Source organism: Zea mays, chromosome 6 (genome assembly GCF_902167145.1).
Source record: "Zea mays cultivar B73 chromosome 6, Zm-B73-REFERENCE-NAM-5.0, whole genome shotgun sequence".
Lineage (NCBI taxonomy): Eukaryota > Viridiplantae > Streptophyta > Magnoliopsida > Poales > Poaceae > Zea > Zea mays.
Genome location: NC_050101.1, coordinates 122,368,346 through 122,437,753, shown reverse-complemented (window position 1 = coordinate 122,437,753; position 69,408 = coordinate 122,368,346). Strand labels below are relative to the sequence as shown.

Sequence of the window (69,408 nt, the reverse complement as noted above, 5' to 3'; positions counted from 1 at the left end):
AATAATATCTGTTTCTATCCTATATTTCTATTGGACTTTGTGTACGGTGGGGCCCTTGGGAGATGGGGGACCAGGTCGGCCGCCCCTCCCGCCCTGCCTCAGACACGGCCCTGCTTTCAACGTATATGATATGCTGCGTTGGGTAGACAAACATTCTGTAACTGGATGCTCATGTACCAGTAACTTCTTTGCCTTTTGAGCATAAGATAATTGTCGGCGTTTCGACCCCGGGGGGTCCCTAGACCAACGAGTAAATTGTCGCTGCGTGTCCCAGCCCAGATGGGTCGACGCGAGATGGAACACAAGGGGGAACAAAAAGGGAAACCACGACTTGTGTTATCCTGCGCCCAGGGCGGATGCGCTTGCAGTAGGGGGTTACAAGCGTTCGCGAGGGAGAGAGAGAGAGCCTGTCCGTCAGCCTGTCCTCCCGCGCGGCCACCTTCTCGTATGAGTGCCCTGGACCTTCCTTTTATAGACGTAAGGAGAGGGCCCAGATGTACAATGGGGGGTGTAGCAGTATGCTAACGTGTCCGGCGGAGAGGAGCCAGAGTCCTATGTACATGCCGACGTGGCTGTCGGAGAGGTGTTAGTGCCCTGTGCATGTGGCGTCGTGGCCATCGGAGGAGCGCTTGAGCCCTGTAGAAGCATAGCTGTCAGGGCTATCGGGACCTTGCTGACGTCTCCTTGCTTCCGTAGGGGGATGAGAACCGCCGTCGTCACATGCGGGGTGCCATCATTACTTGTTTTACCGGGGCGAGCCAGATGGGACGCCGGTCTTGTTCCCCGTAGCCTGAGCTAGCTAGGGGTAGGGTAATGATGTACCCCCCTGCGACGTGGTCGGTCCGAGCCCAAGGTCGGGCGAGGCGGAAACTCCTCCGAGGTCGAGGCTGAGTCCGAGCCCTGTGGTCGGGCGAGGCGGAAACCGTCTACCGAGGTCAAGGTTGAGTCCGAGCCCTGGGGTCGGGCGAGGCGGAGACCGTCTTCCAAGGTCGAGGTAGAGTCTGAGCCCTGGGGTCGGACGAGGCGGAGCTTCCTATGGCGCCTGAGGCTGGACTTGGCGGCTGTCAGCCTCACCCTGGCGGGTGGCACAACAGTCGGAGCAGGGCAGGCGGCGCTGTTTTCCTGTCAGGTCAGTCAATGGAGGGGCAAGTGACTGCGGTCACTTCGGCCTTGTCGACTGAGGAGCGCGCGTCAGGATAAGGTGTCAGGCGATCCTTGCATTGAATGCTCCTGCGATACGGTCGGTTGGCGAGGCGATCTGACCAAGGTTGCTTCACTGCGAAGCCTGCCCGAGCTGGGCCTCGGGCGAGTTGAAGGTGCGCCCGTTGCTTGAGGAGGCCCTCGGGCGAGGCGTGAATCGGCCTGGGTCTACTGTTCCTGCCCGAGGCTGGGCTCGGGCGAGGCGAGATCGTGTCCCTTGAGTGGACGGAGCTTTGACCTGTATTGCGCCCATCAGGCCTTTGCAGCTTGTGCTGATGGTGGTTACCAGTCGAGTTTAGGAGTCTTGGGGTACCCCTAATTATGGTCCCCGACAGTAGCCCCCGAGCCTCAAAGGGAGTGTTGGTACTCGCTTGGAGGCTTTTTCGCACTTTTTTTGCAAGGGGATTGGCCTCTCTCGGTTGCATTTCGTTCCGGTAGGTGCGCGCGAGCGCACCCGCCGGGTGTAGCCCCCGAGGCCTCGGAGGAGTGGTTTGACTCCTCTGAGGTCTTAGTGTCTTTCGTGACGCCTAGGCCGGTCTGGTTGTTCCCTCATGCGATCTGATCGTAGCCCGGGTGCATGGTCAGGTTCCGAGTTCTCGGGCTGGTATGTTGACGCTGTCAACGGTTTGGCCGGGGTCGGGTTTGCGAGAGTAGCCCCCGAGCCTCCGCACAGAGTGAGAGGACGGCCAAGGACTGACTCGGCTTTTATCATACGCCCCTTCGTCGCCTTTCCGCAAGGAGGAGGGGGGAAAGCGCCATGTTGCCCTCGGAGGGCGCCGAACATGGTGTCGGCGTTTCGAGACCGGGGGGTCCCTGGGCCGACGAGTGAAGTGTCGCCGAGTGTCCCAGCCCAGATGGGTCGGCGCGAGGCCGAGCGCGAAGGGGGGAAGAGAGGTGGCCGAAGATGGGCGTGAGAGAGGTGGAAATCCTGCGGCCTTCGTGTTCGTCCCGCGCCCAGGTCGGGTGCGCTTGCAGTAGGGGGTTACAAGCGTCCACACGGGAGAGGGAGCGAGCGGCCTCACGCGAGCGCCTGTCTCGTCCTCGTCACCGCGCGGCCAACCCTCTGTAAGAGGGCCCTGGTCCTTCCTTTTATAGGTGTAAGGAGAGGATCCAGGTGTACAATGGGGGGTGTAGCAGAGTGCTACGTGTCTTCCGAGGCTTAGCCCGAGTCCGAGCCCTGGGTCGGGCGGAGCGGAGTTCGCCATCTTCTGGGGCTTAGCCCAAGTCCGAGCCCCGGGTCGGGCGGAGCGGAGTTCGCCGTCTTTAGGGGCTTAGCCCGAGTCCGAGCCCTGGGTCGGGCGGAGCGGAGCTTCCTATGGTGCCTGAGGCCGGGCCTGACTGCCTGTCAGCCTCACTTTGTCAAGTGGCACTGCAGTCGGTGCGGCGCAGGCGGCGCTGTCCTTCTGTCTGGTTGGTCAGTGGAGCGGCGAAGTGACTGCGGTCACTTCGGCTCTGTCGATTGAAGGGCGCGTGTCAGGATAAAGGTGTCAGGCCACCTTTGCATTAAATGCTCCTGCGACTTGGTCGGTCAGCGCGGCGATTCGGTCAGGGTTGCTTCTTGGCGAAGACAGGGCCTTGGGCGAGCCGGAAGTATGTTTGTCGCTGGAGGGGGGCCTCGGGCGAGACGGAGATCCTCTGGGGTCGGCTGCCCTTGCCCGAGGCTAGGCTCGGGCGAGGCGTGATCGAGTCCCTCGAATGGACCGATCCCTGACTTAATCGCACCCATCAGGCCTTTGCAGCTTTGTGCTGATGGGGGTTACCAGCTGAGAATTAGGAGCCTTGAGGGTACCTCTAATTATGGTCCCCGACAGTAGCCCCCGAGCCTCGAAGGGAGTGTTAACACTCGCTTGGAGGCTTTTGTCGCACTTTTTTTGCAAGGGGACCAACCTTTCTCTGTTGCGTTTTGTTCCGGTGGGTGCGCGCGAGCGCACCCGCCGGGTGTAGCCCCCGAGGCCTCGGAGGAGTGGTTTGACTCCTCCGAGGTCTTAATGCCTCGCACAATGCTTTGGCTGGTCTGGTCGTTCCCTCATGCGAGCTGGCCGTAGCCCGGGTGCACGGTCGGGTCCCAAATTCTCGGGCTGGTATGTTGACGCTGTCAACGGTTTGGCCGGAGCCGGGTTTGCGAGAGCAGCCCCCGAGCCTCTGCACAGGGCGAGAGGACGATCAGGGACAGACTCGACTTTTTTACATACGCCCCTGCGTCGCCTTTCCGCAAGGAGGAGGGGGGGAAGCGCCATGTTGCCCTAGGTGGGCGCCGAACATGGTGTCTCCGGTGAGTTGCTGGCGGGTAATCCGAGCGGACGTCCGTGCCCCATTTGCTAGGGGTCGGCTAGAGGCCTAGAGGCGCGCCCAAAAGTACCTGCGGGTGATCTGCCGGACCCGGTCCCCTGTCGACGGGGTCCGAGGGCTCGATGCCTCCCTCTGATGGGATTCCGTTACAAGATCGTTCCCGCTGGTCTCAGAAATGTCCTAGGGTACCTCGGGAGCGCAGCCCGAGCCTTGGTTATGTATCGAACGTACCCATGGTTATCCCTCGCTCTGCGTCTGAGGCGACTGTGAACCCTTCGAGGGCCAGCCTTCGAACCCCTGATCAGTAGTGGGCGCGGAGCCCGAGTAGCCTGAGGCGGTCGTTGAACCCTTCCGAGGGGCCGGCCTTCGAACTTCTGACCAGTAGTGGGTGTGGAGCCCACGCGCTCTGTGGCGGCTGTTGAACCCCTCCGAGGGGCCAGCCTTCGAACCTCTGATCAGTAGGGAGGCTCGGAGCCTGGTTCCTTCACGGAGAAGGATCCTTCTCGGGGTATCCCCCTTTCCCGGTCCCTATCGTAAGAGAGAGAAAGAGGAAAAGGAAAAGGATACAAAATTGAACGACGTGGCGTACCTTTTTTGATGCGGTCATTATGGCGAAGGCGAAGCGTCGCTCGCTTCCCCTGCCAGAGGCGCCACCTTTCCCGCCGCGGAGTTAATGCGACGGGGCGTGCGGTTCGCGGGGCGGCCGTTGCGCGTGCGCGAGCCATTCGAGGAACGGAACACGGGCGCGTCGTCTTCACGCCGTGAGAGAGGGCTCTCTCACTGCCCGAGGATGGGACGTAAGCTTGGCTAACGATGTGACCGCTGCTCCCGCCCGCCTGCCACCGCCATCACTGCCGGCCCATTTTTGGCCGCATGACGTGTGGGACCTAGCCCCCGCGCCGTAGGGGGAGGACCTTGGAGCGTGTTGGAGAAGACTCAGCCCACGACGGCTGGGGACGCAAGTAGGGAGAGTCGCCTTTAAAAGGAGGGTGACCCCCTTGAAAGGCGACCATGTCTTCGTGCTCCCTTATGCATCGTATCTTTCCACCTTTCGAGCCCCCGGATGGGGGATGCCCGCGGTCCTTCCGCCTTGTCGTTGGGGGAACGCAACTCCGTGGGAGTTGGTACCTTTCAGCCATCGTTCGGCTTCAAGGATTTTCATCACGCAGCCCGGTTGCACCTCTCCGCCGGCGGTCACCCAAGATGGTGACCTCCAGTTCGATGGCGGGGGAAAGCAAGCCGGGCTGCGGCCTCTGCCCCTCCCTCAGCCTCAAGGATTTTCATCACCAGGGCTGGGGAGGGGAGTGTGCCGAGTTGGGGTCGGCCCTTGCGTGGGCGGTGGCCCGCTCCTTCCCTCAGTGATCGGGGGAAGGGCGGGTGCCGTCCGTGGCGCTGGCAGCTGCCGCGTGCCTGGCTCTCGGACCCAAGTGGCTTCGGAGCCGCTCTCGGCGCCGGCTCCCGCCACGGCAGCTGGAAGAGGTTCTTTCGCCGACGAGATAGCCGGGGTCGCCTACGGACTGACCTCCAACTCTACGGCCTTCTGCCCGTCCCTGCCTCACGAGTTTGGGCATGGGCGGGGGCCTCCCGGCAGCAGCATCCGCCCTGAGGTCATCGCTGCCGCTGTTCGGCCCCCCGGAGCAGAAGTCGTCGTCGTCACCGCTGCTGGAGCGGGTGACGGCGCGCCGTTCGTCGGTCTTCTGTTGCTCCGCAGGCCCCCCCCATCGAGTGGGGTTGTTCGTACCTGCGGAGGTGGAACCGGAGTTCCGTTTGTAATGGCACTTTGAATGCCAGTGTTCATGTTCATTGTGGCTGTCGAGGCCTGAACATGTATGTATTTTTGGCACGGGGCCGTGTTTTTTCCTCATTTTCGAGCACTAAGACTCGCCTGTTGGTTGTCTGAACCACTTCACCAAGCGTGAGTCGCCCCGTGTAAAGGTGACGAGTGAGGTATCCGTATCCCGGAGGCGTAGGAGTCCCTCGCCTCGGTCAGCCTTGTTGTCCAAGGCTTCTCTTGCTTAGTTAAAGGAACCCCTCGGTCACTCTTCGATGAGCCGAGGCCAGGGGTAGCGGTGTCAGCATGGACAGAGGCAGAGTTGGCTCGAAAAGAAGACTTGGTCGGCCGGAGCCTGGTCGGGTCGTCCGTTAGCGGGACCGACACCAGAGTTGATCTTCCGAGGCCTCGAGCCGGGCTGATGTCTTCGGGGGACAGCTGGCCGAGGCCTCGGGGTGACCAGCCGAGCCGCCTGCTCGGGCCGGATTCTCGGAGAAGACCCTGGCGGCGATGGCCCGGGCGTGGTGATGACGTCGTCCTTCAGAGTGGAGATCCTCGGACCGCGTCGCCGTCCGAGGCTAGGTCGGACCTCGCCGAAGGTGTTGTCGACGCCGAGGGTGCTGCGGCTCCCTTCAACTGTCCAGATCCGAGCCTGCAGGATTGGATTATCTTGTAGTGTGTGTTTTCTGCGGCCGCCGAGGCCCAAACACACCCTCGCCGTGTTGTAAAGCTGTGTTTCTTTTCCTCTTGTTTCGAGTATCTGGACTTTTTCGTCGGTAACAGAGTTGTCTGTGTGGGCGAGAGTTGCTTCTCGCGGAAGGTGATGAGTGAGGTATCCGTATCCCGGAGGCGTAGGAGTCCCTCGGCTCGGTCGGCCTTGCCGCTTACGCGCACTCTTACCCGTCCATAGGGTTCTGTCACCGACGCAGTCGAGAAGGCTCGAAGAATTGCTTCGGCATAGGAGCTTTCGAACGTGAAGACTTGTTCGGTCCGCGGAATCACTTATCCGAACGTGAGTTACTTATCGCAGAAGGTGATGAGTGAGGTATCAGTATCCCGGAGGCGTAGGAGTCCCTCAACTCGGTCAGCCTTGGCTGCTTACGTGTACTCCGTCGTTTTCAGGATCCACTTTCGAAGTAGTCGAAAAGCACGAAAGACATTCTGGCAGAAAGGATCTTTTTTCGAGGAAAAATTCGACGCAAAGGGGGTTCCCCCCTTTTAGCCCCCGAGGGAGGGTCGGGCTTTGCCGAGGCAAGCCGACCCTTCCTTGATGACTAAACTTTGCGTGGGAGCGAGGTATATGAACAACTTGAAAACATCTTAAGGGTTGAAGCGACGTAGCTGTTGGATGTTCCAAGCGTTGCTGTAGACCTCGCCTTGACTGTTGGCCAGCTTGTACGTTCCGGGCTTCAGAACTTTGGCGATGACGAACGACCCTTCCTAGGGAGGCGTGAGCTTGTGCCGCCCTCGGGCGTCTTGTCGCAGCCGGAGCACCAGGTCGCCCGTCTGGAGGTCTCAGGACCGGACCCCTCGGGCGTGGTAGCGTCGCAGGGACTGCTGGTACCGCGCCGAGTGTAGTAAGGCCTTGTCCTGAGCCTCTTCCAGCTGGTCCAGCGAGTCTTCTCGATCAGCTTGGTTGCTTTGGTCAGCATAGGCCCTCGTCCTCGGGGAACCGTATTCTAAGTCTGTGGGCAAGATGGCCTCGGCCCCATAGACTAGAAAGAACGGCGTGAAGCCCGTGGCTCGGCTCGGCGTTGTCCTCAGGCTCCAGACCACCGAGGGGAGTTCCTTCATCCATCGCTTGCCGAACTTGTTGAGGTCGTTGTAGATCCGAGGCTTGAGTCCTTGTAGAATCATGCCGTTGGCACGCTCTACTTGCCCATTCGTCATGGGGTGAGCCACGACGGCCCAGTCCACCCGGATGTGGTGATCCTCGCAGAAGTCCAGGAACTTTCTGCCGGTGAACTGGGTGCCGTTGTCGGTGATGATGGAGTTCGGGACCCCGAAACGGTGGATGATGTTGGTGAAGAATGCCACCGCCTGCTCGGACCTCGATCCACTTGGAGAATTTGTCGATGGCGACCAACAGGTGCGTGTAGCCCCCGGGTGCCTTCTGCAAGGGGTCGACAAGGTCCAGACCCCACACGGCAAAAGGCCAAGTGATGGGTATCGTCTGCAGAGCCTGGGCAGGCAGGTGGGTCTGCCTTGCGTAGAACTGACACCCTTCGCAGGTGCGGACAATTCTAGTGATGTCGGCCACCGCCGTCGGCCAGTAGAAACCTTGCCGGAAAGCGTTTCCGACAAGGGCTCGAGGCGCTGCGTGATGGCCGCAAGCCCCTGAGTGTATCTCTTGTAGGAGTTCCTGACCTTCGGCGATGGAAATGCATCGCTGGAGGATGCCCGAGGGGCTGCGATGGTAGAGCTCCTTCCCATCTCCCAGCAAGACGAACGACTTGGCGCGTCGTGCCAACCGCCGAGCCTCGGCTCGGTCGAGGGGTAGCTCTCCTCGGTGGAGATATTGCAGGTACGGGGTCTGCCAGTTTCGATTAGGCGTGACCCCGCTTCGCTCCTCCTCGACGCGCAGTGCCTCACCCTCGGGGGCCGTGGGTGCCTTGGGCTGAACCGAGGGTGCCTCGGGCCGAGCTGAGGGTGCCTCGGGCCGTGCCGAGGATGCCTCAGATTGAGCCGAGGGTACCTCGGGCTGGGCCGAGGGCGCCTCGGGCTCGGGCGTGTCGTCGATCTTGATGGAGGGTTGATGCAGGTCTTGGGAGAAGACGTCCGGGGGAACCGTTGTTCGCCCCGAGGCTATTTTGGCCAACTCATCCGCAGTCTCGTTGTAGCGTCGGGCGATGTGGTTGAGCTCGAGCCCGTAGAACTTGTCTTCCAGGCGCCGAACCTCATCGCAGTAAGCCTCCATCTTCAGGTCGCGGTAGTGGGAGTTCTTCATGAATTGGTCGATGACGAGCTGCGAGTCACCGCGAGCGTCGAGGCATCGAACCCCTAGCTCGATGGCGATCCACAACCCGTTGACCAGAGCCTCGTACTCAGCCACATTGTTGGACGCCGGGAAATGGAGGCGTAGCACGTAGCGTAGGTGCTTCCCGAGGGGCGAGATGAAGAGTAGGCCTGCGCCGGATCCTGTCTTCATCAACGACCCGTCGAAGAACATGGTCCAGAGCTCCGGTTGGATCGGAGCTATTGGGAGCTGGGTGTCGACCCATTCAGCCACGAAGTCCGCCAGGACCTAGGACTTGATGGCCTTCCGAGGGGCGAACGAGATTGCTTCGCCCATGATTTCCACCGCCCACTTTGCGATTCTACCCGAGGCCTCTCGACACTGGATGATCTCCCCCAGGGGGAAGGATGACACCACAGTTACCGGATGAGACTCGAAGTAGTGTCGCAGCTTCCGCCGCGTCAGGATCACCGCGTACAACAGCTTCTGAACTTGTGGGTAGCGGATCTTGGTCTCGGACAGTACCTCGCTGACGAAGTAGACTGGTCTCTGAACGGGCAATGCATGCCCCTCTTCTTGCCTCTCGACCACAATCGCGGCGCTAACCACCTGAGTGGTCGCGGCGATGTAGATCAGGAGGGCTTCTCCGGAAGCTGGGGGCACCAAGATAGGCGCATTCGTGAGGAGCGCCTTCAGGTTCCCGAGGGCTTCCTCGGCCTCAGGGGTCCAAGTGAAGCACTCGGCCTTCCTTAAGAGGCGGTACAGAGGCAGACCTCTTTCGCCGAGGCGTGAGATGAAGCGGCTCAGAGCCGCGAGACATCCCATGACTCTCTGTACGCCTTTTAAGTCTTTGATGGGCCCCATGCTGGTGATGGCTGCGATCTTCTCCGGGTTGGCTTCGATGCCCCGCTCGGAGACGATGAACCCCAAGAGCATGCCTCGGGGCACCCCGAAGACACACTTTTCGGGATTGAGCTTCACGCCTTTCGCCTTGAGACATCGGAATGTCACTTCAAGGTCGGAAAGGAGGTCGGAGGCTTTCCTCGTCTTGACTATGATGTCATCGATGTAGGCCTCGACCGTCCGGCCAATGTGTTGGCCGAACACATGGTTCATGCACCGCTGGTACGTCGTGCCCGCATTCCTCAAGCCGAACGGCATGGTGACATAGCAGTACATGTCGAAGGGCGTGATGAAAGAAGTCGCGAGCTGGTCAGACTCCTTCATCCTGATTTGGTGATACCCGGAGTAGGCATCGAGGAAAGACAGGGTTTCGCACCCAGCAGTGGAATCCACGATTTGATCGATGCGAGGCAGAGGGTAGGGAACCTTCGGACATGCTTTGTTTAGACCAGTGTAGTCTACACACATCCGCCATTTCCCTTCTTTCTTTCTCACAAGCACAGGGTTGGCAAGCCATTCGGGATGGAATACCTCTTTGATGAACCCTGCCGCCATTAGCTTGTGGATCTCCTTGCCTATGGCTCTGCGCTTCTCTTCGTCGAATCGGCGTAGAGGCTGCTTGACGGGTCGGGCTCCGGCTCGGATGTCCAGCGAGTGCTCGGCGACATCCCTCGGTATGCCGGGCATGTCCGAGGGACTCCACGCGAAGACGTCGGCATTCGCGCGGAGAAAGTCGACAAGCACTGCTTCCTATTTGGGATCGAGCTCAGAGCCGATCCGGATCTGCTTGGAGGCGTCGCTGCTGGGGTCGAGGGGGACGGACTTAACCGTCTCCGCTGGCTCGAAGTTGCCGGTGTGACGCTTCACGTCTGGCACCTCCTTAGAGAGGCTCTCAAGGTCGGCGATGAGGGCCTCGGCGTACTCCACGCACTCCACGTCGCATTTGAACACGTGTTTGTACGTGGGGCCGACGGTGATGACCCCGTTGGGGCCCGGCATCTTGAGCTTGAGGTAGGTGTAGTTGGGGACAGCCATGAACTTCACGTAGCATGGCCTCCCCAGTACCGCGTGGTAGGTTCCTCGGAACCCGACCACCTCGAACGTAAGGGTCTCCCTTTGGAAGTTGGAGGGCGTTCCGAAGCAGACGGGAAGGTCGAGTTGTCCAAGGGGCTGGACGCGCTTCCCGGGGATGATCCCGTGGAAAGGTGCAGCGCCTGCCCGGACCGAGGACAGATCGACACGCAGGAGCCAGAGGGTCTCGACGTAGATGATGTTGAGGTTGCTGCCTCCGTCCATGAGGACCTTGGTGAGCCTGACGTCGCCGATGACGGGGTCGACAACGAGCGGGTATTTCCTCGGGCTCGGCACGTGGTCGGGGTGGTCGGCTTGGTCGAAGGTGATGGGCTTGTCGGACCAGTCAAGGTAGACTAGCGCCGCCACCTTCACCGAACAGACCTCCCGACGCTCTTGCTTGCGGTGCCGAGCCGAGGCGTTCGCCGCTTGCCCACCGTATATCATGAAGCAGTCGCGGACCTCGGGGAACTCTCCTGCCTAGTGATCTTCCTTCTTGTCGTCGTCGCGAGCCCTGCCACCCTCCGCGGGTGGCCCGGCCCTGTGGAAGTGGCGCCAAAGCATAGCGCACTCCTCAAGGGTGTGCTTGACGGGCCCCTGATGATAGGGGCACGACTCCTTGAGCATCTTGTCGAAGAGGTTGGCACCTCCGGGGGGTTTCCGAGGGTTCTTGTACTCGGCGGCGGCGACAAGGTCCGCGTCGGCGGCGTCGCGTTTCGCTTGCGACTTCTTCTTGCCCTTCTTCTTGGTGCCGCGCTGAGTTGACGCCTCGGGGGCATCTTCCAGTGGGCGGCCCTGGGGCTGCTTGTCCTTCCGGAAGATAGCCTCGACCGCCTCCTGGCCAGAGGCGAACTTGGTGGCGATGTCCATCAGCTCGCTCGCCCTGGTGGGGGTCTTGCGACCCAGCTTGCTCACCAGGTCGCGGCAGGTGGTGCCGGCGAGGAACGCGCCGATGACATCCGAGTCGGTGATGTTGGGCAGCTCGGTGCACTGCTTCGAGAATCGCCGGATGTAGTCCTGGAGAGACTCTCCCGGCTGCTGTCGGCAGCTTCGGAGGTCCCAGGAATTCCCAGGGCGCACGTACGTGCCCTGGAAATTGCCGGCGAAGGCTTGGACCAGGTCGTCCCAGTTGGAAATCTGCCCCGGGGGCAGGTGCTCCAACCAGGCGCGAGCGGTGTCAGAGAGAAACAGGGGGAGGTTGCGGATGATGAGGTTGTCATCGTCTGTTCCACCCAGTTGGTAGGCCAGCCGGTAGTCCGCGAGCCACAGCTCTGGTCTCGTCTCCCCCGAGTACTTTGTGATAGTAGTCGGGGGTCAGAACCGGGTCGGGAACGGCGCCCATCGTATGGCCCGGCTGAAAGCCTGCGGACCGGGTGATTCGGGCGAGGGACTCCGATCCTCCCCGCTGTCGTAGCGTCCTCCGCACATGGGGTGGTAGTCTCGGCGCACCCTCTCGTCGAGGTGGGCCCGACGGTCGCGGTGATGGTGCTCGTTGCCGAGGCGTCCCGGGGCCGCAGGCACTGTGTTGCACGTGCGCCCGGTGTAGACCGAGGCTTCCCGCATGAATCGGGATGTCGCGGCATGATGTTCCGAGGGGTACCCCTGCCTTCGGGAGGCGGAGCTTTCGGCCCGCCGGACCGCGGCGCCCTCCAGGAGATTCTTGAGTTCTCCCTGGATTCGCCGCCCCTCGGTGGTCGATGGCTCCGGCATCGCGCGGAGAAGCATTGCCGCCGCAGCCAGGTTCTGGCCGACCCCACTAGAAGCGGGTGGCGGCCTTACCCTGGCATCGTCGGCGATGCGGTGCTGGATACCCTAGGGTAGATGACGCATTTCTCCGGCCGGAGGCTGGCCCACCCATTCCTGCCTGACGTCCCGGCGGATCGGCTCAAGTGTTGCTGCTCCCTCGTCAAGCCTGGCCTACACCCCGCGGATTTGCTCGAGCTGTGGGTCATGACCCCCCCGCCTGAACGGGGACCACAGCTAGCTCCTGTAGGATGTCAACGCGAGGCGCAGGCCTAGGGAGATCACCGTTCTCCGGCATACCGAGATGGTTGCCTTCGGAGGGACCCCCTAGATCGACGTGGAAACATTCGCGGCTTGGGCCGTAGTCCTCGTCGCCGAGGCTGCGGCTACCGTCGGAACAGTCGGAAAGGCAGTAGTCGCATGCGGTCATGAAGTCCCGCATGGCACTGGGGTTACCAAGTCCAGAGAAATCCCAATAGAAATCGGGCTCGTCATCTTCCTCGGACCCCGAGGGTCCGTAGGTCGAGACGTCCGTCAGCCGGTCCCAGGGTGATCGCACACGAAACCCCAGAGGGTTTGGACTCGCCTCTACGAGAGCGTCCGCCAAAGCGAAGCCGCTTGGCGGGTCGAGGCTGAATCCGAAAGACGTGAGATGGGAGTCGGTCGGTACATCTTGGTCGACGGGCGGTGATGAAGTCATGTCGGGGACTGACTGCACCGTCGTCTCAGGTACGAGGGTGATGTCCAGCAAGCCTTTCGCGAGCGTGCTGGCGTCGTTCGTTTGCTCGGAATTGGCGTGTCGCGGGGAAACGACGCTCGTATTCGTCTCAAACGCGAGGTCGATGCCCGACGCGCCCCCCGTTGGGGCGCTGGCGCAGTCGACTCGCTCGACAGCCGACGAGGCGCCGCCTCCTGCTTGGCCTTGGTTGCCCTGCCTCCTCCTCCGTCAGTGGGGGAGAGGACGGGGTGAGCTCGAATGTTGTTCTTCCACCACGCGGGGAAGACGTCGTCGATTCCGCCGCCGGCAGGCGGGCTGTCGGCCGCCATTGTCGCTGTCGCACGGCGGTGGAAGGAGTATCATGTCGTAGCCGCCGTTGAGGGACATGAACTCAAGACTCCCGAAACGGAGCACCGTCCCGGGCCGGAGAGGTTGCTGAAGACTGCCCATCTGGAGCTTGACGGGAAGCTGTTCGTCAACACGCAGCAGGCCCCTACCTGGCGCGCCAACTGTCGGCGTTTCGAGACCGGGGGGTCCCTGGGCCGACGAGTGAAGTGTCGCCGCGTGCCCCAGCCCAGATGGGTCGGCGCGAGGCCGAGCGCGAAGGGGGGAAGAGAGGTGGCCGGAGATGAGCATGAGAGAGGTGGAAATCCTGCGCCTTCGTGTTCGTCCCGCGCCCAGGTCGGGTGCGCTTGCAGTAGGGGGTTACAAGCGTCCACGCGGGAGAGGGAGCGAGCGGCCTCACGCGAGTGCCTGTCTCGTCCTCGTCACCGCGCGGCCAACCCTCTATAAGAGGGCCCTGGTCCTTCCTTTTATAGGCGTAAGGAGAGGATCCAGGTGTACAATGGGGGTGTAGCAGAGTGCTACGTGTCTAGCGGAGGAGAGCTAGTGCCCTAAGTACATGCTGTCGTGGCAGTCGGAGAGGTTTTGGCACCCGGTTCGTGTGGTGTCGTGGCCGTCGGAGGAGCGCTAGAGACTGGCGGAAGGATAGCTGTCGGGGCTGTCGAGTCCTTACTGACGTCCTCTTGCTTCCGTAAGGGGGCTGAGAGTCGCCGTCGTCACAGAGCGTGCGGGGCGCCATCATTGCCTATCTGGCGGAGCGAGCCAGATGGGACGCCGATCTTGTTCCCCGTAGCCTGAGTCAGCTTGGGGTAGGGTAATGATGGCGCTTCCTGTCAACGTGGTCGGTCCGCGCCCTAGGTTGGGCGATGTGGAGGCTCCTCCGAGGTCGAGGTCGAGTCTGTCTTCCGTGGCCGTGGTCGAGTCCGAGCCCCTGGGTCGGGCGAGGCGGAGACCGTCGGCTGAGGCCAGGGCTGAGTCCGAGCCCTGGGGTCGGGCGAAGCGGTGTTCGTCGTCTTCTGGGGCTGAGCCCAAGTCCGAGCCCTGGGTCGGGCGGAGCGGAGTTCGCCGTCTTCCGGGGCTTAGCCCGAGTCCGAGCCCTGGGTCGGGCGGAGCGGAGTTCGCCATCTTCAGGGGCTTAGCCTGAGTCCGAGCCCTGGGTCGGGCGGAGCGGAGTTCGCCGTCTTCCGGGGCTTAGCCCGAGTCCGAGCCCTGGGTCGGGCGGAGCGGAGTTCGCCGTCTTCCGGGGCTTAGCCCAAGTCCGAGCCCTGGGTCGGGCGGAGCGGAGTTCGCCGTCTTCAGGGGCTTAGCCCGAGTCCGAGCCCTGGGTCGGGCGGAGCGGAGCTTCCTATGGTGCCTGAGGTTGGGCCTGACTGCCTGTCAGCCTCACTCTGTCAAGTGGCACTGCAGTCGGTGCGGCGCAGGCGGCGCTGTCCTTCTGTCAGGTCGGTCAGTGGAGCGGTGAAGTGACTGCGGTCACTTCGGCTCTGTCGACTGAAGGGCGCGCGTCAGGATAAAGGTGTCAGGCCACCTTTGCATTAAATGCTCCTGCGACTTGGTCGGTCGGCGCGTCGATTCGGTCAGGGTTGCTTCTTGGCGAAGACAGGGCCTCGGGCGAGCCGGAAGTATGTTCGTCGCTGGAGGGGGGCCTCGGCGAGACGGAGATCCTCCAGGGTCGGCTGCCCTTGCCCGAGGATAGGTTTGGGCGAGGCATGATCGAGTCCCTCGAATGGACCGATCCCTGACTTAATCACACCCATCAGGCCTTTGTAGGTTTGTGCTAATGGGGGTTACCAGCTAAGAATTAGGAGCCTTGAAGGTACCCCTAATTATGGTCCCCGACACATGGTGTCTCCAGTGAGTTGCTAACGGGTGATCCGAGTGGACGCCCGTGCCCCGTTCGATAAGGTTCGGCTGGTGGCCCAGAGGCGCGCTCCAAAAGTACCCGCAGGTGATTTGCCGGACCCGGTCCCGTTTGATAGGGTTCAAGGGCTCGATGCCTCCCTCTGATGGCGGTGCATTGGCGTAAGTGGCGGTGCAGTTTTTCGCACGTAGTAACCGGCGCGCCGGTTACATGACGTGTGGGCCTGGGCCGCCATGTTGGATGCGTCGAAGTCGAAAAGGTGCATCCCCGTGGTGTAGTTGCATGGCGCCTGCATGGTGGTCCGCCCTTTCGCCCGCTGGTTTAGGCGAAGGTGGAGGAGTGCTTGTAACCGCTGGGCGCTTACACGCTCCGCGCGCGGAGGTCTGGCTGCTTCTGTCCCAGGCCAGCTTGCATGACGCGTGGGACCCAGCCCCCGTGTCATAGGGGGAGGACCTTGGAGCGCGTTGGTGAAGACTTAGCCCGCGACGCCTGAGGACGCGAGTGGGGTGAGTCGCCTTTAAAAAGGGATCGACCCCTGGGTGGTAGCCACGCCTTCGCACTTTCCTCATGCATCGCGCCCTTCCGCCTTCCGAGCCCCCGGATGGGGAGCGCCCGCGTTGCCTTCGTCTCGTTGTGGGAGGAGCGCGACCTCGTGAAGGTTGGCACCTTTCAGCCATCGCTCGACTTCAAGGAGTTTCATCAGGCAGCCCGGCTGCATCCCCTCACCAATGGTCACCCAAGACGGTGACCACCAGTTCGATGGTGGGGAGAAGCAAGCCGGGCTGCAGCCTCTGCCCCGCCCTCAGCTTCAAGGATCCTCATCATCCTTGCTGGGGAGGAGGGCGAGGCGAGCCGGGGCCTGCCTTCGTGTGGGCTGGCGTCCCGCTTCTTCCTCCGGCATCTAGGGGTGGAAACCATCCTCTAGCTCTACGGAGGAGGCGTCCTCCAGCCATGCCGGGGAAGGCAAACTGCTGCTGCCCAGCCAGGGTGCAGCATTCCGTCCTCTGTCCGGGCGACGGTGGCCAGCCGCACTAGGGGGTCTCACAACACGTCGTACGCCGCGAGGGCGGTACTCGTGTTCTGGGACTGTCCCATTCTCGTTTTCGTGGCGAGGACGGGAGTGAGGACCTGCCGGTGCGCTTTGGGGCGGCCGGCGCTCGCTGGTGCGGTGTTGGTGGGCAGGTGGACGCCGTCGCCGGTGCTGAGGTGGTGGCAGCTGGAGAAAGCTTCTCCGCCGACGAGATCGTCGGCGCCATCTGCGCTCCAGGCCTCAGGCTCTTTGGCTTTAATATCTGGTTCTCGTCCCCCGCGAGGGGACGCGAACGAGAGCCTTCCGGCGGTAGCGTCCGCCCTAGGACCATCGCTGCTGCTGCAGAGGTCACCGGCGAGTCACCCGGAGTTTGTCGTCCCGCAGGCTCTCCGATGTGGAGGTTGTTCATACCCGCGGGAGTGGAACCAAAGTTCCATTTGTAATGGCACCTTGAGTGTCGGTGTCTGTTCATTGTGGCCGTCGGGGCCTGAACATCTTAGTATTCTGGGTGTGATACCGTGTTTCTTCCTCATTTCGAGCACCAGGACTCGCCTGTTGGCTAGCTGAACCGCTTAACCAAGTGTGAGTTTCCCTGTGTGGAAGGTGACGAGTGAGGTAGCCGTATCCCGGAGGCGTAGGAGTCCCTTGGCTCGGTCGGCCTTTCCGCCCGAGGCTTCTCTTGCCCAGTTAAAGAAACCCTCGGCCGCTCTGCGATGAGCCGGAGCTGGAGGCAGCGGTGTCAGCATGGACAGGGGCGGAGTTGGCTCGAGAAGAAACTCTGTTGGCCCGGGAGCAGGTGACTTCCCAGGCCGAGGAGGCGTGGCAGCGGCGGCTAGAACCTGGCCAGGTCGTCCACTGGCGGGACCAACCCCAGAGTCGGGCTGCCGAGGCCATGAACCGGGCTGATGTCCTCGGGGGACAGCTGGCTGAGGCTACGGAGCGGCCGGTCAAGCCGTCTGCTTGGGCCGGGTTCCTGGAGGAGACCCTGGCGGCGATGGCCCAGGCACGGTGCTGACATCTTCCTTCGAGGTGGATATCCTTCGCCCGTGTCGCCGTCCGAGGCCGGGCTAGATTCCGCCGAAGGTGGAGACGATGCCGAGGGTGGTGTTGTTCCCTCCGTTGATGTCTGAACCTACAGGAACAGTTTGTCTGTAGCATGCGTATGTTTTTTGCGGCCGCTGAGGCCCAAACATATCATTGTCGCGTTATAAAGTTGTGTTTCTTTTCCTCTTGTTTCGAGTATCAGGACTTGTTTGTCGGTAGCAGAATCATTTATCCGAGCGAGAGTTACTTATTGCGGAAGGTGATGAGTGAGGTTTCCGTATCCCGGAGGCGTATGAGTCCCTCGGCTCGGTCGGCCTCGCCGCTTACATGTGCTCTTACTCGTCCGCAGGATTCTGTTATCGCTATAGTCGAGAAGGCACGAAAAATCGTTTCGGCAGAAAAGTTTTCGAGCGTTAAGACCTGTTCGGTCAGCGGAATCGCTTATCTGAGCGTGAGTTACTTATCACAGAAGGTGATGAGTGAGGTATCCGTATCCCAGAGGCGTAGGAGTCCCTCGGCTCGGTCAACCTTGCCGTTCACGTGTACTCTGTCGCTTTCAGGATCCCGCTATCGAAGTAGTCGAAAAGCACGAAAGATGTTCTGGCAGAAAGACTTTTTCCGAGGAAAATTTTGACGCACAGGGGGTTCCCCCCTTCTAGCCCCTGAGGGAGGGTCGGGCTTTGCCGAGGCAAGGCTGACCCTTCCTTGATGGTTAGACTTTATTTGTGTATGTGAACGAGGTATATGAACGACTTGAAAACATCTTAAGGGTAAAAGCGACGTAGCTGTCGGATGTTCCAAGCGTTGCTGTAGACCTCGCCTTGACTGTTGGCCAGCTTGTATGTTCCGGGCTTCAAAATCTTGGCGATGATGAACGGCCCTTCCCAGGGAGGTGTGAGCTTGTGGCGCCCTCGGGCGTCTTGTCGTAGCCGAAGCACCAAGTCCCCCACCTGGGGGTCTCGGGACCGAACCCCTTGGGCGTGGTAGCGTCGCAGAGACTGCTGATACCGTGCCGAGTGTAGTAAGGCCATGTCCCGAGCCTCTTCCAGCTGGTCCAGTGAGTCTTCTCGGCTGGTCTGGTTGCTTCGGTCATCGTACGCCCTTGTCCTCGGGGAACCGTATTCTAAGTCTATGGGCAAGATAGCCTCAGCCCCATAGACTAGAAAGAACGGCGTGAAGCCCGTGGCTCGGCTTGGCGTCGTCCTCAGACTCCAGACCACCGAGGAGAGTTCCTTCATCCATCGCATGCCGAACTTGTTGAGGTCGTTGTAGATCCTCGGCTTGAGTCCCTGTAGAATCATGACGTTGGCACGCTCTATCTGCCCATTCGTCATGGGGTGAGCCACGGCGGCCCAGTCCACCCGAATGTGGTGGTCCTCACAGAAGTCTAGGAACTTCCTGCCAACGAACTAGGTGCCGTTATCGGTGATGATGGAGTTCGGGACCCCAAAGTGATGGATGATGTTGGTGAAGAACGCCACCGCCTGTTTGGACCTGATGTTGTTTAGGGGTCGGACCTCAATCCACTTGGAGAATTTGTCGATGGCGACCAGCAGGTGCGTGTAGCCCCCGGTTGCCTTCTGCAAGGGGCCGACGAGGTCCAGGCACCACACAGCAAACGGCCAGGTGATGGGTATTGTTTGCAGGGCCTGAGCGGGCAGGTGTGTCTGCCTTGCGTAGAATTGACACCCTAGGCAGGTGCGTACAATCCTAGTGGCGTCGGCCACCACGGTTGGCCAGTAGAAACCTTGTCAGAAGGCGTATCCAACGAGGGCTCAAGGTGCTGCGTGATGACCGCAAGCCCCCGAGTGTATTTCTTGCAATAGCTCCTGACCTTCGGCGATGGATATGCATCGCTGGAGGATGCCTGAGGGGCTGCGGTGGTCGAGCTCCTTTTTGTCACCCAGCAAGACGAACGACCTGGCGCGCCGCGCCAGTCGCCGAGCTTCGGCTCTATCGAGGGGTAGCTCTCCTCGGTGGAGATATTGTAGGTACGAGGTCTGCCAGTTTCGATTAGGCGCGACCCCATTCCGCTCTTCCTCGACGCGCAGTGCCTCACCCTCGGGGGGCCGAGGGTGCCTCGGGCTGGGCCGAGGCCTCCTCAGGCTTGGGCGTGTCGTCGGACTTGATGGAGGGTTGATGTAGGTCTCAGGAGAAGACGTCCGGGGGAACCGTTGTCCGCCCCGAGGCTATTTTAGCCAGCTCGTCTGCAGTCTCGTTGTATCGTCGAGCGACGTGGTTGAGCTCGAGCCCGTAGAACTTGTCTTCCAGGCGCCGAACCTCGTCGCAGTAGGCTTCCATCTTCGGGTCGCGGCAATGGGAGTTCTTCATGACTTGGTCGATGACAAGCTGCGAGTTGCCACGAGTGTCGAGGCGCCGAACCCCTAGCTCGATGGCGATGCGCAACCCGTTAACCAGAGCCTCGTACTCGGCCACGTTGTTTGACGCCGGGAAATGGAGGCGCGACACGTAGCGGAGGTGCTTCCCGAGGGGTGAGATGAAGAGCAGGCCCGCGCCCGCTCCTGTTTTCATCAGCGACCCGTCGAAAAACATGGTCCAGAGTTCCGGTTGGATCGGAGCTGCTGGAAGCTGGGTGTCGACCCATTCAGCCACAAGATTGTTTCGCCTTCCGAGGAGCAAACGAGATTGTTTTGCCCATGATCTCCACCGCCCACTTTGCAATCCTACCCGAGGCCTCTCGGCACTGGATGATCTCCCCCAGGGGGAAGGATGACACCACAGTCACTGGATGAGACTCGAAGTAGTGTCGCAACTTTCGCCGCGTCAGAATTACCGCGTACAGTAGTGTCAGCGTTTCGACCCCGGGGGGTCCCAGGACCGACGAGTAAATTGTTGCTGCGTGTCCCAGCCCGGATGGGTCGGCGCGAGATGGAGCACAAGAGGGAAACAATAAGGGGAACTGCGGCCTCGTGTTGTCTTGCGCCTAGGGCGGATGCGCTTGCAGTAGGGGGTTACAAGCGTTCGCGAGGGAGAGAGTGAGAGCCTATGCGCCAGCCCGTCCTCCCGCGCGGCCACCTTTTCGTACGAGGGCCCTGGACCTTCCTTTTATAGATGTAAGGAGAAGGCCCAGGTGTACAATGGGGGGTGTAGCAATGTGCTAACGTGTCTAGCAGAGGGAAGCCAGAGTCCTATGTACATACCGACGTGTCTGTCGAAGAGGTTTTGGCGCCCTGTTCACGTGATGTCGTGGCCGTCGAAGGAGCGCCTGAGCCCTGTAGGAGCACAGCTGTCGGAGCTGTCGGGTCCTTGATGACGTCTCCTTGCTTCCGTAGGGGGCTGAGAACCGCCGTCGTCATGGAGCACGCGGGGTGCCATCATTACTTGTTTACCGGGGCGAGCCAGATGGGACGTCGGTCTTGTTCCCCGTAGCCTGAGCTAGCTAGGGGTAGGGTAATGATGTGCCCCCCTGCGACATGGTCGGTCCGAGCCCAAGGTTGGGCCAGGCGGAGGCTCCTCCGAGGTTGAGGCTGAATCCGAGCCCTGAGGTCGGGCAAGGCGGAGACCGTCGTCCGAGGTCGAGGTTGAGTCCGAGCCCTGGGGTCGAGCGAGGCGGAGACCGTCGTCCGAGGTCGAGGTTGAGTCCGAGCCCTAGGGTCGGGCGAGGTGGAGTCCGTCGTCCGAGGTCGAGGTTGAGTCCGAGCCCTGGGGTCGGGCGAGGCGGAGTCCGTCGTCTGAGGTCGAGGTTGAGTCCGAGCCCTAGGGTCGGGCGAGGCGGAGCTTCCTATGGCGCCTGAGGCCGGACTTGGCGGCTGTCAGCCTCACCCTGACGGGTGGCACAACAGTTGGAGCAGCGCAGGTGGCGCTGTTTTCCTGTCAGGTCAGCCAGTGGAGGGGCGAAGTGACTGCGGTCACTTCGGCTCTGTCGACTGAAGAGCGTGCGTCAGGATAAGGTGTCAGGCGATCCTTGCATTGAATGCTCCTGTGATCCGGTCGGCTGGCGAGGCGATCTTGGCCAAGGTTGCTTCTCCGCGAAGCCTGCCCAAGCTGGGCCTCGGGCGAGTCGGAGGTGCGCCCGTTGCTTGAGGAGGCCCTCGGGCGAGGCGTGAATCTGCCTGGGTCTGCTGTTCCTGCCCGAGGCTGGGCTCGGGCGAGGCGAGATCGTGCCCCTTGAGCGGACAGAGCTTTGTCCTGTGTCACGCCCATCAGGCCTTTGCAGCTTTGTGCTGATGGTGTTTTACCAGCCGAGTTCAAGAGTCTTGGGGGTACCCCTAATTATGGTCCCCGACAGTAGCCCCCGAGCCTCAAAGGGAGTGTGGGGTACTCGCTTGGAGGCTTTGTCGCACTTTTTGCAAGGGGACCGGCCTCTCTCGGTTGCATTTTGTTCCGGTGGGTGCGCGCGAGCGCACCCACCGGGTGTAGCCCCCGAGGCCTCGGAGGAGTGGTTTGACTCCTTCGAGGTCTTAACGCCTTTCGTGATGCCTCGGCCGGTCTGATTGTTCCCTCATGCGAACTGGTCGTAGCCCGGGTGCATAGTCAGGTTCTGAGTTCTCGGGCTGGTATGTTGACGCCGTCAACGGTTTGGCTGGAGCCGGGTTTGCGAGAACAGCCCCCGAGCCTCCGCACAGAGCGAGAGGACGGTCAAGGACTGACTCGGCTTTTTTCATAAGCCCCTTCGTCGCCTTTCCGCAAGGAGGAGGGGGGGAAAGCGCCATGTTGCCCTCGGAGGGCACCGAACATGGTGTCTCCACTGAATTGCTAACGGGTGATCCGAGTGGACGCCCGCGCCCCGTTCGATAAGGGTCGGCTAGTGGCCCAGAGGCGCGCTCCAAAAGTACCTGCATGTGATTTGCCGGACTCGGTCCCATTTGATAGGGTCCGAGGGCTCGATGCCTCCCTCTGATGGGATTCTGTTACAGAATCATTCCTACTGGTCTCGGAAATGTCCTAGGGTACCTCGGGAGCGTAGCCCGAGCCTCGGCCATGTATCGGACGTACCCAGAGTCATCCCTCGCTCTGCGTGTTCTGAGGCGGCTGTCGAACCCTTCGAGGGCCAGCCTTCGAACCCCTGATCAGTAGTGGGTGCGGAGCCCGAGTGGCTTGAGGCGGCTGTCGAACCCTTCCGAGGGGCCAGCCTTCGAACCTCTGACCAGTAGTGGGCGCGGAGCCCGAGTGCTCTGAGGCGGCTGTCGAACCCTTCCGAGGGGCCAGCCTTCGAACCTCTGATCAGTAGGAGGGCTCGGGGCCCGCTTCCTTCGTAGAGAAGGATCCCTTTCGGAGTATCCCCTTTCTCGGTCCCTGTAGCAAGAGAGAGAAAGGGGAAGAGGAAAAGGATACGAAAATTGAATGATGTGGCACACCTTTTTTGACGCGGTCATTATAGCGGAGGTGAAGCGTCGCCCGCTTCGCCTGCCAAAGGTGTCGCCTGCCCTGCCGCGGAGTTAATGCGACGGGACGAGTGGTTCGCGGGGCAGCCGTTGTGCATGCGCGAGCCGTTCGAGGAACGGAACACGGGTGCGTCGTCTTCACGTCGTGGGAGAGGGCTCTCTCGCTGTCCCAGGAGGGGACGTGAGCCTGCAGATGATTTGACTGCTGCTTCCGCCCGCCTGCCGCCGCCATTACTGCCGGCCCACTTTTTGCCATATCGACCGTCGCGCCTTCTCCCGCGGTGGACTGACCCGTGACCGATGTGCTCGGTTGGCACTGTTGGGCCATGCGTAGGGTCGCCTCGAGTCGCGGCTCCGGTTCCGCAGTCGAGAAGGCGCGGTACTGGCGCAAGTGGCGGTGCAGTTTCTCGCACGTAGTAACCGGCACGCCGGTAACATGATGTGTGGGCCTGGGCCTCCATGTTGGACGCGTCGAAGTCGAAAGGGTGCATCCCCTTGGTGCAGTTGCATGCCGCCTGCATGGCGGTCCGCCCTTTCGCCCACTGGTTTAGGTGAAGATGGAGGAGTGCTCGTAACCGCTGGGCAGTTACACGCTCCGCGCGCGGCGGTTTGGCTTCTTCTGTCCTGGGCCAGCTTGCATGACGCATGGGACCCAGCCCCCGTGTCGCAGGGGGAGGACCTTGGAGCGTGTCGATGAAGACTCAGTCCGTGACGGCTGATGACGCAAGTGGGGAGAGTCGCCTTTAAAAAGGGGGCGACCCCCTTGGATGGCAGCCATGCCTTCACACTCCCCTCATGCATCGCGTCCTTCCACCTTCCGAGCCCCCGGATGGGGAGCGCCCACGTTGCTTTCGTCTTGCTTTCGTTGGAGGAGCGCAACTTCGCAGAAGTTGGTACCTTTCAGCCATCGCTTGGCTTCAAGGATTTTCATCAGGCAGCCCGGCTGCATCCCCTCGCTGATGGTCACCTAGGACGGTGACCATCAGTTTGAGGGTGGGGAGAAGCAAGCCGGGCTGCGACCTCTGCCCCGCCCTCAGCTTCAAGGATCTTCATCATCCTTGCTGGGGAGGAGGGCGAGGCGAGCCGGGGCCTGCCTTCGCGTGGGCTGGCGTCCCGCTTCTTCCTCCGGCTTTTGGGGGTGGAAACCATCCTCCAGCTCTACGGAGGAGGCGCCCTCCAGCCGTGCCGGGGAAGGCGAACTGCCGCTGCCCAGTCCAGGGTGCAGCATTCCGTCCTTTGTCCGAGCGATGGTGGCCAGCCGCATCGGGGGGTCTCACAACATGTCGTACACTGCGAGGGCGGTACTCATGTTCTGGGACGGTCACATTCTCGTTTTCGTGGCGAGGACGGGAGTGAGGACCTGCCGATGCGCTTTGGGGCAGCCGGCACCCGCTGGTGCGGTGTTGGTGGGCAGGTGGACGCCGCAGCCGATGCTGAGGTGGTGGCAGCTGGAGAAAGCTTCTCCACCGACGAGACCGTCAGCGCCACTCGCGGGCCGACCTCTAGCTCTTTGGCTTTAATGTCTGGTTCTCGTCCCTCGAGTGGGGACGCGAACGAGAGCCTTCCAGCGGTAGCGTCCGTCCTGGGACCATCGCTGCTGCTGTAGAGGTCGCTGGCGAGTCACCCGGAGTTTGTCGTCCCGCAGGTTCTCCGATGTGGAGGTTGTTCATACCCGCGGGAGTGGAACCAGAGTTCCATTTGTAATGGCACCTTGAGTGCTGGTGTCTGTTCATTGTGGCTGTCGGGGCCTAAACATCGAGGTATTTGAGCGCAATACCGTGTTTCTTCCTCATTTCGAGCACTAGGACTCGCCTGTCGGCTAGCCGAACCGCTTAACCAAGTGTGAGTTGCCCTGTGCGGAAGGTGACGAGTGAGGTATCCGTATCCCGGAGGAGTAGGAGTCCCTCGGCTCGGTCGGCCTTGCCGCCTGAGGCTTTTCCTGCTCAGTTAAAGAAACCCTCGGCCGCTCTGTGATGAGCCAGAGTCAGAGGCTGCGGTGTCAGCACGGACAGGGGCGGAGTCGGCTCGAAAAGAAAACTTCGTCGGCCCAGGAGCAGGTGACTTCCTAGGCTGAGGAGGCGTAGCAGCGGCGGCCAGAGCCTGGCTGGGTCATCCACTGGCGGGACCAACCCTGGAGTCGGGCTGCCGAGGCCATGAGCCAGGCCGGTGTCCCTAGGGGACATCTGGCTGAGGCTACGGAGCGGCCGGTCCAGCCGTCTGCTTGGGCCGGGTTCCTGGAGGAGACCCTAGAGGCGATGGCTTAGGCGCGGTGCTGACATCTTTCTTCGAGATGGAGATCCTTCGACCGTGTCGCCGTCCGAGGCTGGGTCGGATTCCACCGAAGGTGGAGTCGATGCCGAGGGTGCTGCTGCTCCCCCTATTGATGTCTGAACCTGCAGGAACAGTTTATCTGTAGTGTGCGTATGTTTTTTACGGTCGCCGAGGCCTAAACATACCGTCGTCGTGTTGTAATGTTGCGTTTCTTTTCCCCTTGTTTCGAATATCAGGACTTGTTCGTCGGTAACAGAATTGTTTATCCGAGCGAGGGTTACTTATTGCGGAAGGTGATGAGTGAGGTATCCGTATCCCGGAGGCGTAGGAGTTCCTCGGCTTGGTCGGCCTTGCCGCTTACGTGTACTCTTACTCGTCCGTAGGATTCTGTTATCGATATAGTCGATAAGGCACGAAAAATCGTTTCGGCAGAAAAGTTTTCGAGCGTTAAGACTTGTTCGGTCAGCGGAATCGCTTATCCGAGCGTGAGTTACTTATCGCAGAAGGTGATGAGTGAGGTATCCGTATCCCGGAGGCGTAGGAGTCCCTCAGCTCGGTCAACCTTGCCGCTTATGTGTACTCCGTCGTTTTTAGGATCCCACTATCGAAGTAGTCAAAAAGCACGAAAGATGTTCTGGCAGAAAGACTTTTTCGAGGAAAATTTTGACGCAGAGGGGGTTCCCCCCTTCTAGCCCCCGAGGGAGGGTCGGGGTTTGCCGAGGCAAGGCTGGCCCTTCCTTGATGGTTAGACTTTATTTGTGTATGTAAACGAGGTATATGAATGACTTGAAAACATCTTAAGGGTAGAAGCGACGTAGCTGTCGGATGTTCCAAGCGTTACTGTAGACCTCGCCTTGACTGTTGGCCAGCTTGTATGTTCCGGGCTTCAAAATCTTGGCGATGATGAACGGCCCTTCCCAGGGAGGCGTGAGCTTGTGGCGCCCTCGGGCGTCTTGTCGTAGCCGAAGCACCAAGTCGCCCACCTGGAGGTCTTGGGACCGAACCCCTCGGGCGTGGTAGCGTCGCAGAGACTGCTGATACCGTGCCGAGTGTAGTAAGGCTACATCCCGAGCCTCTTCCAGCTGGTCCAGTGAGTCTTCTCGGCTGGACTAGTTGCTTCGGTCGTCGTACGCCCTCGTCCTCGGGGAACCGTATTCTAAGTCTGTGGGCAAGATAGCCTTGGCCCCATAGACTAGAAAGAACAGCGTGAAGCCCGTGGCTCGGCTTGGCGTCGTCCTCAGACTCCAGACCACCGAGGGGAGTTCCTTCATCCATCGCCTGCCGAACTTGTTGAGGTCGTTGTAGATCCTTGGCTTGAGTCCCTATAGAATCATGCCGTTGGCGCGCTCTACCTGCCCATTCGTCATGGGGTGAGCTACGGCGGCCCAGTCCACCCGGATGTGGTGGTCCTCGCAGAAGTCCAGGAACTTTCTGTCAGTGAACTGGGTGCCGTTGTCGGTGATGATGGAGTTCGGGACCCCGAAGCGATGGATGATGTTGGTGAAGAATGCCACCGCCTGTTCGGACCTGATGCTATTTAGGGGTCGGACCTCAATCCACTTGGAGAATTTGTCGATAGCGACCAGCAGGTGCGTGTAGCCCCCGGGTGCCTTCTGTAATGGACCGACGAGGTCCAGACCCCACACAGCAAACGACCAGGTGATGGGTATTGTTTGCAAGGCCTGAGCGGGTAGGTGCATCTGCCTTGCGTAGAATTGACACCCTTGGCAGATGCGTACAATCCTAGTGGCGTCGGCCACCGCAGTTGGCCAGTAGAAACCCTATCGGAAGGCGTTTCCAACGAGGGCCCGGGGAGCTGCGTGGTGGCCGCAAGCCCCCGAGTGTATTTCTTGCAATAGCTCCTGACCTTCGGCGATGGATATGCATCACTGGAGGATGCCTGAGGGGCTACGGTGGTAGAGCTCCTTTCCGTCACCCAGCAAGGCGAACGACTTGGCGTGCCACGCTAGTCGCCGAGCTTCGGCTCTGTCGAGGGGTAGCTCTCCTCGGTGGAGATATTGCAGGTACGGGGTCTGCCAGTTTCGATTAGGCGGGACCCCATTCCGCTCTTCCTCGACGCACAGTGCCTCACCCTCGGGGGCCGAGGGTGCCTCGGGCTGAGCCGAGGGCGCCTCGGGCAGGGCCGAGACCTTCTCGGGCTCGGGCGTGTCGTCGGTCTTGACTAAGGGTTGATGTAGGTCTCGAGAGAAGACGTCCGGAGGAACCGTTGTCCGCCCCGAGGCTATCTTAGCCAGCTCGTCCGCAGTCTCGTTGTATCGTCGAGCGATGTGGTTGAGCTCGAACCCGTAGAACTTGTCCTCCAGGCGCCGAACCTCATCGCAGTAGGCTTCCATCTTCGGGTCGCGGCAATGTGAGTTCTTCATGACTTGGTCGATGACAAGCTGCGAGTTGCCACGAGCGTCGAGACACCGAACCCCTAGCTCGATGGCGATGCGCAACCCGTTAACCAGAGCCTCGTACTCGGCCACGTTGTTTGACGCCGGGAAATGGAGGCGCAGCACGTAGCGGAGGTGCTTCCCGAGGGGTGAGATGAAGAGCAGGCCTGCGCCCGCTCCTGTTTTCATCAGCGACCCGTCGAAAAACATGGTCCAGAGTTCCGGTTGGATCGGAGCTGCTGGAAGCTGGGTGTCGACCCATTCAGCCACAAAATCCGCCAGGACTTGGGACTTGATGGCCTTCCGAGGGGCGAACGAGATTGTCTCGCCCATGATCTCCACCGTCCACTTTGCAATCCTACCCGAGGCCTCTCGGCACTGGATGATCTCCCCCAGGGGGAAGGATGACACCACAGTCACCGGATGAGACTCAAAGTAGTGACGCAACTTTCGCTGCGTCAGAATTACCACGTACAGTAGCTTCTGAATTTGCGGGTAGCGGATTTTTGGTCTCGGACAGTACCTCACTGATGAAGTAGACCGGCCTCTGGATGAGCAATGCATGCCCTTCTTCTTGTCTCTCGACTACGATCGCCACGCTGACACCTGAGTGGTTGCGGCTACGTAGATCAAGAGGGCTTCTCCTGCAGCGGGGGCACCAAGATGGGTGCGCTTGTAAGGAGCGCCTTTAAGTTCCCGAGGGCTTCCTCGACCTCGGGGGTCCAAGTGAAGCGCTCGACCTTCCTTAAGAGGCGGTACAGGGGCAGGCCTCTTTCGCCGAGGCGCGAGATGAAGCGGCTCAGAGCCGCAAGGCATCCCATGACCCTCTGTACTCCTTTCAAGTCCTTGATGGGGTCCATGTTTGTGATGGCCGCGATTTTCTCCGAGTTGGCCTCGATGCCCCGCTCGGAGACGATGAACCCCAGGAGCGTGCCTCGGGGGACTTCGAAGACACACTTCTCGGGATTGAGTTTTACGCCTTTCGCCTTGAGACACTTGAATGTCATTTCAAGGTCAGAGAGGAGGTCGGAGGCTTTCCTCATCTTGACTACGATGTCATCGATGTAAGCCTCGACCGTTCGACCAATGTGCTCTCCGAACACGTGGTTCATGCACCTTTGGTATGTCGCACCCACATTCCTCAAACCGAATGGCATAGTAATGTAGCAGTACATGCCAAAAGGTGTGATGAAAGAAGTCGCGAGCTGGTCGGACTCTTTCATCCTGATTTGGTGATACCCTGAGTAGGCATCAAGGAATGACAGGGTTTCGCACCCAGCAGTGGAATCCACGATTTGATCAATGCGAGGCAGAGGGTAGGGAACCTTCGGACATGCTTTGTTTAGACCAGTGTAGTCTACACACATCTGCCATTTCCCACCTTTCTTTTTCACAAGCACAAGGTTGGCTAGCCATTCGGGATGGAATACCTCTTTGATGAACCGTGCAACCATCAGCTTGTGGATCTCCTCGCCTATGGCTCTGCGCTTTTCTTCGTCGAATCGGCGCAGAGGCTGCTTCACGGGTCGGGCTCCAGCTCGGATATCTAGCGAGTGCTCGGCGACATCCCTTGGTATGCCAGGCATGTTCGAGGGACTCCACGCAAAAACCTCGGCGTTTGCGCGGAGAAAGTCGACGAGCACTGCTTCCTATTTGGGGTCGAGCTCGGAGCCGATCCGGACTTGCTTGGAGGCGTCGTTGCTGGGGTCGAGAGGGACGAACTTAACCGTCTCAGCTGGCTCGAAGTTGCCGGCGTGGCGCTTTGCATCTGGCACCTCCTTGGAGAGGTTCTCCAGGTCGGCGATGAGGGCCTCGGATTCGGCGAGGGCCTCGACGTACTCCACGCACTCCACGTCGCATTCGTACGCGTGTCGGTACGTGGAGCCGACGGTGATGACCCCGTTGGGGCCCAGCATCTTTAGCTTGAGGTAGGTGTAGTTGGGGACGACCATGAACTTGGCGTAGCATGGTCTCCCCAGCACTGCGTGGTAGGTTCCTCGGAACCCGACCACCTCGAACGTGAGGGTTTCCTTTCGGAAGTTGGAGGGAGTCCCGAAGCAGACGGGCAGATCGAGTTGCCCAAGGGGTTGGACGCGTTTCCCGGGGATGATCCCGTGAAAAGGCGCCGCGCCGGCCCGGATCGTGGACAGATCGATCTGCAGGAGCCCGAGGGTCTCGGCGTAGATGATGTTGAGGTTGCTGCCTCCGTCCATGAGGACCTTGTTAAGCCTGACGTTGCCGATGACGGGATCGACAACGAGCGGGTACTTATCCGGGCTCGGCACGCGGTCGGGGTGGTCGCCTTGGTCGAAGGTGATGGGCTTGTCAGACCAGTCTAGGTAGACTGGCGCCGCCACCTTCATCGAGCAGACCTCCCGGCGCTCTTGCTTGCGGTGCCGAGCCGAGGCATTCGCCACTTGCCCACCGTAGATCATGAAGCGGTCATGGACCTCGGGGAACTCTTCTGCCTTGTGGCCCTCCTTCTTGTCGTTGTCGTGGGCTCTGCCACCTTCCGCCGGTGGCCCGACCTTGTGGAAGTAGCGCCGAAGCATGACTCACTCCTCAAGGGTGTGCTTGATGGGACCCTGATGATAGGGGCACAACTCCTTGAGCGTCTTGTCGAACAGGTTGGCGCCTCCAGGAGGCTTCCGAGGGTTCCTGTGCTCGGCGGCGGCGACAAGGTCTGCGACGGCGGCGTCACGTTTCGCCTGCGACTTCTTCTTGCCCTTCTTCTTGGTGCCGCGTTGAGCGGACGCCTCGGGGACGTCTTCCGGCTGGCGCCCCTGAGGCTGCTTGTCCTTTCAGAAGATGGCCTCGACCGCCTCCTGACCAGAGGCGAACTTGGTGGCGATGTCCATCAGCTCGCTCGCCCTGGTGGGAGTCTTGCGACCCAGCTTGCTCACCAGGTCGCGGCAAGTGGTACCGGCGAGGAACGCCCCGATGACATCTGAGTCGGTGATGTTGGGCAGCTCGGTGTGCTGCTTCGAAAATCGCCGGATGTAGTCCCGCAGGGATTCTCCCGGCTGCTGGCGGCAGCTTCGGAGATCCCAGGAGTTCCCAGGGCGCACGTATGTGCCCTAGAAGTTGCCGGCGAAGGCTTTGACCAGGTCGTCCCAGTTGGAGATCTGCGCAGGAGGCAGATGCTCCAGCCAGGCTCGGGCGGCGTTGGAGAGGAACAGGGGGAGGTTGCGGATGATGAGGTTGTCATCATCCATTCCACCCAGCTTGCAGGCCAGCCGGTAGTCCGTGAGCCACAGTTCCGGCCTTGTCTCCCCCGAGTACTTGGTGATGGTAGTCGGGGTTCGGAACCGGGTCGGGAACGGCACCCATCGTATGGCCCAGCTGAAAACTTGCGGACCGGGTGGTTCGGGCGAGGGGCTCCGATCCTTCCCGCTGTCGTAGCGTCCCCCACGCCTGGGGTGGTAGCCTCGGTGCACCTTATCATTGAGGTGGGCTCGACGGTCGCGGCGGCGGTGCTCGTTGCCGAGGTGTCCCGGGGTCGCAGGCGCTGTGTCCCGCGTGCGCCCGGTGTGGACCGAGGCTTCCCGCATGAATCGGGAAGTCGCGGCGCGAAGCTCCGGGGGGTACCCTTGCCTTCGGGAGGCAGAGCTTTCGGCCCGTCGGACCACGACATCCTCCAGGAGATTCTTGAGCTCTCCCTGGATACGCCGCCCCTCGGTGGTGGATGGTTCCGGCATCGCTCGGAGTAGTATTGCTGCTGCGGCCAGGTTCTGGCCGACCCCACTGGAAGCCGGGGGCAGCCTTGCCCTAGCATCGTTGGCGATGCGGTGCTGGACGTCCTATTCCAGATGACGCGCTTCTCCGGTCGGTGCTCGGCCTGCCCCCTCCTGCCCGATATTCTGCCGGAGCTGCACAAGTTGTCCTGCTTCCTCGTCGAGCCTGGCCTGCATATCGTGGATTTGCTCAAGCTGTGCGTCCTGACCCCCCGCAGGGACTGGGACCACAGCTAGCTCCTGAAGGATGTCAACGCGAGGCGCAGGCCTAGGGGGGTCGCCGTCCTCCGGCATACCAAGGTGGTTGCCTTCATCGAGACCCCCTAGATCGACGTGGAAACATTCGTGACTTGGGCCACAGTCCTCGTCGCCGAGGCTGTGGCTACCATCGGAGCAATCGGAGAGGCAGTAGTCACATGCGGTCATGAAGTCCCGCATGGCACTGGGGTTACCGAGCCCGGAGAAATCCCAACCATAGTCGGGCTCGTCATCTTCCTCGGAACCCGGGGGCCCGTAGGTCGAGACGGCCGTCAGTCGGTCCCAAGTTGACCACATATGATACCCCAGAAGGTTCAGATATGCCTTTATGAAAGCATCCACCGAAGCGGGGTCGCTTGGTGGGTCGAAGCTGAATCTAAAAGGCACAGGATGAAAAACGGACGGTACCTCTCGATCGACGGATGGTGACGAAGTCGCGTCGGGGACGGACTGCACCGTTATCTCAAGTACGAGGCTAACGCCCAGCAAGTCCTTCGCGAGCGTGCTGGTGTCGTCCGTCTGCTTGGGGTTGGCGTGTTGCGGGGAGACGACGCTCGTCTTCGTCTCAGACGCGAGGTCAACGCCCGACGTGTCCCCCGCTGGGGCGCCGGCGCCGTCGACTTGCTCGACAGCCGACGAGGTGCCGCCTCCAGCTTGGCCATGTTTTCCCCGCCTCCTCCTCCGTCGGCGGGGAAGGTGACGGGACAGACTCGGATGCTGTTCTTCCGTCACGCGGGGAAGACGTCGTCGATTCCGCCGCCGGTGGGCGGGCTGACGGCCACCATTGTCGTTGTCGCGCGGCGGAGGAAGGAGTATCATGTCGTAGCTGCCGTCGAGGGACATGAACTCGAGACTCCCGAAACGGAGCATCGTCCCGGGTTGGAGAGGTTGCTGGAGACTACCCATCTGGAGCTTGACGGGAAGCTGTTCGTCAACACGCAACAGTCCCCTACCTGGCGCGCCAACTGTCGGCGTTTCGACCTCGGGGGGTCCCTGGACCGACGAGTAAATTGTCGCTGCGTGTCCCAGCCCAAATGGGTCGGCGCAAGACGGAGCACAAGGGGGAAACAATAAGGGGAACCGCGGCCTCGTGTTGTCCTGCGCCCAGGGCGGATGCGCTTGCAGTAGGGGGTTACAAGCGTTCGCGAGGGAGAGAGTGAGAGCCTGTGCGCCAGCCCGTCCTCCCGCTCGGCCACCTTTTCGTACGAGGGCCTTGGACCTTCCTTTTTTAGATGTAAGGAGAAGGCCCAGGTGTACAATGGGGGGTGTAGCAATGTGCTAACGTGTCTAGCAGAGGGAAGCCAGAGTCCTATGTACATGCCGACGTGGCTGTCGGAGAGGTTTTGGCGTCCTGTTCACGTGATGTTGTGGCCGTCGGAGGAGCGCCTGAGCCCTGTAGGAGCACAGCTATCGGAGCTGTCTGGTCCTTGCTGACGTCTCCTTGCTTCCGTAGGGGGCTGAGAACCGTCGTCGTCATGGAGCACGCGGGGTGCCATCATTACTTGTTTACCGAGGCGAGCCAGATGGGACGCCGGTCTTGTTCCCCGTAGCCTGAGCTAGCTAGGGGTAGGGTAATGATGTGCCCCCCTATGACGTGGTCGGTCCGAGCCCAAGGTCGGGCGAGGCGGAGGCTCCTCCGAGGTTGAGGCTGAGTCTGAGCCCTAGGGTCGGGCGAGGCGGAGACCGTCGTCCGAGGTCGAGGTTGAGTCCGATCCCTGGGGTCGGGCGAGGCAGAGACCGTCGTCCGAGGTCGAGGTTGAGTTCGAGCCCTGGGGTCGGGCGAGGCGGAGTCCGTCGTCCGAGGTCGAGGTTGAGTCCGAGCCCTGGGGTCGGGCGAGGCGGAGTTCGTCATCCGAGGTCGAGGTTGAGTCCGAGCCCTGGGGTCGGGCGAGGCGGAGCTTCCTATGGCACCTGAGGCCGGTCTTGGCGGCTGTCAGCCTCACCCTGACGGGTGGCACAGCAGTCGGAGCAGCGCAGGCGACGCTGTTTTCCTGTCAGGTCAGCCAGTGGAGGGGCGAAGTGACTGCGATCACTTCAGCTCTGTCGACTGAAGAGCGCGCGTCAGGGTAAGGTGCCAGGCGATCCTTACATTGAATGCTCCTGCGATCCGGTCGGCTGGCGAGGCGATCTTGGCCAAGGTTGCTTCTCCGCGAAGCCTGCCCAAGCTGGGCCTCAGGCGAGTCGGAGGTGCACCCGTTGCTTGAGGAGGCCCTCGGGCGAGGCGTGAATCTGCCTTGGTCTGCTGTTCCTGCCCGAGGCTGGGCTCGGGCGAGGCGAGATCGTGCCCCTTGAGTGGACAGAGCTTTGTCCTGTGTCGCGCCCATCAGGCCTTTGCAGCTTTGTGCTGATGGTGTTTTACCAGCCGAGTTCAAGAGTCTTGGGGGTGCCCCTAATTATGGTCCCCGACAAGTAGCTTCTGGATTTGCGGGTAGCGGATTTTGGTCTCGGACAGTACTTTGCTGATGAAGTAGACCGACCTCTGGACGAGCAATGCATGCCCTTCTTCTCATCTCTCGACCACGATCGCGGCGCTGACCACCTGAGTGGTTGCGGCTACATAGATCAAGAGGGCTTCTCCGGCAGCGGGGGGCACCAGGATGGGCGTGCTTGTAAGGAGTGCCTTTAGGTTCCCGAGGGCTTCCTCGGCCTCGGGGGTCCAAGTGAAGCGCTCGGTCTTCCTTAAGAGGCGGTACAGGGGTAGGCCTCTTTCACCGAGGCGCGAGATGAAGCGGCTCAGAGCCGCAAGGCATCCCATGACCCTCTGTACTCCCTTCAAGTCCTTGATAGGCCCCATGTTGGTGATGGCCGCGATTTTCTCCGGGTTGGCCTCGATGCCCCGCTCGGAGACGATGAACCCCAGGAGCATGCCTCGGGGGACTCCGAAGACACACTTCTCGGGATTGAGTTTCACGCCTTTCGCCTTGAGACACTTGAATGCCGTTTCAAGGTCAGTGAGGAGGTCGGAGGCTTTCCTCGTCTTGACTACGATGTCATCGACGTAAGCCTCGACCGTTCGGCCAATGTGCTCTCCGAACACGTGGTTCATGCACCTTTGGTATGTCGCGCCTGCATTCCTTAAACCGAATGGCATAGTAATATAACAGTACATGCCAAAAGGTGTGATGAAAGAAGTCGCGAGCTGGTCGGACTCTTTCATCCTTATTTGGTGATACTCTGAGTAGGCATCAAGGAATGACAGGGTTTCGCACCCAGTAGTGGAATCCACGATTTGATCGATGTGAGGCAGAGGGTAGGGAACCTTCGGACATGCTTTGTTTAGACCAATGTAGTCTACACACATCCTCCACTTCCCACCTTTCTTTTTCACAAGCGCAGGGTTGGCTAGCCATTCGGGATGGAATACCTCTTTGATGAACCCTGCAGCCATCAGCTTGTGGATCTCCTCGCCTATGGCTCTGCGCTTTTCTTCGTCGAATCGGCGCAGAGGCTGCTTCACGGGTCGGGCTCCAGCTCAGATATCCAGCGAGTGCTCGGCGACATCCCTCAGTATGCCAGGCATGTCCGAGGGACTCCACGCAAAAACCTCGATGTTTGCGCGGAGAAAGTCGACGAGCACTGCTTCCTATTTGGGGTCGAGCTCGGAGCCGATCCGGACTTGCTTGGAGGCGTCATTGCTGGGGTCGAGAGGGACGGACTTAACCGCCTCTGCTGGCTCGAAGTTGCCGACGTGGCGCTTCGCATCTGGCACCTCCTTGGAGAGGCTCTCCAGGTCGGCGATGAGGGCCTCGGATTCGGCGAGGGCCTCAGCGTACTCCACGCACTCCACGTTGCATTCGTACGCGTGTCGTTATGTGGATCCGACGGTGATGACCCCGTTGGGGCCCGACATCTTGAGCTTGAGGTAGGTGTAGTTGGGGACGACCATGAACTTGGCGTAGCATGGTCTCCCCAGCACTGCGTGGTAGGTTCCTCAGAACCCGACCACCTCGAACGTGAGAGTTTCCTTTCGGAAGTTGGAGGGAGTCCCGAAGCAGACGGGCAGATCGAGTTGTCCAAGGGGCTGGACGCGCTTCCCGGGGATGATCCCGTGAAAGGGCGCCGCACCGGCCCGGATCATGGACAGATCGATCTGCAAGAGCCCGAGGGTCTCGGCGTAGATGATGTTGAGGCTGCTGCCTCCGTCCATGAGGACCTTGGTAAGCCTGACGTTGCCGATGACAGGATTGACAACGAGCGGGTACTTCCCTGGGCTCGGCACGCGGTCGGGGTGGTTGCCTTGGTCGAAGGTGATGGGCTTGTCGGACCAGTCTAGGTAGACTGGCGCCGCCACCTTCACCGAGCAGACCTCCCGGCGCTCCTGCTTGCGGTGCCGAGCCGAGGCGTTCGCCACTTGCCCACCGTAGATCATGAAGCAGTCGTGGACCTCGAGGAACTCTTCTGCCTTGTTGCCTTCCTTCTTATCGTTGTCATGGCATTTGCCACCTTCCGCCGGGGGCCTGGCCTTATGGAAGTAGCACCGAAGCATGACGCACTCCTCAAGGGTGTGCTTGACGGGACCCTGATGATAGGGGCACGACTCCTTGAGCATCTTGTCGAACAGGTTGGCCCCTCCGGGAGGCTTTCGAGGGTTCCTGTGTTCGGCGGCGGCGACAAGATCTGCGTCGGTGGCGTCGCGTTTCGCTTGCGACTTCTTCTTGCCCTTCTTCTTCGTGTCGCGCTGAGCGGACGCCTCGGGGACGTCTTCTTGCTGGCGTCCCTGAGGTTGCTTGTCCTTCCGGAAGATGGCCTCGACCTACTCCTGACCAGAGGCGAACTTGGTGGCGATGTCCATCAGCTCGCTCGCCCCTGGTGGGAGTCTTGCGACCCAGCTTGCTCACCAGGTCGCGGCAAGTGGTGCCGGCGAGGAACGCGTCGATGACATCTGAGTCGGTGATGTTGGGCAGCTCGGTGCGCTGCTTCGAAAATCGCCAGATATAGTCTCGCAGGGATTCCCCTGGCTGGTGGCGGCAGCTTCGGAGATCCCAGGAGTTCCCAGGGCGCACGTATGTGCCCTGGAAGTTTCCGGCGAAGGCTTTGACCAGGTCTTCCCAGTTGGAGATCTGCGCAGGAGGCAGATGCTCCAGCCAGGCCCGGGCGGCGTCGGAGAGAAACAGGGGGAGGTTGCGGATGATGAGGTTGTCATCGTCCGTTCCACCCAGCTGGCAGGCCAGCCGGTAGTCCGCAAGCTACAGTTCCAGCCTTGTTTCCCCCGAGTACTTGGTGATGGTAGTCGGGGCTCGGAACCGGGTCGGGAACGGCGCCCGTCGTATGGCCCGGCTGAAAGCTTGAGGATCGGGTGGTTCGGGCGAGGGGCTCTGATCCTCCCCGCTGTCGTAGTGTCCCCCACGCCTGGGGTGGTAGCCTCGGCGCACCTTCTCGTCGAGGTGGGCTCGACGGTCGCGGCGGTGGTGCTCGTGGCCGAGGCGACCCGGGGCTGCAGGCGTTGCGTCCCGCGTGCGCCCGGTGTGGACCGAGGCTTCCCGCATGAATCGGAAAGTCGCGGCGCGATGCTCCGGGGGTACCCCTGCCTTCGGAAGGCAGAGCTTTCGGCCCGTCGGACCGCGACATCCTCCAGGAGATTCTTGAGCTCTCCCTGGATACGCCGTCCCTCGGTGGTGGATGGTTCCGGCATCGCTCGGAGTAGTATTGCTGCCGCAGCCAGGTTCTGGGCGACCCCGCTGGAAGCCGGAGGCAACCTTGCCCTGACATCGTCAGCGATGTGGTGCAGGACGTCCTGGGCCTGATGACGCGCTTCTCCGGCTGGTGCTCGGCTTGCCCACTCCTGCCCAATGTTCTGCCGGAGCTGCACAAGTTGCCCTGCTTCCTCGTCGAGCCTGGCCTGCATCTCGTGGATTTGCTCGAGCTGTGTGTCCTGACCCCCCGCAGGGACTGGGACCACAGCTAGCTCCCGAAGGATGTCAACGCGAGGCGCAGGCCTAGGGGGATCGCCGTCCTCCGGCATACCAAGGTGGTTGCCTTCGTCGAGACCCCCCTAGATCGACGTGGAAACATTCGTGACTTGGGCCACAGTCCTTGTCGTCGAGGTTGTGGCTACCATCGGAGTAGTCGGAGAGGCAGTAGTCACATGCGGCCATGAAGTCTCGCATGGCACTGGGGTTACTGAGCCCGGAGAAATCCCAACCAGAGTCGGGCTCGTCATCTTCCTTGGAACCCGGGGGCCCATAGGTCGAGACGGCCGTCAGTCGATCCCAGGTTGACCACATATGGTACCCCGGAAGGTTAGGATATGCCTTTATGAAAGCGTCCACCAAAGCAGGGTTGCTTGGTGGGTCGAAGCTGAATCTAAAAGGCACAGGGTGGGAAACGGACGGTACCTCTTGATCGACAGATGGTGACGAAGTCGCGTCGGGGACAGACTGCCCCGTAATCTCAGGTACGAGGCTAACGCCCAGCAAGTCCTTCGCGAGTGTGCTGGCGTCATCCGTCTGCTTGGGGTTGGCGTGATGAGGTGAAACGACGCTCGTCTTCGTCTCAGACGCGAGGTCAACGCTCGACGTGTCCCCCGCTGGGGCGCCGGCGTCGTCGACTCGCTCAACAGCCAACGAGGTACCGCCTCCTGCCTGGCCATGGTTGCCCTGCCTCCTCCTCCTGCGACGGGGAAGGTGACGGGACAGGCCTGGATGCTGCTCTTCCGCCATGGGGGGAAGACGTCGTCGATTCCGCCGCCGGCGGGCGGGCTGACGGCCGCCATTATTGTTGTCGCGCAGCGGAGGAAGGAGTACCATGTCGTAGTTGTCGTCGAGGGACATGAACTCGAGACTCCCGAAACGGAGCATCGTCTCGGGCTGGAGAGGTTGCTGGAGACTACCCATCTGGAGCTTGACGGGAAGTTGTTCGTCAACACGCACCAGGCCCCTACCTGGCGCGCCAACTGTCGGTGTTTCGACCCCGGGGGGGTCCCTGGACCGATGAGTAAATTGTCGCTACGTGTCCCAGCCCAGATATGTCGGCGCGAGATGGAACACAAGGGGGAACAAAAAGGGGAACCACGACTCGTGTTATCCTGTGCCCAGGGCGGATGTGCTTGCAGTAGAGGGTTACAAGCGTTCGCGAGGGGGAGAGAGAGAGCCTGTCCGTCAGCCCGTCCTCCCGCGCGGCCACCTTCTCGTACGATGGCCCTAGACCTTCCTTTTATAGACGTAAGGAGAGGGCCCAGGTGTACAATGGGGGGTGTAGCAGTATGCTAACGTGTTCGGCGGAGAGGAGCCAGAGTCCTATGTACATGCCGACGTGGCTGTCGGAGAGGTGTTAGTGCCCTGTGCATGTGGCGTCGTGGCCATCGGAGGAGCGCTTGTGCCCTGTAGAAGCATAGTTGTCGGGGCTGTCGGGACCTTGCTGACGTCTCCTTTCTTCCATAGGGGGCTGAGAACCGCCGTCGTCATGGGAGCATGCGGGGTGCCATCATTACTTGTTTTACCGGAGCGAGCCAGATGGGACGCCGGTCTTATTCCCCGTAGCCTGAGCTAACTAGGGGTAGGGTAATGATGTACCCCCCCTGTGACGTGGTCGGTCCGAGCCCAAGGTCGGGCGAGGCGGAGACTCCTCCGAGGTCGAGGCTGAGTCCGAGCCCTGGGGTCGGGCGAGGTGGAGACTATCTACCGAGGTCGAGGTTGAGTCCGAGCCCTGGGGTCGGGCGAGGCGGAGACCGTCTTCCGAGGTCGAGGTAGAGTCCGAGCCCTGGGGTCGGACGAGGCGGAGCTTCCTATGGCGCCTGAGGCTGGACTTGGCGGCTGTCAGCCTCACCCTGGCGGGTGGCACAGCAGTCGGAGCAGGGCAGGCGACGCTGTTTTCCTGTCAGGTCAGTCAGTGGAGGGGCGAAGTGACTGCGGTCACTTCGGCCTTGTCGATTGAGGAGCGCGCGTCAGGATAAGGTGTCAGGCGATTCTTGCATTGAATGCTCCTGCGATACGGTCGGTTGGCAAGGCGATCTGACCAAGGTTGTTTCACTGCGAAGCCTGCCCGAGCTGGGCCTTGGGCGAGTCGAAGGTGCGCCCGTTGCTTGAGGAGGCCATCGGGCGAGGCGTGAATCCGCCTGGGTCTACTGTTCCTGCCCGAGGCTGGGCTCGGGCGAGGCGAGATCGTGTCCCTTGAGTGGACGGAGCTTTGACCTGTATTGCGCCCATCAGGCCTTTGCAACTTGTGTTGATGGTGGTTATCAGCCGAGTTTAGGAGTCTTGTGGGTACCCCTAATTATGATCCCCGACAATAATAAAAAAAACCCATCAAGGTTCAAGCAAACTAACGTTCGGTTCTAACTGTCATGTTCATTTCAACTCCAATCCATATAGATTGAAAGAGATTGAATGAGTTTTAATCCATAATAAATTAAAATCTTTTTCAATCCATATCAATCTTCTTCAATCCATATGGATTGAAAATAATCAAACAAGCTCTTAGACTTTGTTTGAATACTGACCATAATCTATATGTGTTAATTAATAAGGTAGTATATAGTAGTTTGTTTGAGTACTCTAGTATTGATCTTAATCACTGAATTCCCACGAGCCACAGGCGCGCTGTGTTCATGACGCGGCTGCAGCCTGCAAGCAAGACCGTGTGGGTGTCCACAGCTCCGGCATCGGGGACGCCTCGTCACCGTATCGTTTCTTCCCTCAGCGTATCGCGGCCGTACGGGGGAACTCCCACCTTTGGCCGGACACGCAACGCAACGGCGTCCCCGCCGTTTCTGTTTTCTGCTCCCGTTCCCGGCCAGGTGGTGGACCACGACGATGGGCGGCGGGGCCAGCCGCGATCCGATCTGCAGGTTGAAAAGAGAAAGGAACTCCAGCCGCGATCACGAGACTTGGGGAGGGGCCGCTAGCGGGCGGCGGCTGGGTTTGGCAGCTTGCGTCCTGCCGGTGGCATGTGGTTTCGCTTCACTTGCGAGCACAGCACAGGTAGGAGGACTTTGGGGGTGGTCAGTACGGCCGGTGTGGTACGTAATGTGGTGAGCTCTACGGGTCACGGGTGTACGTACTACTCACTGTACTCACTGTATCCGCCGTTTGCGATGCATGGTCCACGACCACGACGAGAGCTGTGCTCTATACGCGCGCACCACATGAGTTCTGACCGTGCGTGGTGGTAAAATGTCGTGGTAGTGGACTAATCACAACTTAACCTCTCCTCCTCGCGGCTGCAAACGTACGGTATATGAGTGCTGCCGTGCGGCCTGCGGCGTTGTCATCCTGTCGCGGGACGGCCCAAGACCAACCGATGTCCACCTCGGGCGGGCACACATCTGTCAGAAAGAAAAAGAAATACTGTTGCAGCCGTACGTTTGCAGCCTCGAGCGCGTTCGGCTGCCCTGCACGGCCGTACGTTATTCAATGTGCCGAACGCGCTCGCGGGACGGCCCAAGACCAACCGATGTCCACCTCGGGCGGGCGTGTTCGGCAGGCTGCAAGCCGACACTGTTGCAGCTGTTTGGACTGCTGCAGCTGCAATCCATAGAGAGAAAAATACTGTAGAAGCCGTAGCCGCAGCCGGATTGCAGCCGCAGCAAGCCGCAGCGAACAAGCTGAAAGAATACACAGCCGATCGCCGCATACAGATCGCGTGGTGGATGCCCATGTGCCTGGCCGGGCCCGCGGTGGTGATGGGTCAGCGCTGTCCGCGTGACCCCACCCATCGCTTTCGCTTCCACACGTCCTGCGCCAGTCCACTGCCGGACATCTGTGGCGGTTCGGAGTTCGGCGGTTCTACAGCACCGCTGATGAAACGGCGCGTATCAGCGTCAGCGGCCGCCGTGTGCGTTGCTCGGCAACCATTGACGCGAAGCACAGTAACGCACGCCTATCTCGGATTTCAGACTTCTCGGTAGCCAACAAATAGAAAATGAGAATGACTCTCTAAAATACAAACGAGACATAGAAAACATGCCGGAACGTAGATATGTTTTTTATGCAAACGACTCTCCGAATGTTAATTTAGAGAATGGAATTAGAAAAAAAAAAGACTCTAGGAGATATTCTCAAAACAAATCAAGAGTGTTTCAAAAACTTATTGATTCCTTGTAGTTGATCAGATTTAACCGCATACACCGGTTCAAACCACAGGAGCACCATGGACACAACCAGCTGTTATGATTAGCATGTGACGAGTAACGGAGACGACTACTTTTGCAGAACACATGGGGCTCCATCTGATTATCTAGAACAAGCCACGTCGTCTAACTTTTCAGGCGAGAAAGTGTGTCATCATGTGCATTGTTGGCTTGTCGTGGACGCGTCTTATCTTAGATCATCGTATGTGTTGACATTATGTCATGTTGTGTTTATTTGTCTGCAAGGTAGATGCAAAACCATCCATTTTAAGAGCATTTCTCTACATCCGCCCATGCGTTTGATTTGTATGATTGTATCCCACCGGCCATGCTCGCGCAGTCGCGCAGGCCTAGCCCCCCGGGCGCAGGCGCGCAGCCAACCAATCGGGTGGATGATCATCAATGGCTGTTGTTGACGCTTTTTTGGAGCGTCAATTACTCAAGAAGAACCGGCGGCGGTGCTCTCTGGTCAGGTGCGGACGGTCCGCGGTCTGGGGCCGGACGGTCCGCAGGCGCGCAGCCAACCAATCGGGTGGATGATCATCAATGGCTGTATTCCTTGCTTGCTCCTTGGCCGCCAATTCAAAAGTAGGACGGGAAAAACGCTCACGAATACGCTGATTTCACCACGCGCGGGAGGTGGTTTGTCTGCGCGCGGGAGGTTTTAGCAGACCAGCTATTTCTTTTTAATTGCCTGCAACATCGCCACTAGAGGAGCTAGACAATGCTTTGCGATTTTATGAGCCGAATGCTTAGCATATTCTTTTACGAAGAGAAGCTAATGACAGAAAATCTGTCGATGTATGTATTAACAGAAAAAGGAAGTCGACCTACATATAAATTGAAACCATAGGCTTTTTTTAATGAACTCTCATGTAACCATATTAGTTTGTATTAATATAACTAGCCAGTTGATCGTGCTGCTTTGGTACGGTTTTTGTATCACATAAATAGTTTGTAACCGTGTTCGACTATATGGAGCAGCTCCGTGTGGTGTAGGTCGGCAGTGCCATACTTGACGACCTCGCGATCAACAATGTCGTCGTCGTCTCCAAGTCCTCGCTCATTCTCCGGCTGCGCTCGATCTCCTCTCTTCCCCAACCCCGGCCCCTTTACAGCGCTCCGATGTCGTCACTGACGCCGATCTGAGCTTGACCCGCTGGCACCGCTGACGTGACGCGAATCCACGAAGCACGTCTTCCACTACTATAGATCGCTTTCACACGAAAAGGTGGGATAGCAGACGCACAATGAATTGCCAATAATAACGTGTGTGAGCATCGTTCGCTATTTTAGCGAACCCTTTACAGTTCATTGCTGGCAGACACTTTGATCTCTACATTTAGCGTACAGGAGGCTATACGGTCTATTGTTGGAGACAACCTTAAGCCCGTCTATTGCTCTCGAGTTCCTCTAAAATTTAAAACAGTATAATGTAGAAGGAGCTAATACGTAAAAATAGGCCATTTTGATGTGGCATACTTGTGAGGCTTACCGAAAATTATGTTGAGGATCTTAATTGGTGATCTTTCTTTATTTAATACTCATAATTGACATTCAAACATCTGATTTGAAACTAAACTTTAGTTAAGGCTATCCCTAGCAGATCTCCCTTCTCATCCCCTATTTTAAACTTCACTCTGCAAACAGTGTCAAACAATGTTATCTATAGTTTCATGTCCCCTATTTTACACTACCCGTTAGAGGTAGTCTAAGAGAACCAAACACCTCCAAGGTACTAAAACAATGTAACAGTGGATTGTGCGTTGTTAGGGATGGCAATGGATACGAGTATGGGTAAATAACTATATGTACTTATCATTGGATAAGGGTATGGTGAAATTTTATATCCGCGGGTATGTGTATGAATATAATAAGGTATATGCGGGTAATTTTTTCGCGGGTGTGGATATCTAGTATCCATACCCATTACCCGATGGGTACCTGACATGTGGGTCATCCAATTTCAATACACAATCCTGAATTTCCATTTAACAATTTTCATCCACGGCATGTTGTTTGATGATGAAATTGTTGTTTGATGTCACTTGAATAAAATTTTGAATTATGATAAAATTGTTGTTTGGTGCTCAATGCTAAAATTGTAGTGAGCGGGCGAGTAAGGAGTATTCCTTGGTAGCGGATACCCGATAGGTACGAGTATGAGTACAGATCCATACCCACAAGCGTATATGGGTATATATATATATGGATTGAGTTTTGTCTCGCGGGTATGAATTCACGAACCATATATCGTCATCGACAAGATTGAACGCTACAAAGTGAGTCTGGTTGATGGGAGTTGTAACAGAACCATCAGTGACCAGTGGAGGCTGAGGTGTGCCACTACGGGTACCAGTAGCCTATTATTCGTGGTAACTCTACGGTTCAAGGGGAAAGGTGAGGGGAGGGGTCGACGACGACAACGCGAAGGAGCCGGTGACCACGGCGGCACAAGTGATGGGGAGACATGGTGTTACTATTTGTGTGACTGGTGAGGGTGAAATGATGGTCTAAATAACATTGGCTATTGGATTTGAGTAAGTAAGAGAGAGGAAGATTATCTAACGATCTGAACCGTTGGTCTTGAGAGTATCGCTCGATGGATTTAGAGAGGGTTATGGATGTAGGAGTGATTTGGTCATATGGATTTTATAAGAATTTGAGAGTGTTGTTTGATGGATTTAGGAAATGTTATGGGTGTAGGAGTGATTTGACAGGATGGGTTTTATTATAAAGTTAAAGCTGGTGGGTTATACAAGGAGTATAGTCGTATAGACTTGGTGAGACTCTGTCTCCTGCTTGCTTTTCTGTTTGAGTTCTGATGGGCCTCGGCCTCTTTTAATATTCAGAGACCTGGTTTGAAGCAAGATACTACTGATTTTGCCTGGTGGGCCGGACGGGCGGTGGACGGTCTCCATTTGCCAAGCTGCTTGTACAGTTGTACTCGCAGAACTTGCTTCATGACCATGAGCACAAGCTAGCAACATGCAACATTGCAGTTGCAGATATATAGTACATATTTTTTTTTGGAAAGGGCGGTTGCAGGTTGTAGCTACTGAGATAAAGGATTTTTTTATAATGACCGCTATTAGCAAAAACAGTTGACCGAACGAAGTGGTCGACGTCCCCTTCCGGTCGACAACATTTCTGAAGCATGCATGAATCTGCTTGTTAAATTATTGGGTGCGACCAAGTAGCTCGTGTGTACATGCGCGTTTACGGGTATATGTAAGGTGCATGCGTTTCTTTGTCCTTTTGACACAGTCCTTAGTTCTGCGCCGAAACTTTTACGCTATCATCACTGTCATGGTCTCTATAAGAAGTCATAAAAATAGATAAAGCTACTATACAATCAAGTTTTCCGTATAGTATAGTCACGCCGTATATAATTAAACTATCAGAAATTATAAAAAAGAACTCAAAAAACCCATAGATATGCAGTATTATTCACTCTATTTTTCTTTAATATATGTTTTGATTTACGATGAATTAGAATCTAAAAAAGACATGGTTATTTTACGAAGCATGATTGGATCCGGACCCCCATGCATTCACATTCACTTACGCGCCGATGTGGCATCATCCGATCATCGGTGGCGGCGGCGATCAGGTCTGGAGCTCGGAGTCGGACGCGGTCCTGGTCGTCCCAACTCCAACTCCATGCAGCGCTTACGTGAAAGGCGAAGCCGACAAGAAAGAGACGAGAGCTCGAATCACCGGGCTCCACCTCCATGACACGTGAGCAGCTGAACCGGTCCGGTCCCGCCCGGTCCCGGCCCCAGCAGCTTCGCCACCCACCCACCACGACACCACACCTCAGTCCTCCTCACACAAAAACGCCAAACATTTTAAAGCCCCCGCCTCCTTCCCCGCGGAACCAATTCATCCCCCCTCTTCTGTCCAGTCCATTCCCCCATTCTCTTCTCTTCACGATTCCGCGGGCGCGGAAGCCCGAAGCGGCGGAGAGATGTGGGTGTTCTACATGATATCGCTGCCGCTGACGGTGGGGATGGTGGCGGCGACGCTGCGCTACTTCGCGGGCCCCGCCGTGCCGGCCCACGTCCTCGCCGTCGTCGGCTACGCATGGCTCTCCTCCCTCTCCTTCGTTGTCCTCGTCCCTACTGACATCTGGACGGTGCGCCTCCCTCCCGCCGTGCTGCTAGAGTGCAGAGTGTGCTAATGCTGTGCCTGTGCGTCGCCGCGACCTCTCCGCCGCTCCGCTTAGTGCGCGCGCTATCACTATTCACTAATTAACAGAGATCATTTGCGCGTACAGCCGGGTTACCAGTAAACTGTGCTGGTTGCGTTGCGCGGTCGTGCGACTGCGGGAGATGGGAGCCGTTTTGGTTAGGACACTGGTAATGTAGCGTCAGAATCGGAGTTTGGATGAACCATATCCATTTCTGAACCTGTTGCTAGTTTACTAAGAAATGATTTAAACTGGATTAACTTATGAATAATGGTGGTTCGATAGCGTACCCAGTAGTCTGGTAGGTAATAGTCTCGATGCCAAGGTACTGAAGGTAGGAATTCGTGGAAACTGTCACAATCAAGAAAGTGATTGGGGTTAGATGGCGATCTGAAATCGTCAAATTGGCATTGGGCTGGTTCTATGACTCGTCAACGGAGTTTGTTGTTGAAATTTAAGCACACCATCAACATCGATAAAGCAAGTAGGTTTTTTATCGTCGCTGTTTGGAAATGGTCTTTAGTAATATAATAATAATAATTGCAGATGAAAAGACCATCAAGATCAAGGTGTTGTTACTTGTTACGCTATGAGCGCGATGTGCGCTGGGTCTGCGGCGTAGTCTGCTTTCATTCCGTTGGCCTGACCCGTTATGCCATTTTTCTGACTCGCAGGCAATTTCTGGCAACGGCAATCAGAAGAGTGACGTCGGGTTCTTTTGGAGCTGGTCGTATTGGAGCACGTTTATCCTAGCATGGTATGCCAGTGACCGACCACAAAGGCTCGTGTTCTGTTAATCGTCCTTCTGGTTGCAGATTTGCAGCGCTGCAAGATTTCGAACGGCATTAGTGATGTTCTCTGTGTTTCTAATAATGAGCTCAAAACATGACATGTCCTTTGCATAATGTTAATGCAGTGTGAAACTTCTGCATAAGCATTGAACTTTTAACTGACCAGTTGGTCAGCGTTCTTTTCTTGAGAAAAAATTGGTCAACGTCTACTGAATATTTTTTTCTCTCAACTAGATAAATTGGATCCTTTGAGATGGTCGCTTGTCCTGCATTCTACAAGTAGTACTATCTATGAACAATATGATCAAATCCTGACATCCAGATCGGCATTGCTGTTTTCATTATCAGGATACCATATTTATGATGAGCTCTCACTGACATAAGAGCAGTTCTTACTGGCCTTCCTAGTTGCTTTCTTCTTATGAATTGCTTACTTTTTTTCAGTTCTCTAGGTTCACAGTTATTAGGTCGTTTATTAACATGTGCATTTTTGCAGTACTGTCATTTGAAAATTCTATCAATCTATCTATCTGAACAGGTCTATAGTTCCCACTCTTCAGGGGTATGAAGATTCTGGAGAATTCACGTTCAGAGAAAGACTGAAAACTAGCATTCACAAGAACATGACCTATTATGCAACTGTTGGAGCTATCGGCCTTTTTGGAATCATTCTAATTATAATAATGCGCCATGATTGGTATGCTTCGATTGTCTAGTGATCTTGTATAATTCTTGATTGATCTAATATGTTTATGCAACTTGGGCACAAGTAATTGATATGTTTAGAATGCACTTAAGTTAACTTTTTCCTTAACATGGTAATTTTAATTTTATAAAAATTCATTCACTTCCTTGAATATTTCTTGACAATATTTTCTTGATTGTGTCGAGTCCATTTTAGAAACCATTTTTAGGGAGGGGTTTGTTTGAATTATTGCTTCACTGTCTTAACTTTACATAATGCTACTGTTGGCAGGGTCCGTGGTATCTTGGGCTTTTCCATGGCATGCTCAAATACCTTTGGCTTAGTGACAGGTGCCTTTCTGCTTGGGTTTGGATTGAGCGAAATTCCAAGGAATGTATGGCGAAGTGCTGATTGGACTCATCGCCTACAATTTTTGTCTCACAGAGTTTCGAAGATGGCTACAAAGCTTGATCATGCTCACCAAGAATATTGCAATGCAATATTTGTATGTACTTTTCTAGATTCGAAACAATCATATCATGACCACTGAATTTCTCTGAATGATTGTTCCTTTCTAATCTAAGGTTGTCCAAGCCACCTCGAATCAAATGTCCAAGCGTGACCCATTAAGACCTTGCATGGATATGATCAATAATACGCTGACTCAAATGGTATGGATTCTCAGGTGCCACATCAAGTTTCATTAAGAAATCGATATCAGTCTTAATAATTCATTACTTCACATATTTTCCCCCTCAGCTGCAAGATGATCCATTATTCAAGCCTTCTGGTGGGAAATTAGGGGAACACGATATGGACTATGATAGTGATAATAAAACAATGGCTACACTCCGACGTCAACTTAGAAAAGCTCACGAAGAGTATTATAGACGTAAAAGGTATGATACACTATGATATTACATGTTAGTAGCCTTTATTTATACCATGCATTTTTAGTTAGAGTAAGTTACATATTTACCTCCCTGAATTATCAATACTATCTAATTTAACCCTGAATCAGGAAACATTATACTGTTGACTAATGTATTTGTTATGACCGGCCGCCACTACAGGCGCCGGATAACAGCAGATGCAACGGATAGACATGCAAATTAGTTGGATAAGGATCTACACATGCAGATTAGTTGGATAAGGATTAGAAGATTAAGGGATAAGATTTGTTAGAGAGAAAAGAGGGATTTGATCTCATTAGATAAGTACTAGAAGGGAGTATAAATAATTGTAAGCACCACCCTATATGGAATTAAGCAGAAACAATTATAGTTTCCAGCTTCCCTCTGGGAGCTGGGAGAAACCCTAGCCGCCACTGTTCATCGCGCGCACTGTTCACCGCGCTACTGTTCACCGCGCTACTGTTCATCAGTGCGCTCTTCCGTTCAGCAGCCCATCTCCCTCTTTCCCTGCGCCCAGCATCCACGGCGCCCAAACACAGCCGTGGGCGTTTCCTCCCTCGCCCAGTCCCCTCACACTCATACAACCTAAGGCCAATCCGTGGTAGGGATCGTATTCCTATCAATCTGGTATCGGATATGTCCAGCGATCCGTCCGCGCCGCTGCCCTCCTCGCCATCAGCGCCGTCGCTTTCTCAGGCGTCGGCGTCGCTGCCATTAGCCGCGGTGCCGTCCACGGTGCCGTCCACCGGTTATGTGCCGCCAGGCACCTCATCTGTTCCCCTGACCCTAGATTCCCTCGCTGAAGTAGTCCGGGAAATTTCACGGAACATGGCTGTCATGCAGGGAAACATGATCGCGATGCAGGGGAACATCTCCTCCATCCATACCTACATCACCGGCACCCAGAACCCACCGCTGCCTGCCTCCACCACCATGCCACTGCCGCCCAGCCCATCTGCGCCGCCGCCCACCGCATCTCTCCCAACATCCGCCGCTGCCGCATCCTCCATGACCGGGGCTGCGCCTGGCGTACCGCTGCACTTAATGCAGTGGCCCCGATCACCGTCGCAAGTCCCGTCATATGTGCTGCAACCGCCGATCTACTCTACTCCGGCGACCATCACGTCGTCAGTGGTGCAGCCTGAAGCCCCCCACGCGCCGGCCTCTGGGGGGGTCTTCTACGGAGGCGTCGAGGGAGTCCTTTTCCATGAACCCACGACCCAGACAGCCTCCTCCGGGGTCGTCGAGCCCGCGGCTGGCCTGGGCTATAGCCCGGCGGCACAGACTCCCCCTCGCTACTACAAGATCGACTTCCCCACCTATGATGGCAGCGTTGACCCCCTAAATTGGTTGAACCAATGCGAGCAGTTCTTCCGGGGCCAGCGCACCCTGGTGACTGACCGCACTTGGCTCGCTTCGTATCACCTGAAGGGCGCTGCGCAGACTTGGTATTACGCCCTGGAGCAAGACGAGGGCATGCCAACGTGGGGACGCTTCAAGGAGGTCTGTACCCTTCGGTTTGGGCCGCCTGTTCGGGGCACCCGCCTGTCCGAACTTGCCCGCCTGCCCTTCACCTCGACGGTACAGGACTACGCCGACCGCTTCAACGCTATGCTCGGCCACACGCGCAAGCTCGATGCGCAGCAGAAGGCCGAACTCTTCGTCGGCGGCCTCCCCGACCACATCCGGGCTGATGTGGCCATCCGAGACCCCCAGGACCTTCAATCAGCGATGTACTTGGCGCGTGCTTTCGAGCAGCGTGCAGCGGCGCAGACCACTCCGCCTCCAGCGCGCGGGTTCCGGCAGTCTCGCCCGGGACTGCCAGCACCGCCGCGTCCGCTGACTGCTCCGCCAACCGCTGCAGCGCAACCAGCAGGTACAGCTGCCCCAGCGCGACCGTTCCGTCGGCTTACGCCGGCCGAGCAGCAGGAACGACGTCGTCAAGGGCTCTGTTTCAATTGTGATGAGCCCTATGTGCGTGGGCACGTGTGTCCCCGCCTCTTCTACTTGGAGAACGACGACTACATCGACGACGAGCCCCAAGAGGAGGGGGCTGACCTACAGATCGCGCTCGAGCAGGAGCCACCCTCGCGCGCCGCGGCCATCATTCCGACGGTCTCGCTGCACGCATTGGCAGGGGTGCGCACACCAAACGCCATGTTGCTGCCCGTCTCCATCAATGGCCACCGTCTTGTGGCCCTCGTCGACTCCGGCTCCACCACCAACTTCATGTCGGTGGGTCTGATGAGCCGCCTGCAGCTGCCATCCACGCCACACCCCACCATCAAAGTGCAGGTGGCCAACGGTGACAACATACCGTGCCAAGGTATGGCGCGGAGCGTCGACCTGCGGGTGGGCACCGAACAGTTTTCCATCGACTGTATCGGCCTCACCCTCGGCACCTTCGACGTCATTTTGGGCTTCGAGTTCCTGCGGCTGCTGGGGCCGATCCTCTGGGACTGCGACCGCCTGTCCATGTCCTTCACCAAGGGGGCCGCCACATCATTTGGTCCGGCCTGGGGGCGTCCGGCGCGGTTCCCCCACAGCCGGCTGCGTGCGTGGTGTCCAGCACGCCCACACAGCCGCTCCTCGACGATCTTCTTCGGCAATTTGAGCTGGTCTTCGCCGAGCCGCAAGGGCTGCCACCCGCCCGCCCCTACGACCACCGCATTCATCTTCTTCCGGGGGCGGCACCGGTGGCGGTTCGGCCCTACCGTTACCCCCAGCTCCAGAAGGATGAGTTAGAGCGTCAGTGCAGCGCCATGCTCGCCCAAGGGATCATTCGCCCCAGCACATCGCCATTCTCTGCCCCGGTCTTGCTGGTCCGCAAGCCCGACAACTCGTGGCGGTTCTGCATCGACTACAGGGCTCTGAATGCTAAGACATCGAAGGACAAGTTCCCTATTCCGGTGGTCGATGAGTTGCTCGATGAGCTGCATGGCGCCCACTTCTTCACCAAGCTCGACTTGCGCTCGGGCTACCACCAGGTGCGCATGCACCCCGCTGATGTCGAGAAGACGGCGTTCCGGACACACGAGGGACACTATGAGTTCTTGGTCATGCCGTTTGGCCTCTCCAACGCTCCGGCGACCTTTCAAGCCCTCATGAACGACGTCCTCCGCCCCTATTTGCGCAAGTATGTGCTTGTGTTCTTTGATGACATCCTCATCTACAGCAAGACATGGGCGGAACACCTCCAGCACATCAGCATCGTTCTCCACGCCCTGCGCGACCACCAGCTACATCTCAAACGCTCCAAGTGCTCCTTCGGGGCGCGCTCGGTGGCATACCTCGGGCACGTCATCTCCGCCGCGGGGGTGGCCATGGATGCGGCCAAGGTGGAGGCCGTCTCCTCATGGCCAGCACCGCACTCCGCTCGTGGCCTGCGGGGCTTCTTGGGCCTCGCCGGCTACTACAGAAAGTTCATCCGCGACTTCGGTGTCATCGCGGCACCTCTCACGCGCCTTCTGCGGCGCGATGCCTTCACCTGGGACGACGACACCCAGGCCGCCTTCCAGCAGCTGAAAACAGCCTTGACCACGGGTCCGGTCCTTCAGATGCCTGACTTCGAGAAGACCTTCGTCGTGGACTGCGACGCCTCCGGTACGGGCTTCGGCGCCGTCCTTCACCAAGGCGCGGGACCGGTGGCGTTCTTCAGTCGTCCCTTTGTGACGCGACACCTCAAGCTTGCCGCTTACGAGCGGGAGCTGATCGGCTTGGTTCAGGCGGTGCGCCATTGGCGGCCCTATCTTTGGGGTCGTCATTTCGCCGTCCGCACTGACCACTACAGCTTGAAGTACCTCCTCGACCAGCGACTGTCTACAGTGCCCCAGCACCAGTGGCTGAGCAAGCTCTTCGGCTTCGACTTTGAGGTTGAGTATCGTCCGGGCCGCCTCAATGTCGCCGCGGACGCACTGTCCCGCCGCGACGCCGAGCTACTCCAACCATCCGCAGGGGAGCTGGGGGCAGCAGCAGCCCTGACCCTCTCTGGGCCTTCGTTCGCCTTCCTCGACGACATCCGCCGCGCCACAGCGACATCCCCGGACAGTAGCCGCCTGTGCCAGCAGCTCCAGGATGGTACCTTGACCGCCCCATGGCGCCTGGAGGATGGCCTCCTTCTTCACGGCTCGCGCATCTATGTACCGAACCACGGCGACCTCCGACATCAGGCCATCCTCCTGGCCCACTCGGCGGGGCATGAGGGCATTCAGAAAACCCTCCATCGCCTCCGCGCCGAGTTCTACGTTCCTGGCGACCGCACCTTGGTGGCTGATTGGGTGCGGACGTGCACAACGTGCCAGCGGAACAAGACAGAGACCCTGCAGCCGGCGGGGCTGCTGCAGCCCCTCCAGGTGCCGTCCCAGGTGTGGGCTGACATCTCCATGGACTTCATCGAGGGGCTGCCTAAGGTGGGCGGCAAATCGGTCATCCTCACGGTGGTCGATCGCTTCTCCAAGTACGCCCACTTCATTCCGCTCGGCCACCCGTATACGGCGGCATCGGTTGCGCGGGCATTCTTCGATGGCATCGTCCGGTTACACGGGTTCCCCTCCTCCATCGTCAGCGATCGGGACCCTGTGTTTACCGGACACGTCTGGCGCGACCTCTTCAAGTGCGCCGGCGTCTCCCTCCGCATGAGCACGGCGTTCCATCCACAGACGGATGGCCAGTCCGAGGTTGTCAACAAGGTGATTGCCATGTACCTTCGTTGTGTGACAGGTGATCGGCCTCGGGCCTGGGTGGACTGGCTCTCTTGGGCGGAGTACTGCTACAACACCTCGTTCCACACCGCCCTCCGTGCCACGCCATTTGAGGTGGTGTACGGACGCCCCCCACCGCCGATCCTGCCATACCAGACCGGGTCCGCACGGACGGCAGCGGCGGAGGAGTTGCTGCGCGACCGGGACAACATCCTTGCGGAGGTCCGACAGCGCCTCGTTCAGGCGCAACAGCTGTCCAAGCGGTACTACGACGCTGGTCATCGCGACATGGAGCTGGCTGTCGGGGATTGGGTGTGGCTGCGCCTTCTACATCGGCCCGTGCAGTCCCTAGAGCCACGCGCAAAAGGGAAGCTCGGCCCTCGCTACGCCGGACCGTTCCGAGTCCTGGAGCGCATCGGCAAGGTGGCATACCGGCTGGAGCTACCAGAGGGAGCCCGCCTGCACGACGTATTTCATGTGGGCCTCCTCAAGCGCCACAAGGGTGAACCGCCGGAGCAGCGTGCGGGATTACCCCCTGTCCAGAATGGCAGACTACTACCGGCGCCGCTGAAGGTGCTGCGTGCTCAACAGCGGCGCGGAACGTGGCACATTTTGGTGCAATGGCAGGGCCTATCTCCGGAGGAAGCTACATGGGAGCCGCTCGACGACTTTCGGGGCCTCTACCCCGACTTCCAGCTCGAGGACGAGCTGTTTGCGCATGCGGGGAGAGATGTTATGACCGGCCGCCACTACAGGCGCCGGATAACAGCAGATGCAACGGATAGACATGCAAATTAGTTGGATAAGGATCTACACATGCAGATTAGTTGGATAAGGATTAGAAGATTAAGGGATAAGATTTGTTAGAGAGAAAAGAGGGATTTGATCTCATTAGATAAGTACTAGAAGGGAGTATAAATAATTGTAAGCACCACCCTATATGGAATTAAGCAGAAACAATTATAGTTTCCAGCTTCCCTCTGGGAGCTGGGAGAAACCCTAGCCGCCACTGTTCATCGCGCGCACTGTTCACCGCGCTACTGTTCACCGCGCTACTGTTCATCAGTGCGCTCTTCCGTTCAGCAGCCCATCTCCCTCTTTCCCTGCGCCCAGCATCCACGGCGCCCAAACACAGCCGTGGGCGTTTCCTCCCTCGCCCAGTCCCCTCACACTCATACAACCTAAGGCCAATCCGTGGTAGGGATCGTATTCCTATCAGTATTACTATAACAGGAGAAATTATGACCCTGAATCCTGATGTTGGGTTTCAAGGTGATTCTGCCTTAGTAAACCGTGTCAGCCCGTATTATCACTTGGACGTCCACCATAACATTTCTACTAACCTCTTGCAACTGAGCATAAAACTGCTCTTAGAGCTTGAACCCGTCACTGGCTCCTGCTCTCCCTGGAGTCTGGACCAACAGATTTGCTGGTAATTTTTCAGCTGTAAAATAGAACAGGGGATAAAATTGTCCAATGATTGTGCAGCTGGTGGCCACATTTTTTTGTTATTGGTGCGATAATTGGGAAATAGTATATTTCCCTTAAACATGCTTATTTTAAAAAATGACAATGGAGAAAGTATTTTGAAATCACTATCAAGATTGGATCTACTCTGGCTTTGATAGTTCAAGGATAACATAAAAAGGTTATAATTCATGGGGGAAACTACACATGTGAAACTTGGGTGGGTAATATACATGCTTTATTTTTAGTAAATTCTCACATATCTACACTACTGTAGTTTGAAACAAAAACTCGTGTATCCGGTGGAATCCAAAGATTTTTTTAAAGCAAGAGTCCAAACAATTTTAACTCTAGTTATCTGCTCAAGTCTGCTGTTTAATTCTGTGTTATACTTTTGCAGCGATTATATGACTTGTGTTGTGGAAGCCCTTGAACTAGAAGATACTATTAGAAACTATGAGCAACGTGATGCTAGCGGATGGTGAGTATTGTTTATGTTTGCATAGAAATGGCTATGCTCGTTCATGATATCTATTTTCGTGGTGAAAAGTAACCATATGTTCAGGGGTGGACCTACATATATGGGAGTGAGGACACAGGCTCTCTCATTTTTTGTTACAAGTAGATTTTCACCATTAAGTACCATGCTCAGCCTAACTTAGATGCTCTCGCTCTGCTATTTTGGTGCTCGATGTTGCAAGTGTTCCCTCACTCCTATTTTATCCTGGGCTCGTCCCTGCATATGATACCAGAGACATTTTAGGTTTAGCACAGGTATTTTCAGGTTTTGACTCTCAGTAAACTTCAATGGGAAACTTTAGAAGTACTTTGATGTTTCTTTTGCTCTATCTAATTGGGGGGGGGGGGGGGGGGGGTTATTTGTCATTTTTGTTGTTAGAAGAAATAATGATTTTAGGTTTAATTTAATCGACAGATAATTGATGAATACAAAGTATAAACTAGCATTAGTAGCATAACCAATTTTTATGTTTCTTAAACATTCTTTCGAAAAAAGATAAAGGGCATGTCTGCTGTTGTGGTGAGAGCATATGTGCATTATGTTTTGTCCGAACTGTCTCAGTCACCAAGTCTTGCAAGCTGGTTAACAACTTATTATCGTCAGAAGAAATATTCTGAGAGGTCTGTTTCAAGCATCTCATGGATATTTCATTATTAACTTTTACAGGAAATATCTGTCAAGTTTCAGGGAAAGTCGATCAGGCACACTGGGTTCTTTTCTTGACTCTATAGGTAATTTTCTCCAATAAAAACTTATGTGTCTATCAATATAACGTAACAGCTGAAGGTGTCTTGCAAGAATCTACAAGTTGTACTGATAGTCAATAATTTCAGATTAGTTCATGACTCCTAATTTTACAGTAAACCTTATGCTGAAGATACGTTATACACAACACTCATGTATCATATCCAATGCATATAGGGTTCTGAGCAAACCACCCTGAATTTTCAATAATTCATGGTACTGATTCAAAGGCACATTGACATTTTCAGAGTTCATTTGGCGCTGTTTACTGAGAAAGCAATTTATGAGAGTACTTGCTGTTATCCTTGGATGTGTCTCGGCTTCCATACTGTTGGCTGAGGCCACTTTGCTGCCAAGTGATGTTGATCTGTCACTTTTCTCCAATCTTATAAATGCAGGAAAGCAAGAAGTTTTAGTCCAGGTAAGAAATTTGCCACTCAGTTGCTGCAGCTTTCCTTGTTATCATTGGCTTTTAGTTTGGAGTAAAATATACACATGGAACTCACTTTCACCCACACACGTTTCTATAAACATAACTTTTGCATGAGATTTTGTTAATCCTTTGTTTCTCAATTTTATTCGTCAATCGTGATATACACAACTGTTGTGCTTTCACATGTGAAAAAAAATCCTGGTGGGTCATCAAAATCTGTTTTTTTTGGTAGAGGATCAAACATTGTGGTTCCTTGCCATTCTTTTTATTTTATAAATACTGTTGTTCTTTCTGCTTGGTATAATTTCATTAAAGAATTTTTTCCAAAACAATAAGTTTAACCTTATTCCTTTTGCTGATTAGACTTGCCTATTAACAGGTTGCTGCGTTTGTTCCCTTGATGTATATGTGCATCTGCACATACTATTCACTGATTAGGATAGGGATGATGCTGTTATATTCGTTGACCCCAGGACAAACTAGTTCAGTCAGCTTGCTTATGATCTGCTCGTAAGCGATCCAGAATTCCATCTTTTGATACTTTGAATGGCATTAATCGTTAAAGGCACCTTCCTGCATTCTAATCCAATTTTTACATCAAACGTTTCACTGCAGAATGGTTGCAAGATATGCACCACCTATTTCTTACAACTTCCTGAATCTCATTCACCTTGGTGGTAATGCTAAAACTACTTTTGAAAAGGTATTCTTTGCATGTTCCTTGCTTGTACTTTTTTCACTACATTATTGGCAATGAATAAAATCAATATGTGATATTTGAGTAGTCATTCTTGATCTCAAACTTTCATAATCGATGTTGGGTTGCTCAGGGGGAAAATGATGATTTTTTTTTGATATTTAGGAAAAAAATACCATGATCTTTGTGCACACCAGGAAAGAGAAGTAGGAAAACACTAATTGATTGCAAGTTTACAGTTTTCATGCCAAATACAGGCCCCTATTAAAATTTATGCTCTTTCATATAATCAGTGCTCTAAAATAATTAAGTTCATCTCCTTAATTGTGTATAAGGAAATACTTAAAATACAGCCCTTACTCCAAGTCAGTAGGTCAACCGTAAAGATACCAACAGAAGATAGAAGTTCTCTAAAAAGAATGTTTAGAGGACACGTTTTTTCATTGCAAGTGCAGAATGTTATTTTCTTTCATTTTTAATCTTAACAATTACAAGATATGTCCCAGTTGTTGACTGCTTGACTGATCACCTCTTATACTAATATGTAGAGAATGGGAAACATTGATGACGTCGTGCCTTTCTTCGGGAGAACCTTCAACAAAATCTACCCACTCATTATGGTTGTTTATACCCTATTGGTCGCTGTAAATTTTTTCGAGCATCTGATAGACTTTTTTGGGAGCTTGAAAAGGTTCAAGTGCTGGACTGACCAAGAAGGAGATATGGATGGGTTGGATCCGTCTGGAGTATTCATTCTTCAGAAAGGTAAGAATTTCGTTACGAGCAGTACCTTGTGTCTGAATCTCCGTCGCAGCATTTCCTATCAACTTATCATGCTTACACAGACCATTCCAAACCCTGCTTGGTTTTGAGAGAAAAAAATAATCAAACCCTGCTAGTGGTTTCGGTAACGTGAAGCTTGTTGCTGGTGGTTTTATTAGAAACCCTGCTTAGCTTGGTTATAGAAGTCATTTTGCTCCAGCGCCGGCTTGCTCTATCTGTGTATCGTCTGTCTGATGTTATTTGCTTTCTTCTGCAGAGAGAAGCTCCATGGAACAAGGACGCAAAGTCAGTGAGCATGCAGCTCCACTAGCAAGAAACTTCAGCTGTTTAGGCGAAGACGTCGAATCTGGAAACATACCACAGGTGCGAATTAGTCTGGCTGCGTCATAGTCCTTCTTCTAGTCCATTTGGAGGTTCCACTCTCAGCTAATCTTTAACTTGTTTTTTGCACAGGGTGACGGTACAGTGGAGACGGAGCCGGAACGAACCGCCGCCCAGCCGAAACACGGTGGCGATGTCGCTCAGAGTCAGAGATATTCTCCGGCGAGGGAACAGTGCAGCAGTCCGAAACCAGTGGAGGTTCAGAAGGGGATCTCATCGACCTCCAAATCCAATGAGCCGCCTTGTGTGAGTGCGGCGGCAGATTCACCAGCTGAGACGGCCTCAAGGTGGGCCTCAATGAAGACGGGTTTCCAGAACCTCAGAGCGACCATGGGCGGCTCCAGGAAGTTCCTCCTATTGGGCCTGTCTCCTAGGGCCGGGACGAACGAATCCGCTACGGAATCACTCGACGAGATCTTCCGGAAACTTAAGCGGCATTCGAGCAACGCGGATGCGAATCGACTAGACGACGACGACGGATTACCTTTTTGACCAACGGTAGGGGCAGGGGCAGCAACACAGACGAGCGCAACACTGTTGAGACCGGCAAGGTCTCGTCCTTTCGCTTGGCGTATCTCTCACGACTCAAGTCTCAAGGTAGCAAACAAGAAAGCTAAAGGCTGGGAAGGAGTAGAGGGTACACTGGATGGCAGGGACTAGACCAAGGTACAGAACATAAAGTTTTCTGTATGTTCGAGGGTAGGCTAGACGTGCCACAAATAGGACAAAACCCTAAAAATGTACAGTACGTGCAAGCCCTAGTATCATCGGTGGGCTGCCAGATGTGTTTGTGGTCATCTGTCACGCTATTATCTGATTGCTTACTTCTGAACAGATAACTCCCAAAAAAAAAACCATCCGCAACGGAGAATGCATAATAATAATAACCCCTCTAAAGAAAAGATTGATGCATAATGAAGGACTGCCAAAGCAGTGTCTTAGTTGTACGCCACTCCTTTATCCGAGAATATTGGTTACACCTGCCATGGAAGACCAAGTGCCTAGAAAAGCAAAAGTTGTGCAGCTGCTGATGCAGCAATCATGTTGTCACTTGCGATTGGAAGATGTTCGTCGCTACTTGCCAAAACAGGCAAACGACTCGCTGCCAGTAGTTAATAACGGACCTGGCATGATCGCTGGTGGTGGTGGAGGCGGCGGCTGTGGTGGTAGAAGGATGTGTGTTGCATATGCATATGCTCTGACAATCCCTGGCTATGTTCGGCGCCCAAATTCGGCCTGGCCCAAGTGGCCAAGTCCGCTCTGGTGCCGACCGTTTAACGGGCATGTTCGTGCAGCTCTTTGCGCCCAAGCATTGTAATTCGAAGGAGCGAACAGCCAAGTGCGGGTGCCAAGCTTTCACGGCAGGAGTCCGAGTCACAGACTCGCAGTCGCAGGGCATTGTGAAAAGAAGCCGAAAGATTGCTACTAGTAAGTACTCCGTAGTAACTAACAGCGTGAACACCGGAACAGAACAGAACCGAGCACCACGACGCGCTCGCCCACCGCATGGTCGCCCCCTCCGGCCTGATCGAGCATCACACCACCGGCGCCCGCCTGTGCGGCGCGGCGGCGTTCTGCCTCTCCGCGGCCACCGCGCACCCGTCTTTCTTGTGCCAGCCACCGTGGTGGAGCTGCTGCTGAAGCCTCGCCCAGAAGCTGCCCCTCTTGGCCTTCCTCTCCTCCTGCTCCGCTCGGCGGCCCGCGGGCAGCGCCGCCGCCGCCGACGCCGCCTCCCTCCCCTCCTGCCGCAGCAGCAGCGCGAGGCTTCCGCGGCGGGGCCGCGGCGCCTGGGCCGACGACCGCGCTACGGCGTCCTCCCACGACGAGCACGGGGACGATGACGATGACGAGGACGACGCGGACGCGGCGGCGGCGGCCGAGAGGCGCGACAGGCGGTCTCGTAGGCAGAAAGGGCACACCCCGGCCGCGTGCCGGTGCTTCGGGTGCCTCCTGCACCGCGCGGGGTCCGCCTCCTTCGACTTGCCGGCGCCGGCCGCCATGGTTGGCGATCGGACACGCGTGCACGAGCAAGGTCCAAGGAATGGCGCGGGGTGGGGGGACGTGGGGTTGCGGCGCGTGCGGGAGCTGGTGCGGCGTGTTCGTGCGGGTGCGTGGTCCTATATACTGTATGGCGCGGGACCTGGAGAAGTTGCGCGGACGCAGAAACAGTGGACAGTGAGCTGGCCAGTTGGGCTGGGCGTCGGGGAAACGTAGCAGTTGTGGGGCGTGGGGTGGTGGAGACTGGAGTGCGTGCGTCCATGTCCATGTCGCGGTTGGAGCCTTCTTGTTCTTGGGACTGTGGCTCGGCTGGATGCTGGATGGGTCCGTCTGGTCGGCCGGCGGGCGGCGGAAAGCGCACGCGCACACAACCCCACGTCCTAGCACGGCCTACACGCCTAAAGTCAGATCAGATGTTGCCGTGGTTGAACTGCACCATCGAAAAAAATCAGGTAATAATACACTGATGATTGATTGGTTCATAAGCAGACACTGACACGTATGCGTACTTACATAGCTTCCGTGCTCCTTGACACACCAGATTCACAATAGCAGAAGGTATATATACATTTTTAAGATCGTTAGAGTTGAGCCATCACAGTGCATCGTTGTAAGAATAATTCGCTATAAAGGTGACAGTTAAGTAGCGTAGATTGTAAACGAACGATCGATGGCAAAAGATTGTCAAGTGTCAACACAATATTTATTGTGGAGCGAAGAAAAAAAAACACAAGCTTACGACCAGCGATAGGCGCCCACGCCCGGCCCGCACCGTACGTGCACGCCACGCCGGACGCCGCCGAGTGTGGCTTCGCGGCCCGCAGATCACCACCACCCCGGCCGGCGGCAGACAAAGCGCCGGCCGCCGCGCGTACGGTGTCCCCTTCATCCGCGACGCGAATGGCGACTACCCAGGCGCACACAAGGGCGGAAGGAAGGGCCTACTGCTAGCTCCGACTATAGTACAATACACGTGGGCGCGCGTCTCCTGATCTCCTCCTTCATCAGTTGAATGATTCCCGTCGGTACGACGCGGCACGTACTGACGTCTCACGGTACGTACGCGCGCCTGCTTTTCTACACGGCGGCCGGCGTTGACAGCTGAACAGCGCGGGGCCCCCAACCTTGCTCGGCCCGCCTGTTTGGAATTGGAACCGGCAAGCCTGGCGCGGGGCTGCTTTATCGCTTTCGTGTCCGGTGCGCGGGGCTCGGCCTACGCTGGAGCTTGGGCGCTTTTGCTCTCGGCCGCGGGCCGCGAACGAGACCCATAGGCGATAGCGTTGGCCTGGCAGGCATGCATGGGGGCAGGTGCTTCAAAAGGCGGGCAAGGGCACAAGGCACGCACACAGCTGAGCTGAGCTGACTAGGCTGGTCGAGCTGTGCAGTGCCGTGCCGCGCAAAGAGCGTACAATGCACGCAGGTAAGCGCTGGCGCGCAGCGGCACACGCATTTGCACGACGGATTCGAGCACGAGCCGTTGTTGTCTGCGCGCGTCTGTGTCTATAGCTTCCTTCCTATCAACTTTATTGATTGTGACTTAGACCCTGTTTGATTAGATAGGACTCGCTGTTATTCATATCTTAAAGTAGTGATATTTTAAATGCTAAACGATAGAGAGTCGGTCCTCTGCTTTTTGATCATTATTATCCAGACTAAACGGCAATGTAAATGTGATCAGTAGATGATTAAACTAAAACCCAGAGTTTAAATGGTGTATAACATAGACGAAACGATCATTTAGGTGAACAGTGTCTACAGGACAAGTTGAAATACAGTCAAAAAAATCCCATAAAGATAATTTTTTTTAAAAGGGAAAGACAAAAGATTTGCCATTCCAATATATTAGAAATAAAAAACTTTACAAACTGACACAAACCCAAAACAACTTAACAATCCTGTTCTAGTTAAAATACTGACACTAAAACAACAACCCAACCCCCCTGACCAGGCACCCCGCCGCTACAAGCAAGCTAGTCCTCCATCAACGAGCTCTTTCACCACATGCACCACTTGCTCTGTCGTTCTCTGTTGTCCCTTAAAGATTCTGTTGTTTTTTTCCAACCATAGGCTCCACCAGAAATAAATTAGAAGGCCATCAAAACTTTTTTTCTTGATTGCTTGCTACAGAGCATCCTCAGTCTAACCCACCACGAGTACAGTGTTCCCGTCTTTGAAGTACCGTCCAGGAACCGCAGATCAGACCAAGACAAGATCATGCTCCACACTTCCTCGGTGAAGGGGCAATCCTTACAAAGGTGTGTCGCTGTCTCAGGAGACAAATTATAAAGAGAACAATTTTGATTGCTAGGTCATCCCTGTTTTTGCAGATTGTCTGAAGTTAAGATTTTGTTGTGTAACAATGTCCAAGCAAAGAAACGGCATTTTGGTTCAGTTTTTGCTTTCCAAATGGGATTGATTTTAATTTTACAGAAGTTCGTTGTGAACTGAATTTTGTAGGCACTGCTTGAACTATATTCCCCATCTGCCGACCATCTCCAAAAAATGGTCTCTTCGAGATCATTGAGGCCTTGTGTACTGCTGATTGAATGCCAAAGTGAGACGAATTCTCTCGCTTCCTCCTCCCGAGTGAAAGGCGCGCAGAACTGTATCCAGTAATTGTTGCGAAGAGCCTTGAACACCGTGATGTTCTTTCTTCTTGCTTTCTTGTATAGGTTTGGTGCCATATTCTTTGGTGATTGTCCTTCAATCCAACTGGATCCCCAAAAGTCTGCCATCTTCCTGTTACCAATGGTCACAATTGTTGATGCGTTGAAGAGATCCACATCCGCCTTGTCACATGGTAATTGCATGCCAACCCATGCTTTTTCTTTAATCTTCCACCGTAGCCACAACCATCTTAGTCTTAGCGCTCTTGCAAAACGCTCCAGGTCTAGTATTCCCAGACCCCCCCTATTCTTTGGCAGACAAGTTGTGAGCCGGTTAATCAAGCAATGACCCCTGTTGCAAAATTCTGGACTATTCCCTTTCCAAAGAAAGCTTCTTCTTAACTTGTCAATTCTTTTAAGTAGCCACTTCTGCGCCGGAAAGACCGTCAGATGGTAAATAGGCTGAGCAGACAACACCACTTTAACCAAGGTCTCCCTACCTACCTTTGAGAGTAATCTGCCTTTCCATCCTGCTAGCCTTTTATTAATTTTTTCAATTAGAGGTTGTGAAAGTCGCCTAGAAGGGGGTGACTAGGCGGAATCTGAAATTTATAAACTTTAAGCACAACTACAAGCTGGGGTTAGCGTTAGAAATATAATCGAGTCCGAAAGAAAGGGCAAAACAAATCAACCAATGAAATAGAGCGGATGACACGGTGATTTGTTTTACTGAGGTTCGGTTCTTGCAAACCTACGCCCGTTGAGGTGGTCACAATGATCGGGTCTCTTTCAACCCTTTCCCTCTCTCAAATGGTCACTTAGACCGAGTGAGCTTTCTCCTTATCTCACGGGTCACTTAGACCCCGCAAGGACCACCACACACTTGGTGTCTCTTGCCTTGGTTACAAAACACTTGAGAACAAGAAATGAGGAAGGAAGAAAGCAATCCAAGCGCAAGAACTCAAAAGAACACAAATATCACTCTCTCACTAGTCACTATTTGATTGGAATGATCTTTGGACTTGGGAGAGAATTTGATCTCTTTGTTTGTGTCTTTGAGTGAAGTGTAGAGCTCTTGTATTGAATGCAATAACTGAAAACTTGGATGCCTTGAAGTGTTGGTGGTTGGGGGTATTTATAGTCCCAACCACCAAAGTGGTCGTTGGGAGGGGCTGTTGTCGAATGGCGCACCGGATAGTCCGGTGCGCCACCGGACACTGTCCGGTACGCCAGCCACATCACCCAACCGTTAGGGTTCGACCGTTGGAGCTCTGACAAGTGGGGCCACCGGACAGGTCCCGTTCACTATCCCGTGTGCCTTCTGGCGCTGCTCTAACTTCTATGCGCGGAGGCGCGCACTGTTTACTTTTACTGTTCCTTTGCAGACGACCGTTGGCGCGAAGTAGTCGTTGCTCCGCTGGCACACCGGACAGTCCGGTGTTACACTGGACAGTCCGGTGAATTATAGCGGAGCGGCTTCCGCAAATTCCCGAAGCTGGCAAGTTTGAGTTGATCCTCCCTGGTGCACCGGACACTGTCCGGTTGCACACCGGACAGTCCGGTGCGCCAGACCAGGGCTGCCTTCGGTTTAACTTTGCTCCTTTGTTTTGAACCCTTTCTTTTATCTTTGTATTGGTTTGTTGTGAACCTTTGGCACCTGTAGAACATATATTCTAGTGCAAACTAGTTAGTCCAATAATTTGTGTTGGGCAACTCAACCACCAAAATTCAAATAGGAAAAGGTTTGACCCTATTTCCCTTTCAATCTCCCCCTTTTTGGTGATTGATGCCAACACAAACCAAAACAAGTATAAAAGTACAGAATTGAACTAGTTTGCATAAGGAAGTGCAAATGTTGCTTGGAATGAAACCAATACTTATTTCTATTAGATACGTATGGATGGTTTTCTTCTTATTTAAAATTTTGGACCACGCTTGCACCACAAGTTTTGTTTTTGCAAATTCTTTTCAAAAACCTTTTGCAAATAGTCAAAGGTACATGAATAAGATTGAAAGGAGCATTATCAAGATTTTGAAATTTTCTCCCCCTGTTTCAAATGCTTTTCCTTTGACTAAAACAAAACTCCCCCTTAATGAAATTCTCCTCTTAGTGTTCAAGAGGGTTTTATAAATTTTTGAAGATCCTAGAACTTTCTCCCCCTTTTTGAACACAATAAGATATCAATTTTGAAAACTTCATTTTTTTAAATTTGTGGTGGTGCGGTCCTTTTGCTTTGGGCTAATACTTTCTCCCCCTTAAGCATGAATCGCCAAAAACGGATACTTGTGAGTGAAATATAAGCCCTTTTACTTTCTCCCCAATGGCAAATAAATAGATATGAGTGAAGATTATACCAAAGTGGAGAATGATGTGGAATACCGGCAAATACCAATGGAGTTGAGTGGAAGCGTCGTCTTTGCCGAATACTCCATTTCCCTTTCATTTCTACGACTAAGCATAAGATTACACTTGAAAACACATTAGTCATAGACATAAAAGAGATATGATCAAAGGTATATAAATGAGCTATGTGTGCAAAGAATCAATCAAAATTCCTAGAATCAAGAATATTTAGCTCATTCCTAAGTTTGGTAAAGGGTTTCTCATCTAAAGGCTTGGTAAAGATATCGGCCGATTGATCTTTGGTGTTTATATAGGCTATCTCGATATCCTCCCTTTGTTGGTGATCTCTCAAAAAGTGATACTGAATGGCTATGTGCTTAGTGCGTCTGTGTTCAACGGGATTATCCGCCATGCGGATTGCACTCTCATTATCATATAGGAGAGGGACTTTGCTAAATTTGTAGCCATAGTCCCTAAGGGTTTGCCTCATCCAAAGCAATTGTGCGCAACAATGGCCTGCGGCAATATACTCGGCTTCGGCGGTAGAAAGAGCTACTGAGTTTTGTTTCTTTGAAGCCCAAGACACCAGGGATCTCCCCAGAAACTGACAAGTCCCTGATGTGCTCTTCCTATCAATCTTACACCCTGCCCAATCAGCATCGGAATATCCTATTAAATCAAACGAGGATCCCTTGGGGTACCAAAGACCAAACTTAGGTGTATGAACTTAATATCTCAAGATTCTCTTCACGACCCTAAGGTGAACTTCCTTAGGATCGACTTGAAATCTTGCACACATGCATACAGAAAGCATAATGTCCGGTCGAGATGCACATAAATAGAGTAAAGATCCTATCATCGACCGGTATACCTTTTGATCTACGAATTTACCTCCCGTGTCGAGGTCGAGATGCACATTGGTTCCCATGGGTGTCTTGATGGGTTTGGCATCCTTCATTCCAAACTTGGTGAGTATATCTTGAATGTACTTTGTTTGGCTGATGAAGGTGCCCTCTTGGAGTTGCTTGACTTGAAATCCTAGAAAATACTTCAACTCCCCCATCATAGACATCTCGAATTTTTGTATCATGATCCTACTAAACTCTTCACAAATAGATTTGTTAGTAGACCCAAATATGATATCATCAACATAAATTTGGCATACAAACAAATCATTTTCAATTGTCTTAGTAAAGAGAGTAGGATCGGCCTTTTCGACTTTGAAGCCATTAGTGATAAGAAAATCTATTAGGCATTCATACCATGCTCTTGGGGCTTGCTTGAGCCCATAAAGCGCGTTATAGAGTTTATAGACATGGTTAGGATACTCAATGTCTTCAAAGCCAGGAGGTTGCTCAACATAGACCTCTTCCTTGATTGGTCCATTGAGGAAGGCACTCTTCACGTCCATTTGATAAAGCTTAAAGCCATGGTAAGTAGCATAGGCAAGTAATATACGAATTGACTCAAGCCTAGCTATGGGTGCATAGGTTTCTGAGAGCACCTAGAGGGGGGGGGGGTGAATAGGTGATCCTGTAAAATCTTGAAACTTAAAGCCACAAAACTTGATTAAGAGTTAGTAGACTAAATAGCGAGCTCTTGTGAACACAAGTATCATAGAAAGGCAATCACAAAAGGCACGCGAGTTATCCCGTGGTTCGACAAGTACAACACTTGTCTATCTCCACGTTGTGGCGTCCCAATGGACGAGGGTTGCACTCAACCCCTTTCAAGCGGTCCAAAGACCCACTTGAATACCATGGTGTTTCTCTTTGTTTCACTATATCCCGTTCGCGAGGAATCTCCACAACTTGGAGCCTCTCGCCCTTACAATTTGATGATCACAAAGAAGCACAGAAGTAAGGGTGGGAAAAGCAACACACACAAGACTCAAAGCAAGAGCACAAACACGCACACTAGCCAACAACTTGAGCTCAAAGTTCACACACGCAGTTCTCAACTCAGAAGGAGCTCAAATTGCTATCACTATGAATCAAATGCGCTAGAAGGGAGTCTTGGTGCTTAGGGATGATCAAAGAATGCTTGGTATACTCCTCCATGTGCCTAGGGGTCCCTTTTATAGCCCCAACGCAGCTAGGAGCCGTTGGAAGCAATCCAGGAAGGCAATTCTTGCCTTCTGTCGGGTGGCGCACCGGACAGGCACTGTTCATAGTCCGGTGTAGATTGCTTTCCTAAATTAGCGCAGCCGATCGTTGAAGATTTGGAGCCGTTGGCGCGCCGGACACTGTCCGGTGCACACCGGACAGTCTGGTGCCCCCATCCGACCGTTGGCTCGGCCACGCGTCACGCGCGGATTGCGCGGCCGACCGTTGGCGCGGCCGACCATTGGCTCACCGGACAGTCTAGTGAATTTTAGTCGTACGCTTGTTGACTGTTTCCCGAGAGCGGTGATTTATAGCCGTACGCCGCCGTCGAGACCCGAGAGCAGGTTGTTCATCGGAACTGGTCCTGCACACCGGACACTGTCCGATGCACCAGAGCGAGCAACCTTTTGGCTGAACATAGCCAACTTATCTCCAAACCGATTTCTCCTGTTTCTAACACTTAGACACAATACATTAGTCTTCAAAACAATGTACTAAGTCTAGAAACATACCTTTAATCTTGATTTGCACTTCTTGAGCCTTTGGCACAAATATTACTCAAAGCTTTTGTGTGGAGCACTTAATCACCAAAATCTTATAGAAATGGCCCAAGGGCACATTTCCCTTTCAATCTCCCCCTTTTTGGTGATTTATGCCAACACAACAAAAAGCAACTAAAGAAGTGCAACATCAATGCAAATGAGAACAAAAATTTGTTTTTGACTCAAACTTGGCATATTTGGATCATTCTTTGCCACCACCTGGTTTGTTTTTGCAAATCAAACTCAATTTCCTATCTCTAAGTCAAAACACTTGTTGAGGCATAGTTAGACATATTCCAAGAGAAATTGATCAAAGATTCAAAAACTCCCCCTTTTCCCATAATCAAACATTCTCCCCATAAGAGACCAACTTTTGACAATAAGAGACAATAAGAGTATTTTGGCAAAACAAAAGCTCTAACTCTACTATTTTCAAAATTCTCAAGTGGTAGCTGATCCATTTCTTAACTCTACTATTTTCAAAATTCTCAAGTGGTAGCTGTCGGCGTTTCGACCCCAGGGGGTCCCTGGACCGACGAGTAAATTGTCGCTGCGTGTCCCAGCCCAGATGGGTCGGCGCGAGACGGAGACACAAGGGGGGAAAACAGTATGGGGAACCCGCGGCCTCGTGTTGTCCTACGCCCAGGGCGGATGCGCTTGCAGTAGGGGGTTACAAGCGTTCGCGAGGGAGAGAGAGAGACGGAGGGCCTATGCATAAGCTCGTTCTCCCGCGCGGCCACCTCCTTTGTATGAGAGCCCTGGACCTTCCTTTTATAGACGTAAGGAGGGGGTCCAGGTGTATAACGGGGGGTGTAGCAGTGCGCTAACGTGTCTAGCAGAGAGGAGCCAGAGCCCTATGTACATGCCGACGTGGCTGTTGGAGAAGTGTTTGAGCCCTGTTCATGTAGTGTCGTGGCCGTCGGAGGAGCGCTTGAGCCCTGTAGAAGTACAGTTGTCGGGGCTGTCGGATCCTTGCTGACGTCTCCTTGCTTCCGTAAGGGGCTGAGAACCGCCGTCGTCATGGAGCACGCGGGGTGCCATCATTACTTGTTTTTACCGGGGCGAGCCAGATGGGACGCTGGTCTTGTTCCCCGTAGCCTGGGCTAGCTAGGGGTAGGGTAATGATGGCCCCCCTTGTGGCGTGGTCGGTCCGAGCGAGGCGGTGACTCCTCTGAGGTCGAGGCTGAGTCCTAGTGAAAGGGAATTAGGCTTACACCTAGTTCCCATATAATTTTGGTGGTTGAATTGCCCAACACAAATCTTTGGACTAACTAGTTTGCCCAAGTGTATAGATTATACAGGTGTAAAAGGTTCACACTCAGCCAATAAAAAGACCAAGTTTTGGATTCAACAAAGGAGCAAAGGGGCAACCGAAGGCACCTCTGGTTTGGCGCACCGGACTGTCCGGTGTGCCACCGGACAGTGTCCGGTGCACCACCGGACATGTCCGGTGCACCAGAGGACTCCATCGCGAACTCGCCACCTTCGGGAATTTCCAGAGGCACTCGGCTATAATTCACCGGACTGTCCGGTGTACACCGGACAGTGTCCGGTGCGCCAAGGGAGGTCGGCCTCAGGAACTCGCCAGCTTCGGGAAAAGCCAACGGCTCGTCCACTATAATTCACCGGACTGTCCGGTGTGCACCGAACTGTCCGGTGCGACTCCGGAGCAACGGCTAACTCCGCGCCAACGGCTCTCTGCGGCGCATTTAATGCGCGCTCTGCGCCCGCAGATGGCAGGCTCGCCCATGCTGGCACACCGGACAGCAAACAGTACCTGTCCGGTGTGCACCGGACACCCAGGCGGGCCCACAAGTCAGAAGCTCCAACGGTCAGAATCCAACGGCAGTGATGACGTGGCAGGGGGCACCGGACTGTCCGGTGTGCACCGGACTGTCCGGTGCGCCATCGAACAGACAGCCTCCCAACGACCACTTTTGGTGGTTGAGGCTATAAATACCCCAACCACCCCACCATTCATTGCATCCAAGTTTTCCACTTCCCAACTACTACAAGAGCTCTAGCATTCAATTCTAGACACACTAAAGAGATCAAATCCTCTCCAATTCCACACAAAGCCCTAGCGACTAGTGAGAGTGATTTGCCGTGTTCATTTGAGCTCTTGCGCTTGGATTGCTTCTTTTCTTTCTCACTTGTTCTTGTGATCAAAATTCCATTGTAATCAAGGCAAGAGGCACCAATTGTGTGGTGGCCCTTGCGGGTAAGTTTCGTTCCCGGCTTTGATTTGAGAAGAGAAGCTCACTCGGTCCGAGGGACCATTTGAGAGAGGGAAGGGTTGAAAGAGACCCGGCCTTTGTGGCCTCCTCAACGGGGAGTAGGTTTGAAAGAACCGAACCTCGGTAAAACAAATCCGCGTGTCACACACTTCATTATTCGCTTGCGATTTGTTTTGCGCCCTCTCTCGCGGACTCGTTTATATTTCTAACGCTAACCCGGCTTGTAGTTGTGTTTATATTTGTAAATTTCAGTTTCGCCCTATTCACCCCC

General features: G+C 55.9%; 2 protein-coding genes and 1 long non-coding RNA gene across 5 annotated transcripts; 1 reads left to right on the top strand and 2 right to left on the bottom strand.

Annotated features, from left to right (window-relative positions):
* Nucleotides 1-44,825: 44,825 nt before the first annotated feature.
* On the top strand, nucleotides 44,826-58,139 carry LOC109940195 (LMBR1 domain-containing protein 2 homolog). 3 transcript variants are annotated; one of them, XM_020539451.3, is made up of 14 exons: nucleotides 44,826-45,136; nucleotides 45,865-45,947; nucleotides 46,520-46,678; nucleotides 46,958-47,171; nucleotides 47,251-47,337; nucleotides 47,426-47,565; nucleotides 54,148-54,228; nucleotides 54,934-54,998; nucleotides 55,260-55,432; nucleotides 55,824-55,954; nucleotides 56,060-56,147; nucleotides 56,690-56,906; nucleotides 57,181-57,287; nucleotides 57,378-58,139. In XM_020539451.3, exons 1-14 carry the CDS (start codon nucleotides 44,969-44,971, stop codon nucleotides 57,795-57,797), a joined length of 2,133 nt encoding a protein of 710 aa, XP_020395040.1. In that variant the 5' UTR covers nucleotides 44,826-44,968; the 3' UTR covers nucleotides 57,798-58,139. The 3 variants fall into 3 exon arrangements, with proteins under 3 accessions (XP_020395040.1, XP_020395042.1, XP_020395041.1); XM_020539453.2 differs by having other exon boundaries at nucleotides 44,938-45,136; nucleotides 46,528-46,678; XM_020539452.1 differs by lacking the exon at nucleotides 44,826-45,136 and having other exon boundaries at nucleotides 45,861-45,947; nucleotides 46,542-46,678.
* On the bottom strand, nucleotides 45,913-57,899 carry LOC118472240 (uncharacterized). The gene is made up of 3 exons (XR_004850282.1): nucleotides 57,283-57,899; nucleotides 56,932-57,174; nucleotides 45,913-46,015 (listed from the first exon to the last, which is right to left on the bottom strand). It is a non-coding gene; the product is annotated as an uncharacterized lncRNA (long non-coding RNA).
* A 491-nt stretch (nucleotides 58,140-58,630) lies between the features above and the next one.
* LOC109940196 (uncharacterized) lies at nucleotides 58,631-59,655 on the bottom strand. Its single transcript, XM_020539454.3, has one exon. It carries the CDS (start codon nucleotides 59,303-59,305, stop codon nucleotides 58,841-58,843), a length of 465 nt encoding a protein of 154 aa, XP_020395043.1. The 5' UTR covers nucleotides 59,306-59,655; the 3' UTR covers nucleotides 58,631-58,840.
* Between the last annotated feature and the right edge of the window lie 9,753 nt (nucleotides 59,656-69,408).

Bases quoted from the DNA above. Each gene is read 5' to 3' on its own strand.
- LOC109940195 (XM_020539451.3), top strand. From the start codon at position 44,969: ATGTGGGTGTTCTACATGATATCGCTGCCGCTGACGGTGGGGATGGTG. The intron at 56,148-56,689 runs GTATTCTTTGCA...ACTAATATGTAG, and splicing joins CTAAAACTACTTTTGAAAAG to AGAATGGGAAACATTGATGA. The intron at 57,288-57,377 runs GTGCGAATTAGT...TTTTTTGCACAG, and splicing joins AATCTGGAAACATACCACAG to GGTGACGGTACAGTGGAGAC.
- LOC109940196 (XM_020539454.3), bottom strand. From the start codon at position 59,305: ATGGCGGCCGGCGCCGGCAAGTCGAAGGAGGCGGACCCCGCGCGGTGC.